Source organism: Schistocerca piceifrons, chromosome 11 (genome assembly GCF_021461385.2).
Source record: "Schistocerca piceifrons isolate TAMUIC-IGC-003096 chromosome 11, iqSchPice1.1, whole genome shotgun sequence".
Classification (NCBI taxonomy): Eukaryota; Metazoa; Arthropoda; class Insecta; order Orthoptera; family Acrididae; genus Schistocerca; species Schistocerca piceifrons.
In genome coordinates this window covers 88962736-89034824 of record NC_060148.1, presented here as the reverse complement: position 1 = coordinate 89034824, position 72089 = coordinate 88962736, and the positions used below count along the sequence as shown (strand labels likewise).

Here is a 72089-nt window from a genome sequence, read left to right as displayed (position 1 = left end):
CAGCCATGTCAATACAACTTTAATACTTTCTGGCAACGCCCCATGCTTCTTCGTTGCTCCAACTCAACTGGTCCTCACGGCATATGGCCGTGGCACGTGACGTGGCGTCGCCAACTCCCAATAACGACAACATCGGAAGCACATCACTTCACAGACTGACTTGGCTCATGTATTTTTTTTGCCTTTATTGTCATTTTATATCTTATACAAGGCAGGCCAGCAGCGGCAAAACTACGCCGCTCTTCAGCCACAGACGTGACAATTAGTACAAATGAAGGTAGAGAAAAGCAAAAACAAAATGAATGATAACAAATAGTAGACACAGAGAGTAAAACACATGGAGCTATTCACAGGCGTAGCAAAATAAAAAATGTTCAGCACTGATACACGAACATAGATGACAAAAACGACACACATGAATAAGGAGCATGGACAGTGAAACACTAAGGCAATAACATGATGGCACACAAAAAACTGATGGCGATGATCTCCAGTGCGCAGATGTTCACTGGTCTGGAGACCTGCCAAAGGGGAAAAAGTGGAGCAGGAGGTAGGGGGGAGGGAGGAGATGCCAGTGGCAGAGGAGATGGGAGGGGGAGGAAAGAAGGTCCCGGTAGGGTAACCCCGGGGGAGAGGAGGGAGGGAGGAAAAGAGGATGGAGAGATGGTGCCCTTGGGAAAAGACACAGGGGGTGGAAGGGGAGGGTCAAAGTTGGTAGGAGGGGTAAATGGAGGGGATGAGGGCATCATCAGTGAGGGGCAGTTGGCAGAAGCCACTTTGGGTGAGGGTATGGAGAGGGGAGAGATGGAGAGCAGGTGGAACGTGGGAATACAGGTGCGGCAACAGAGGGGGGTAGGAGAGGATAGGAGACACAAGCAGGAGAGGGGGGGTCAAGTTTGCGGGAGGTGTAGAGGATCCGTATCTGTTCGAGGAAAAGGAGGATGTGTGGAACGGAATGAGGCCATACAGAATCTGCGTGGGGGAGGGAAGGCAGATACGATAGGCGAGGTGGAGCGCATGGCGTTCCAGGATTTTAAGGGATTTGTAAAAGGTAGGAGGGGCAGAGATTCAGGCAGGCTGGATGTAGAAGACGATAGGGCGGACGAGGGATTTATGGGTGTGGAGGATGGTGGAGGGGTGCAACACCATGTGCAGCCAGAAAGGAGCTTGAGGAGACGGAGTAGGGAGTGTGTCTTAGCTTTGGTTGTCCGGACATGGGCGGTCCAGGAGAGGTGACAGTCAAGGGTGATGCCAAGGTACTTGAGGGTGGGGTGAGGGTGATAGAACGGTCATAATTGGTGCTATAGAAGACGAGGAGATGGAAGGAAGGGGTGGTTTTGCCTACAATGATCACCTGCGTCTTGGAAAGATTGACCTTGGGCAACCACTGGTTACACCAAGTGGTGAACCAGTCAAGATGGGATTGGAGAAGGTGTTGGGAGCGTTGCAGGGTGGGGTCGAGGGCAAAGAAGGCGGTGTCATCGACGTACTGGAGAAGGTGGCCAGTGGGTGAAGGCATGTCTGCCATATACAGAAGGTAGAGAAGAGGGGAGAAGGCGGAACATTGGGGCACACTGACGGAGGGGTAGCAGGTGTTGTGGATGGTGACATAGGAAGGACGTTGGGGAAGAAAGGACCCGATCAGACAGACGGTCGTAGGCATGTTCAAGGTCAAGGGAGAGGAAGATGGTGGAGCGACAGGAGTTGAGCTGTTCAGAGAGGAGATGAGTGAGGTGAAGGAGAAAGTCATCAGCAGAGAAGGATTGTCAAAAGCCACACTGGATACCAGGAAGGAGGTGGTGCTGGCAGAGATGCTGGTGGATGCGTCAGGTAAGGATGGATTCCAGGACCTTGCTGAAGACCGAGGTACAGCTGATGGGATGGTAGGAGGAGACGGTGGATGGTGGTTTATTGGGCTTGAGAAACATCAGGATCTGTGAGGTTTTCGAGTGGTCGGGGTAGTATCCATTGGACAAGACCACATTATATAGCCTGGCCAGGGTGGAGAGTAAGGAGGTGGGAGCTTCATAGAGGTGGTGATAGGTAACACAATCGTGACCGGGAGTGGTGTTGCGTTTTGTGTAGAATGTATTGATAATATCCTGAGTAGTGATGGGGGCATTGAGTTCATTGTGTATAATGTTGTCCAAGTACTGCAAGAGAGGAGCGAGTGGAGGGACAGAGGTGTCAGTTCATTCGCAGACATCTGGGAAGAGGGAGTAATCGAACGGGGGTGAGTGTCAGTGGGCAATGCAGGGGTTGGGGTTGGCGGGAGGGGGATGGGGAAGGAGCAGGGGTAAGGGAAGCATTGGGGCCAATGCCAGTAATGGGGATTCTGGAGAGGATGTTGGAGTGAAGGTTGGGGCTAGGGGAGGTGATGAGAATGGAGTCCCGACAGGGAGTGAGGAGGGAGATGGGAGCTATGGGAGCTGGCAGAAGAGTAGGGTGAGGTTCCGGGCCTCGAGGAGTGAGGGATCAGGACGGGACAAGTTATTTGTAGGAGGAGGGGCAGGAGGAAGAGGAGGTGATAGAAGGGACAGGTGGGAAGACATCCACAGCATCCACAGGGGTGGGAGGAGGAAGAGGCTGGAATTTTTTGGGAGCAGAGGAGGCGGTGGTGCCACTGGGGCACTTAACTGCAACAGAAGGGTGAGAAGAGACGTGGGGGTCGGGAGCAACCAGGAGATGGCAAGAGGTGGCAGGTCCCGGTGTGGGCACTGGTGCTGGTGTTGGCGATGGTGACAGTGACGGTGAAGGCAATGGTGAAGCCGATGGTGATGGCAATGGTGACAGTTGTGTGTGGGCCATGGCCCTCCAGCCCACCACGCGGGCGGGGGCTGCAGGGATGGAGACAACAGGGTGAGGGAGGTGAGGGTAGGGATCAGAGGAGGAGGCTAAGGGGGAAGGAGCCAGGGATGGGACGATGAAGAGTGCAGGAGAGGGGAGGGTGAGAAGTGATGGGATGGAATGGGAGGGGGGCGACTGGGTGCACCAAGTAATCGTGGTGGCGGCAGCGGATGGAGAGGTATAGACGATGGCAGTGTGGTGGTAGTGGTGGTGGGTGTAGTCATGATTAGAAGGGGAAAGGAAGGAAAAGAACAGGACAGGAGAAGAAGACAGGGAACTCACAAAGACGGATGAAGATAGATGAAGACACCAACTGGGGCCGAAGCCCCACTCCGCTGTTGCCGGCGGGAGAGCGACCACAGGGCCTGCTGGGACGGCTGCCGCTGCCGCTGCTGCTGACTGGCTTGCTGGCTGGATCGCTGGCTGCCTGGATGGCTGGATGGCTGGCTGGCTGGCTGGTTGGCTGGCTGGCTCACTGGCACGCTGGTTCGCTGGCTCCCTGTTTCGCTGGCTGACTGGCTCGCTGGCTGGCTGATCGTCTTCTGCCATGTCTGCAACACCTAATACTTCGATAAATGACTATGCAGTTATCGAAGGGCGGTACTCTTCCGATTTACTGCCGAAGATCCTCGACTTGTGCATGTGGGCAAAAATAAAAAACCGACCTGAAAGACGCAAAGAGAACAAGCCACAGGGACAATGATATAAGATGGAAGTAAGAATCGACATCGCCTGGAGCCAGAAACCCACCAGCTCACCAGGTGTGTTCAGTAGGGTTCATGTCTGGAGAACATGTTGGCCACTCTAGTCGAGTGATGTCGTTATCCTGAAGGAACTCATTCACAAGACGTGCGCGATGAGAGTGCCAATTGTCGTCCATGAAGGCGAATGCCTCACCAATATGCTGCCGATATGGTTGCACTATCAGTAGGAGGATGGCATTCACATATCATATAGCCATTACAGTGGCGTTTGTCAGCCCCACATAATGCCACTGCAAAACAGCAGGGAACCTCCACGTTGCTGCACTCGCTGGATAGTGTGTCTAAGGCATCCAGCCTGACTGGGTTGCCTCCAAACACGTCTCCAACGATTGTCTGATTAAAGGCATATGCAACAGTAATCGGTGAAGAGAACGTGATGCCAATCCTGAGCGGTCCATTCCACATGCTATTGGGCACATCTGTACTGTGTGCTGCATGGTGTCATGGTTGCAATGGTGTACCTTGCCATGGACGTTGGGGTTGAAGTTGCGAATCATGCAATCTATTGCACACAGTTTGAGTCATAATACGAAAAGTATTAGTCAACATGTTAGCGTTGCTGTCAGGGTTCCTCCGAGTCATAATCTGTAGGTAGCGGTCATCCACTGCAGTAGTAGCCCTTGTGTGGCCAGAGTGAGGCATGCCATCAACAGTACCTGTCTCTCTGTATCTCCTTCATATCTGAACACCATCGCTTTGGTCCACTCTGAGATGCCCAGACAATTCCCTTCTTCAGAGCACTTCCTGGTGCAAAGTCACAATGCGGCCACAATCCAACCACGGTATTGACGGTTGCCTCGTTGCTGGCCACCGTGGTTGAACTACAGATGAGCCGTGTACCTCCTTCCTGGTGGAATCACTGGAACTGATCAGCTGTTGGACCCCCTCTGTCTAATAGGCGCTGCTCATGTGTGGTTGTTTACATCCATAGGTGGGTTTACTGACATCACTGAACATCAAAGGGACTGTGTCTGTGATACTATATCAACAGTCAAGGTCTGTCTTCAGGATTTCTGGGTACAGGGGTAATGCAAAACTTTTTTGATTTGTGTGTAAGTAGTGGGACAAGCTATGTACGAGCCCATTTTCTTAGTGCGGGTTGCCTAGATTAGGGGCAGGTATGCACTCAATGGCAAACTTATTGTTCTCCTTTGATTGGCAGGTACTTACCCTATTGTTCTCCTTTGACTCACAGGTCATAACCTATTGTTCTGTTAAGTGGTTTTCCATGTCACAGCACTTAACCTGTTGTTCCCCCACCCCCTCCCACTCACCTCACCCCTCAGGCTACTCCCCACCCCTCGCTGCTACAGGTACACTTTCAGGCCTGAGTTTTGGAATAGACCCCCCCCCCCCCCTCACACTTATCAATTTGATTGACTACTTAAGTAAATTGATCAATTAATTAACCCCTTCTGTTGGGAAAGTGCCACAACCCCCCACAATGCCCCCTTGTGGGAAGTTCAAATTTGATCAGGACAATGCAACCTCTACTAAACTAAGAAAATGGCGGGGAAAAAGGCACTTTGGCTACCTCCACTATCCCAAGTCATTCGACCACCACCTCTTCCTAGGAATTGGCGGGAAAAAGACTTAGTTGATCGAGCATTTGGAGCGAATTTGATTGTAGTGTGTGGAATATTGGTTTAACAATTTAGACATTCTGTGGTATATTGTTTATTTAAACAATTTTGGGGATTCAAGGTAGTGAATGGAATATACGGAAATTGGTGGAGAGGAGGATCTCATAACAGGAAAATCAAGGGTATATTGTTTATTTATAAAAAATTCAGTTTCTCTGGGGTTGGATTTCTCTTGCTCATTACTCTCTGGTGTTTCGAAACATGTACATCTTGCAAGAAGCAATTATATGGGTTAAACATGCTGCATAACCTAACGCTCTTCATTGTACTCTGGGTGTCTTAACCTAATGTTTGGTACTTTGTCGGCACTTAACCTATTGTTCTGTTAACTGGTTTCCATGTCACCTCTGTTTCCTTAAAGAACTGTACCGCCTCTGATACCAAATTAAGTAATCAGTTAAGTCATCCCACGATTTTCTGGTACACTTTTCGAATTTCACATGCTTTTCAATACCATTTTTGGCGCATTCTTCGTCACATACGCCCTTAAATTATCGTACTGCGTTTTACATAAAAATTATGCAAATTAACGTAGTGATCTGCACATAATCTGCTGTTCTGCTCCATGGCACCCACTCATGCTCTCACTCCCATTAACCACTGTGCCGCTCACACCACACTGATACAAAAAATTTATGCAAATTAATTAAATCCGTATTTTTCACATGTATGGGGAAGTTTTTTTTTTAATTCGCAGCATTCTATTGGTCAGTGAAGTCGATGGAATACAGTTTAAACAAAAGATCGCTAATAAAAAACACATCCTGCCGCCCGACGCTGACGCCGGAGTTGTGGTGCACCGAATGTTCCCGTGAAGCTACGTTGCGACTGTTCCACAAGAATGAGACAATGGAATCTCTTTCATACTTGACATATGAGAAATTCCTACCGAGATACGTGTTCACCTAAGTATCATTGCTGGTGCCATGATGCATAGAGGCAGTCTGGCTCCAGTGCCGAGAGGTGTGTCAGTACTTCCCAAAATAGCAGAGGGTGCCTTCCTTATGGGATAGACCGTCTGTCAGTGAATTCACCTATCAAACTGATGCTGCTGCCGTGCGGGAGAACCATCCCCCATTGTTTTTTGCAGATGAGACTTTCAATGGCTGAATTATTTTTCACAGATCACTACATTGCTCTGACAGCTAAACCCTGCAAAAAAGTTGTTCACAGGTCATAAAATACATACAAGGCTCACAAGAATATTGGAAGCTCACTCACAAAGCCGATATGTCTCGATTCTCATCAGTCCTAGGAAATTATCTGACAAAGTCGTCGAATCAGCTCTTCTGGAAGGTGCTGCATCCTACCAACATTCTCTCAAACAAGTGTTATGAAAGACAGGCGTCCGGAACTGTGTTCTGATAGTGAATACCGCGCCTGCGGACGTAATAATTGGAAAGACATCACCGACGCGGGTTGGTGTACTGTAATCAACATCGCTATTGACAGAACAGCAAGGAAAATGCGAGGATGTGCTTAGGTGTGCCTATGAGGGAATGTAGTGTTACAGCCATATTGCCCGCCCTGTTTGTACACTATAGCAGGTACAGTTGAACACTTGCACTGCTATATTGTGCAGCTGTTTACGAAATGAATCTATCACCACTTACGTTCGGATGTATTCCTCAGTGCGTAAAACCGATCTTGAACTCAGCAATATACCACCGCGTACCATGTCGATGTAGCAAACATACAATTCGTATAATGCGCCATACAAAATCAGCCCTTTTACATCATTTATACACACACACACACACACACACACATATATATATATATATATATATATATATATATATATATATTACCTGTTATGAGATCCTCCTCTCCACCAATTTCCATATATTCCATACACTGCCTTAAATCCGCTAAATTGTTTAAACAAACAATATTCCACACAATGTTTAAACTATTTAAACAATATTCCATACACTACAATCGAATTCCCTCCAAATTCTCGATCAACTTAGTCTTTTTCCTGCCAGTTCCTAGGAAGAGGTGGCAGTCGAATGACTTAGGATAGTGGAGGTAGCCAAAGTGTCCTTTTTTCCCATCATTTTCTTAGGTTAGTAGAGGTTGCATTGTCCTGATGGAATGTGAACTTTACACCAGGGGGGGGGAGGGGTGGCACTTTCCCACCAGAGAGATTAATTAATTGATCAATTTAATTATGTTGTCATATGACCTATCTTTCCGCATTTTCTTACATTAGTGGAGGTTGCTTTGTCCTGATGGAATTTGAACTTGCCACCAGGGGAACATGGCAGGGGGGTGTGTCACTTTCCCACCAGAGAGGTTAATTTCTTGATCACGTTGATTAAGTAGTCAATGTAACCTATATTCTGGCTATTTTCTTAGGTTAGTAGAGGTTGCATTGTCCTGGTGGAATTTGAACTTCCCACATGTGGGGGGGGGGGGGGGTGGCAGGGAGGGCGTGGCACTTTCCCAAAAGAGAGGTTTATTAATTGATCAATTAAATGAAGTAGTAAATTAAATTGGTAGGTGTGAGAGGGGGGGACCTATTCCAATAACTCAGACCTGAAAGTGTACCTGTAGCAGCAAGGGGTGGGGGGTTTCCTGATGGGTGAGTGGGAGAGGGTGGGGGAACATTAGGTTAAGTGGGGTGACATGGAAAACCACTTAACAGAACAATAGGTTAAGTACCTGTCAATCAAAGAAGAACAACTGGTTTATCCCCGAGTGCATACTTGCCCCTGATGTACACAACCCTTGGGCTCGTACATAGCTTGTCCCACTACTTGTATAATCTCCAATGTTGACGATTGGCAGTCCCAATGGGATTCCTGCTGCAGCTCGCAACATGAAGGCTGCACTCGTCCACTGTGTGATGAGCTGCTGGAAACCTTTGCAGTCTTTTGCCACCTCAGAGGCTACGGGAGCCGTCAATCGCTGTCACCAAGCGGTTGTAGTGTCTGAACGGCGGGCGTCCGCGTCTTCTTTGTCTGAGTGGCCATCTTGGGCGGTGGTCGTGGGCTCCATCTGCTCGGTAGATGGCCGCTCCGACATCTCCTCGTCTGCAAGCACGCCGTAGCTGTTTGCACTCGATGCAGGCGGCGGGGAAGGTGTCGTTCTGGGTCTAGAGGCACACCGAGACATGACGGTAGTCCAGGTTAAGCCTGCCACGCTGTCACTTGCAATGGCGCTGGTCGTCGAGACCATAGACTTACTAAATAAAAACTAGACCGCGCATTGGCGCTAGTGTCGCGTCCCCACATTGAACGTGATAGAAGCCGCCATGTGCAGGGAAACAGTGCGTAAACATGGTTCGTTCATGTGCTGCTTTTAATTGTAACAGTAAGAATGGAAGCAAAAACGAAGGCGGAAACAATGTTACATTTCACAGGTCAGTCATTTCTGGTTGTTTGTTACTTTCTATTACTTATATATAGTATTTACATGGAGAAATAATACATCATGAGCGTTTGTTTTTATTTAGGTTTGCCCTTACAAATGATTTTCTAAATCGGAAATGGATGGTTACTACTCGGAGAGAGAACTTCCAACTGGCATCAAATCATTTGCTGTGCTCTCTTCATTTTGAAGAGAATTGTTACATGGAAAATTATGTAAATAGACGTCAACTGAAGGACGATGCTATACCGAGAGTATCTGGATTTCAAACTCATTTGAAAAAGGTGTAGTGTCCTGGAAATCGTGCAATATAGACCTAGGTTAAATAGTATGGAAATACTGTCAGTGTGTATAATTTTGAATGTTCCTTTTCCAAGTTACCAAGGCAAGGAAACCTCCAAAGCCAAAGCCAAGAAATGTTGAGACAGTAGAAAGTGTGTGGATGTGCACGTTTCTGGTTACACTGGAGACCACAATTATTCATTTCTATCAAGTCCAAGTAAGCTGAAGGAAAAGTTCGAAAAAATTGAAGAAAGGAAGGAAGTAAAAATTGTGCAATACAAGACTTAAGTTAAATACAATGAACAAAAAGTGCAAAATACAGACGCAGAAGATTTGCAAATTAGCAAATATTTTAGAAGAACTAAAACCTAAAAACTTAGTAAACGATAAAGTAATCTCGCTTATTAACACTGCTCACAGTGACATGTTATTGGAGGTCGTAGATAGAAGTAAAAACAGATCACAGCAATATTCGGATAGGTTAAAAGCTTTTGCTATAACTTTAGCCAATACTGTGCTAAACAAAAGTAAGTGTGCAAAATGTACACAGTAGTCGGCAAAAAGCAAACAGGACCTGACAGGAAAATTATGTGAATTAAATAATAATCGTACTGGCTGCTACTTTAAAAGTTTCATGTAATTATCTAACGCAAATAACTCGATGTAAACTCTCTCCACCTTGTCAGGAAAGAGCCTTACATTCTTAAATTTCGCGTCTCTATGCAGACGTATTTCGGAAATTAGGAAACTTCATTCATTTAAGTATACTTTTAAAACAGACTCGAATACTCTGGTTGTCCATTCCATATAACCACGGACGGAGGACAGCAGTTCGAATCTGATCTATTTGCCCAACTAACCAGGAAAATAAGACCTGAGTTTCTCCTGGCGTATACAACTTTCAAATAACTTCCGGGAATTCAGCCAGGTAACACTTTCAGCGACCGCCGATATTTCGGCGGGAGAACACCCCGCCATTTTCAAGGCAAACTGCAAAGGACCGGCGGCGTACATGCAAATTTAAAACCTCGGTTCTCGGACTGAAGCAGGAAAGATAACACACACACACACACTGAACACTAGTGCCACCAAAGATGACCAAAGTCAGAGCTATCGATAGTGAGACTATGAATTCGCAGGTGAGGTAGCATTGACTCTGTTCCTCTGTTTTTTGACAAGGGAGAGAGCCGGATTCCAAACAGAGTTTAAACAGAAACCTCCATCCCTGTTAACGAGGTTGCTCGCTAATTTAATCTCAACTGCCTCCCTAATGACACTGTCCCAATAGCTGGACATGCATGCCAATATCTCGGTGTTATTATATAACATGGGGTGATCAGAATCCAAGCAATGTTCGGCAATAGCAGATCTATTTGGCTGCTGTAATCGTGTGTGCCGTTTATGCTCAGTACATCTGTCCTCCACGGTCCTGATAGTTTGACCAATATATGCCATGCCGCAGCTACAAGGAATACGATATACACCCGCCTTACGCAGTCCAAGATCATCCTTAACGGAACTCAAAAGTGCTCTAATTTTAGATGGAGGTCGGAAAACACATTTCACGTCGTATTTCCGTAAAATACGACCGATCTTCCTGGACGTGTTTCCTACGTAAGGCAAAAAGCAGTAGACTTAGGTATTGACTCAGAATTATCATCAATCACCCGGTGTACAGTTGGTCGATAGCGCAACGCACGTTCAATCTGTCTAGCACTATAACCATTTTGACGAAATGTAACTTCAAGATGGGACAGCTCAGCTGGCAAAGTATCAGCGTCAGAAACGACATGTGCCCCGTGTACCAAGGTACGAAGTACCCCTTCACGCTGAGCCGAATGGTGACAACTATTAGTTTGTAAGTACAAGTCATTGTGAGTACGTTTCCTGTAGACTGCATGTCCCAATGATCCATCATCCTTCCTCCTAACCAACACGTCGAGAAAGGGAAGGCAACCATCCTCTTCCACCTCCATCGTAAAACGAATGTTCGGGTGGATCGAGTTCAGATGTTCTAGAAAGACATTCAGATTCTCCCTACCGTGAGGCCAAACAATGAAGGTATCATCAACGTATCTAAAGAAACAGGCGGGTTTTAAAGGCGCCGACTCCAATGCACGTTCCTCGAAGTCTTCCATAAACAAATTTGCGATCACAGGAGACAACGGACTACCCATCGCAACTCCATCTGTCTGCTCGTAATACTGGTCATTAAATAAAAAGTAAGTGGATGTCAACACATGCCTAAAGAAATTAGTTAAATCAGCACCAAACCTGGCTTCAATTAACCGCAACGAATCAGACAGAGGAACATGAGTGAAGAAAGAGACCACATCGAAACTCACTAAAATATCAGAGTCATTGAGCCTCAGTCCCTCCAAACGACGTAAAAAATGCTGCCTCACCTGCGAATTCATAGTCTCACTATCGATAGCTCTGACTTTGGTCATCTTTGGTGGCACTAGTGTTCAGTGTGTGTGTGTGAGTGTTATCTTTCCTGCTTCTGTCCGAGAACCGAGGTATTAAATTTGAATGTACGCCGCCTGTCCGTTGCAGTTTGCCTTGAAAATGGCGGGGTGTTCTCCCGCCGAAATATCGGCGGTCGCTGAAAGTGTTACCTGGCTGAATTCCCGGAAGTTATTTGAAAGTTGTATACGCCAGGAGAAACTCAGGTCTCACATTGTTTACCTCTACGGGCAGGAAATGTATCGGTGTTTACGTAAGTTGGATAAACTTCGTAGCTGTCGAGTTAGACTGCAATGTGCTTTGTCGTTTTTATTGAGGTGTCGTGATGAAAATCATGTCCCAAAATTTGCTAAGGTTGTGCACCATATTAATTCTCCTGCCGCCAATCGTATCAAGCAAAGTGCTGGCTTGGCTCTTGTTCGCGAAAGGATTCGTTTTACTCGTCGACGTTTGGATTCTGTTTCCAAAGAATTGTGTCGTTTTCATTTAATGGTTGCATCTGAAGTGTCTGATTTCACTTGGGATTGGTTGGACGGTGCCTCATGGACCCAAGCTGACTGGGAGTACAACTCTGTTACTGCCCAGCATTTGGCAAAGTTTGAACGTTTTCATCGCGCGGAGTCGGATGTTATATCTCGACGCTCTGTGATAAATCTCACAGAGAAATCTTTTGACGACGCAACCTTATCCGTGCTAGGGAAGGGTTTAAATTTTGCACCCACTCAGAAGAATTTGCCGGTAGTTGATTCTATTAATTCAATTGAACAGGCAGTTTGCAAACTACCTCCTGACGCTGCAGAGGAAGCTAGGAGGGAGGCATGCCGTGTTTTGACTAGGGCTCGTCCACCCAAGAGTAATGTAACAGCAGCAGAGAGGGCTGCTTTACGCTCTCTCAAAGTTGATCCCAGTGTTGTTATTTTACCTGCTGACAAGGGCAATGCCACCGTTGTCAAAAAACAGAGGAACAGAGTCAATGCTGCCTCACCTGCGAATTCATAGTCTCACTATCGATAGCTCTGACTTTGATCATCTTTGGTGGCACTAGTGTTCAGTGTGTGTGTGTGTGTGTGTGTGTGTGTGTGTGTGTGTGTGTGTGTGTGTGTGTGTGTGTGTGTTATCTTTCCTGCTTCAGTCCGAGAACCGAGGTTTTAAATTTGCATGTACGCCGCCTGTCCTTTGCAGTTTGCCTTGAAAATGGCGGGGTGTTCTCCCGCCGAAATATCGGCGGTCGCTGAAAGTGTTACCTGGCTGAATTCCCGGAAGTTATTTGAAACCAGGAAAGTACTTGGGCTCAAACAAACAGATCTGTATGAACGTTTGGTTGCAGGTCCATTATGTACCTGTGAATGCGCTGGTGGGTGTCGTTTTTCTGCAAAACTCTGCAGTCATGCTCTAGATATCACTGTAGATGTAATTGTAGACGCCATGCGCAATGCAGCAATCTTAACTATAAATGTAAATGCGGAATGTCAATAAAATGCTCCGGGCAATACGAATGACTGCAAAACGCACAGTGAAGAAATGCAAGTCGATCGAATGGCGTATTTGCACATTCTATAATATCAGTGTTGAACGCCATGTCAATGACACTTTTGAAGTTATTCACTGGTTCACCAATATCGCAGCCAGCGTTCTGCCATGTGTAACGAAGCATTGGTCTGTATACTCCCGCAGATAACTGATTGTAAATGACAGAATGCATATTCATGATAAAGAATCTGTCGTGCAATTTCGGCTGCATATTACTGGAACGTAGTTTAATGAAGTCCGTTATTCTCTTGGCATATATTTTATATTCCCTGAAGAAATACACATCCAGAGGTTGTGCATATTTTGTAGTTTTAGGCGGAATGATTTTTAAATCTACATGTTTTCTGCCAGATGCTTCCATTAGTACTCGTTGATCCTTATGTCCAGACCAGGAGTCACAAAGTACTAATGACTTTCTCGACAAATGTTGATTCAAAACTGACAGAAAACACGTCTTCAGATGTTGTTTCGTCATCTTCCCACTCACACTTGCATCGACGACGACATTTGGAGAGCACCGCGTTCCTATTTCCCTTGGCACGCGGGGTTCAAACTTTCCACTGGATTCTTGGAAGCAAATATAGAGTTTGTCTGCCAATCGTCCGTCCATTGATATAGCAACATTGATCGTGTAACTATGTGTTGCACAGTTAACTGATTGCAACATCGCGACAGTGTTTCTCTCACCTTTCATGGATAGTGTTTGTCACAAGAAAGTTCATAGTTGAACTGACTTTGATCACAGTTACATACGGAACTAATATCGATGTGTTCTCTCGTGATATGCTCATTGACGTCAGCAACAAACGTTTGAGCCCTTTCAATCAGCTCTTCTTCGTCATCCTTATCTTTTTGTGCTCGGAGCATAGTGATACGGCGTGATGTTATCCTAAACTCCTTTTTCAAATTAGTAATAAATCCTAGTGAACCTGTAAAGTTTGTACACACAACATTTCTGGCTACGTTCAATGCCCAATGTTGTAAATGCCAATAATGAACGGCGGAACCGCATTCTCGCTCTTCATCGAATTTCGCCATTACACGCTCCTCGATGGTCTTGAACAGCAGTGTACGATTTCCTTTGAAAACTGTATTTCCTTCTCTTTTCTTTGCCACGTAATTCAGTATGTTTTTAATATTGCTTTTAGACTTCAGTTTAGAGTATCTTTTCAGAAGCTTGTCGTATGTGTCGAAACCTCTTACGTAACAACCATCGTACATGTTCTCCGGTGTGTTGTCATCAAACGCCGTGATGATACTTACAACTTTAACCTTCTTCTTGGGAGACGGTCGGTATTCACTGTCCCTGCTTCCATCGCCTCTTCCCACACTTGCCGTAGCACTACCGTTTACAATGAGTTGTTCGTCATTATCATCCCTATCATCATCATTATGTATTAGTGTTACAACAGTATCTGTTTCTAACTTACGCTCATATTTCTGCACTATAATAGATACCAGAAAACATGCGAATGATTAGTCTTCTACATCAATACCATCTTCACGAAGAAGGATTCTTCGTAACTTCATCTCAACCAATCGCAATACATTAGTAGGATTGATTACCAATCACCGAGCCATCTGACGCTTCAATACACAAATAATGTCACAAAACGCAACTTCAGAGGCGCACTGCACCGTCCCTATTGGCGTACTGGCAGGTCAGTGTGCAATGCGGCACTGCATACGCAGAGGCCTCTAACGGACGACTGCAGAGTTTTGGAGATGCGGGAGTATCACTAGTGCAATAAGAGACCTTATATTATTTCTCACACGATTTTGGTGTATTTATGTTTGTTCGGGCCCAAGTACTTTCCTGGTAAGTAAATATTGCTGCGCAGTGCATCACACAACAACAAGTTCCCATCCTGCCAGTAACGGCATGATTGAACGCTGGCATCGACCGCTTAAAGGCGCCTTAATTGTGCCTTGAATGACAATGGACCTCCGCATTACCACTGGTTTTGCTCGGCCTCCGTAACATGTATAAACCGGATCTAGACGCCTCACCAGCAGAACTGGTATATGCAGAAGTCCTACGGCTTCCAGGTGAGTTCGTGGACCCACACGCGATTTCGTTGGACGATATTAATGCACCAGTGCTTGTCACCCACCTCAGAGAATGCCTGACGCGACAAGCATCGCGCCATGTACATCTCAAACATTCGTACCCCAAGAGTTACGATCCTGTATACACGTAATGTTGCGAGTAGAGGGCGTCAAACCGCCATTCACACCGCCATATACTGGTCCACATCGTGTCGTCATTATAAGTGACAAAACAATTGATATCATCGACAGTGGCAAGATGAATACTGTATCCACTGATAGAGTGAAACCAGCGTTCGTCCTTCTAGACTCTTCACATTCACATCTGCAAAGCAATTAGGCGAAACCTCTGCCCGCCACCCAGCAACCTCCACCGGCGCCATCGCCGGTTCAAATTGAACGGCAAATGCGTTCCGGACGACGGTTACACTTCCCAGCACGCTTCAGGGATGTCACTTCCAGCATAATCCAATACGGCGCTCCGCTTTCCCGAAGGGGTCTGGTGTAACGACGTCGGGCGTCATCCGACACAGATGTCAGTTTATCAGCTGATCGGCTGGGGTTTGTCAACAGGGTTCGAGCGCTTACCACCAGGAGCGCTGTGAGACACTTTATCCTTGCTGCAGCGCGCCTACATGAATTTAATAATTCGGTTTGACTTTTTAGGTTCTATTAATTTAATAATTTGCTTTGACTTTTTAGTATTCTTGTTACTGTTACTGTTTTCTCGCTTAGTTACCAAAAAGCTGGCAATATTCGTGGCACTGGAAATGTTTCGTAATGTTTTTCCTGCTGTTATGTGAACTAAAAATAAGTTCTTGTCTAAATAAAGCTAAAACTAACTTCTTGTCTAAATAAACTGTTGGACAGAATTATATGTCGCGCGTATCTTATTCTCACTGCGAACAAGAACACGATTACGAGATCGCAAGTACAACACACGCAGGACAGTCTCTAAAAGGAAACAGTTTGACGATCACTGATTTAGCCGATACATTGAGACTGAGGAGCTGTACACGAAGAAATTAGTTTACGACACTCCATTATACTATCAAATATTTACGGACCTATACAGCCCAGTCGTGGCTACAAAATTTCAATTTTTGCTCGTCATTACAATTTTTAGTGGCACAGCGGAAAAAAAACAAGATGCGTTGCCAATCTCTGAAAAGCCTAAAGATTAAGCATCAAGCGTTGTGTCGTGAGTCATAGTAAACCATTAAACAATATATTTCAGATGGAAGTTATTATACGAATTAACGATGGAAACGGACATTCATGTCACATAGTCAAAACGAATTAAACGGAGCTGGAGTCTCTATTCATATTACTAACCATGTTTCTTCGCTTCAGACGTTGGCTATGCTTGTTTTGGTTCAGAATGCGTAGGCGTAACCAAGGAGAGAACAGTTGAAGGTAGCATAGCCGTGAAGAATTCTGTAAATTAATAGGAAGTTAGGAACGTTGGAGTATTGTTTATGTCCAGTGCGGATGGGTCGTTGTCGCTAGTTGTTTGTGTGTGGGCTAGGTGCGGGTTAAAGTATATACCGCAATAACATGTTTAATGTTGCAAAACTTCAACAATTGCTTCACAGCAGACGCAGACGTGAAGAAAATACTAAGCATATCGTTGACATGACAATATTTTGCGGTTTAGATTCATGTATGGCTGTGCTCGGTAAAATTCAAAATTAAATTGTGATTTTTACAGGTCTTCTGGCAATTCGTAGTTACAGCAGTTACGTGAACTGATGGAATCCGATAGTGATTAATCGTATCAGTCTAATTAATGTGTGTGTTTGTATTGCTATATGTGCGTTTTTTTCAAGTCTCTGTTGATTATCAACAGTACCTGGGAACAAGAAACCGACTCCAAGAACTTGTTGTCCGAGAATTCTGATTGTCGGCCCGTGTAGTATTGCCATGAAGGAAGAACCTCTGAACTATTTCTCGCCAGTCGACGAGGTGAGAATGGACTCCAATTCTTCTCTTTCTTTCATTCATCCATCCCTCTAGCACAATAGTGCTAAATGCTATTCACGCATATGCCATCTCAGTTTAGCTGAGTAAATTAAAAAGTAGACCTTCCTTTGAGATAGAAGCTGCACATTCCTGAAATATATTAAATAGTTCCTGCATATCTTCTATTGGTAGCTTAATATTTACTTCACTACAATGGTATGTTTCAATGTGTATAGTTGTTTTAAATACAGAATATCTATATACTGTACATTATCTGCACTACTTCATCCATTGTCATAGATGAAGTATGTTAAGTCAGTAACTGGACTTACGTAGTCTATCAAGATGTGGGATGCCACCTACCTCACAACTTCAAGAATTTTTATTAGTCAAGACATCAGTTTGACTTGGATAATTAACTATCATTTGTTTCTCACTTCTGTGACATTTAAATACACCTTCCACTCTGCAGTCATTTCTTCTATATAATTTTTATAGTGAAAATGTGATAGTTCACATGTAATACTGTTAGCTTTTTAGACTTATGGAAATAGGCCTACTGAAATACCGTGCTGTATCGTGTTTGCCAGAATGCAGTCTTGAAATGTCTCAGTATTTCAGCATTGTTTGTCACCTGAAAGCCTGGAGCTCTTTGTGTCTGTATAATATGCCATGGAAGTCTGCATCCATACTCTACAAACCATGAGTGCATGGCAGAGTGTACTTCCCATTGGCCTGTTACTAGAGTTTATCCCAATCCATTCACATGTGGAATGTGGTAAGAATGCCTGTTTAAATGCCACTGTGCATGATATAATTAGCTTGATATTTTCTTTGAAGTCCCAATGGCACTGGTACATAGGGAGCTGTCATAAATTCCTAACTTGAAATGATCCACCGTCTTTTTGTTGTACGAAGGCAATGACTAGGAACTTAACACATTACAGTCAGTAGCTGCACATAATGAATTTAATCCAACATTATTGAAAATGTTCTTGAAAACGAACCTGAAGAAGCAAGCCAAATGATTACTGCACCCATCAAACATAGATAGACCTAAAGGGAAATTGCAAATTTAGCGGTAGTTGTTTTATTCATCGACTTTACAGATGCGTCTGATTCCACTTGTCTGCTTTCATCCATGACATCATCAGTATGCCAGAAACTGCTAGTTCCATTGTATAAAATATGGCGACAATGACATAACTACATATACACACAAACTAACACGAACAAAAATAAAAATGAGACAATAATTTTTCACTCCAAACATAAAATTAAACTAACAGGACAACCATGGAAAATTGGGGGTTTATCGTGGGGACAAGCAAAATACACAGCAATAATAAAACACTGCACCATCCTAAAACAAATAATATAAAGAAAATTAAATTACTGCATTCTGCTACGCCAACAAAACCACAGGAATTTGACATTTCTGTTGACCTATATAGCTCATCGACAACTATAGATACCAAAAAAACAATACCTACAATGGTGGAAAGTGGAATCTGAAATTTCCCTTGACCTATATAGCTTGGCCGCAGCTACTGATACCAAAAAACTAACACCTACAATACCGAAAAGTGGAACCAAAAGCTCACCAACTCAAAAACTCAAATTCTCCATACCCACTACATGAACTGAAACAGAACCGACCTACCATAGAAATAATACAGACAAAACAACAAAATGATTAAGTTATAGAGTAAAACTGTAACAAAAATTACGTACCAACAAAAGCCTCCAGCAATACCACTTAGATTGCCCACAGCACGTGCATGCATGGGCACATGCGTGTTCCCCCCCCCCCCCCCCCCCCCCTCCCCACACACACACACAGAGCTAAAAAGTCTCCTAAAACACCTACTCACGGACATCATTCCCATATTCATTTCTAACTAAAAAGCAATAAAAATTAGACTTCTTTCCACACAACAAACACCAAACCAAACAGACCTAACAGAAATACCAAACACACACATAAAAAAAAAAACCTTAGTTCAACTCACTGGAAACACTTACGCGACTCATGTTACTGCACCAACTACCTAAACTCAAAGCCACGTTAGCATAACGACAATCAAAATTCAAATGAACCCAATACCATGTGTTAAACTGAGCACTTCCACATCCACCAGCAGAGGGCACCATCAAATACAACAATATGACATCTACAAACACAACCAACTCGGAAACACCGCATAGTAGTGATGTCGCACACCACCCCACCATTAAGTCACAGATCAAAGCAGCTAGTTAGATTCGGGTTCTTCCATTGTGTACCACTGTGGCAAGGATATTGGACATGGCATAGTAATACAATTTAGGAACATCAAAAATAATGTAATCCATATAAACAGCCATGTACATACTTACAGGTGTAGTTTGACAAGGGTTTGAGAGGTAGTTGGCCACCGTCTTGCCATTTACGTGGAAGTAATTTCAGGAAATGACAGAATACCTAAACCTGGATGGGCGGATGGAGATCGTGCTGCTTTGCATATAAGTTAGTTAATAAGACTGGTGCCATACTGCTCATACATTACTCAGTAACAGTCATGAACACAATACTCACACATTGTTTTGTAGTGTAACACTACACATGCTATGCATTGCCATCAGGACCACAGCGAGAATGTTTTGTTTCGATTTTGTTTGCCGTGACTTCTCATTTCGTGGCCTGAAAAGATTGAGCCAGCATGCATCTATAATGAGTGAGATTATAAGTTCAGAAAGGGGATAAGGTGTTGGTATTATATATTGCATAGCTTTGGAAGTAAGTTGTTTCAGAAAAGAAAAATGAAATCAAAAACATAGTGTAAAAGCATTATCTGGAATGATAGATTTTTATTTATTGTTAACTGAAAGTTACAATTCCACCCATCTGCTTCAACTGTGTTATGTCATGTGACTTCATGATGGCACAGGCCTTTTGAGTGAGGTTATGTCAGTAGATGGCTGTTGTTTGTGGTGAGCCACATTCTTGTGTTGGATGTTTATGTTTCAAAGTTGTTTGTTAGGTATCCCAGCCAGTGATTTGACATTATTAGTTGAGTGTGTGAGGTTATCATTGAAAGAGTTTGTGCTGGCTTGCCAGTGAGTTAACTCTTTGCCTTTGAATATGTCTGCTTGTGTCTGTATATATATGTGTGTGTGTGCGCGAGTGTATACCTGTCCTTTTTTCCCCCTAAGGTAAGTCTTTCCGCTCCCAGGATTGGAATGACTCCTTACCCTCTCCCTTAAAACCCATCACCTTTCGTCTTTCCCCCCTCCTTCCCTCTTTCCTGACAAAGCAACCGTTGGTTGCGAAAGCTAGAATTTTGTGTGTATGTTTGTGTTTGTTTGTGTGTCTATCGACATGCCAGCACGTTCATTTGGTAAGTCACATTATCTTTGTTTTTAGATATGACTTAATTTAGGGAAATACGGAAGCGTCCGATCCCGCCCGTCTGCTTTGACCCATGACGTCACAAATATGGCGGAAACAAAAACAAACACACACACTTTCCACAAGAAGCCTAATGACACTAACGGGACAAGCGCGGGAAATGGGGTGTTTTGGGTGGGGGGGCAAACTAAATATAAACAAATTTAGACGCCTTGCGTAGCTACAACGTGTAAGTGAAGACAGCCATGCATGAATACCCACCCACCTCCCCAGGGATCGTAACCCCTGCAACCCATAGAAGATAAAGGTGCTTCAGTAGCTGATTAGTGTTTTTTGTCTTAAAAAAAAAAAAAAAAAAAATCTCACGGGATAGAACGAACAGATCAGAAAGATAAATATAATAAACTAAAACAGAAATTGGAGGAAACAAATAATTAAAATAAGTAATAAGTGTTTTTAAATTAAAAAAAAAAAAACTCACGAGATAAAACGAACGGATCAGAAAAGTAAATAAAATAAGATAAAACAGAACTGGAGACAGCCACACTCAAACCAAACTCCGTGCCATCATGACGTCACACACGACAACACCCTTACGTCACGGGGCAAAGCCGACGCGTGGGATCGGATGCTTCTGTCGACCCTAATTTAGAGATATAATAGGCTGAAATATGAACTCTACTCTTGGATTCATTAATCTATTGGTTTTATCTGACATCATTACAAGTTTACATTTACCCCCTGTATTCCCATTTACTCCATTAGGCCAGGGGTAAATGGAAACTGCTACCTCATAAAGTGTGGGCTGGGTATACATTTACCAGCTGGCTCAACTTTAGAGCAACAGTGCTCTATTACTTATGAACATTTTCCTGAATGATTAAAACAGTGTCACAATTACCTCAACCAACAAACACTAAAAATTATAAAATGAACCATTTTTCAAAGAAATTTATTAAACATTTCAAAATAAGCAATGTTTGAAAGGAATTTACCAAATAGCATTAAAACTGAGGTGGTAAGTAATGTACTCATTGTTAGCATATATAAACAGAACACACAAACACAAAAATGTGTGGCTATGCCTTTTCTCCCCATTTGGTTGTATCAGGACCAAACACAAATTTTTCAAGAGTTTGTAGTCTGTCAGCTAAATGACTCGGCAAACACACTAAATGAATGTTATCTCTTACTGCCATTTCCCCTAGTCTTAGACCGACATGGCTAGTGTGCCCATCAGATATCAAAACAGCATTTTGGTTGGGTGATTAGTGATTTGCGTGAAATTGTTGTATATGAAGGATAAAAACTGTAGTGAACCACTGATAAAACTTAGGCTCCCCCTTCCATCCATTTTTTTGAAGCAACTATGTGTCCCCGGACAGGTTTTACCCAAAGTCCATCGAGTCTGAACTGCACCACCGGGACTAGTGTAGCAGGGGATACAACCCGTCGGCTTTGGACACTGACGTCACAAGTCGCCAATCGAGAAGCGATTCTTCTTAGTGTTGTAGCTCCCTTCAGTGGCTGATAAGTGTTTTTTGGCTTTTTTTAAAAAAAAATCTCACGAGATAGAATAAACAGATCCACTTTATTAAGCAATCAGTAAAAAAACGAAACTGAAACATAACAGCAAAAGCGAAAATGGTAAACTGCTATCTGGCGACTTGTGACGTCATTGTCCAAAGCCGACGGGTTGTATCCCCTGCTGCACTAGACCCGCACCACCTGTATAAATGATCAGTTGTGTCATCTGCAACAACACAGGCCAATATAGTTGTTGATTCGTGATCCAGTAGAACAACATATATTCCGTCTTCCCCGAGAGCTTTTATCCTCGTTGGGTCAATGCCAAACCAAAACTCGTCGCAACTGTAAGTAAAGTGTTAGTTTACATTTTTTGGCCTACATATTTAATACCAGTTATTCACTCAGTGTAGAAGGTATAAACTACAAATAGATGTCTAGCATTCTTTTTGGGACTTCTGAAATTGCTCAGGTTTCTTTAGAGGAATACAGGGATATCGTTTTGCAAAGGCGCTATACCCACCCTCACCAGGATAATCATATTTAAATGGAGTTCTGTTTAACATATTGTTGTACCAATGACCTAAGTTCCTCTTTATCACATTACCATTTCTACATGAGCAAATAAACAGTTGACCAGTGTAGGTTTAGCATATGTAGAAAGATTTTGACAATGCCCAAGGTCTAATTTATCCAGTGATACTGTCTGATCTAAAGAAGTAGATGGAATGAAATCATGTAAATCCTATATGAAGGGTCAGATTTAACGTCTTTTTATTCTTTCATTCTGGACTCCCAGAAAAATATCATTTTCACCCTTTTATTCAGTGGCACATGATTAATTTTGTGACACCAAAGGCTGCTTCTGCTTTCTTAAATGTGTTAACGTCATTTATAACATCGTGTGTAGCCCTTGACAGATCATTTGCAGTGTAACTACAATCTGAACACATTTTAATTTAGGTTCTTGGCTTTTATCATAACTTAATATGGAAGAATACCATCCTGTTTCTTTGCAATCTTCATTTAGTCTGTGTACCCAATTACCGCACTTTGTAAATTTTTAAGGGGTAAATAAAAACAGGCAGTGGTTCTTATTTGGCTTGAAATTAAGTAGTTTCATTATTATAATCTCATTTGAGAATGATAATATAACTTAATAAACCGTAAATATGCTCAACTTACCAATAAATAGAGGAATAAATATCATTTTCTTTTTTCCAAAATCTGAAACTAATAAACAGCAAGACACATCAACATAAAAAGCTCAACAACTAATAAAATTTAACAATAAAAAAAGAGAGCAACATGATGTCAGAATAAGAAATGTTGACTGAAAACAATGCTATCTACAGCTACACCAAATAACTCTCCAGCAAAATTTTATACCTGCTCTTTCCAGTTAATATAGTTTACAAATACCCCACTGATCCAGTCTGGTTTTGGAGGTGTGTTTGGGTTTCTTGGCTCCGGTATTGAGGGCTTTTCGCGTGAGGTACATAGGATAAGTGAAATTTGCGATACTCTTTTTTCATATTGGGTTCCTGGCTCTGAAGGCTGTTGTTGAGCTATGTAGGTCAAGTGAAATTTGCAGTACCGGATTTTTGAGTTGTGCTTGGCTTCCTGGTATAGAGGGCTTTTTTTTTAACTGTATAGCTCTATTTTGCATTTTTTGTTTGTGTAGAATGTTGACAATTTTGTGTGCTTGATTTCTGAGTAAATATTTCTATTGTTGTTGACTTAGTTTGTCATTGTCCAAAACTCCATTTTTCCTGCAGTTGTCCTATTAGTTTCATTTTGTTGCTGGAGCAAAAATTTCATGTGTTATTTATGTTTGTTCTTGAGTGTAATGAGTGGCTTTGTGGTCGCCATATATTGTATATACTAGAAGTAGATGTGTCCGCCATCTGGATGTTGTCAAATGGCTGATGTAAATGGTTGGAATCGCAACTTTCGGTAATCCGCAATGAACATACTATTGACTGACATCAGGACTACAGGGCGTGAGTGTGATGTTGAGCTTGGAAAGAGGGTAAGATGTTAAATTAGAAGCACCAATTTTTGAGACTTGTCATTTGTGCTAAGTAGTAAGGAAAGTAAAGCCATTCTAATTTATCCATTATGTTTTTAACCTATTTTATTTTGTAAATGCTGCAAATCTGTTGGGGGACTTTTTAGTAATTTCAACCTCATGATCTGAATTTGACAACCTGACAGTGATAGCATTGTCTCTGGAAACACATTGTTGAGTTGTGTGTAGTTCATAATGCTGTGAATTACTATTTAAACCATTCTATTTTGTGTGAATATGGGAAGTTTGTGTCTAACCATATGGCAACATTGTGCACTATCTGATAGCGAATGCTCGGTTGTTTTCACAAGGAAAATAAACTGTGACGTGGTTGTTGATGTTCTGTGAGCAATTTTCAAGAATTTCACAAAGAAAAATGTTAAACTAGGGCTCTACTTTAATTCACGACGTGTAACATTACAAGTTAAATTTTGTAATAGTATTATACTGGATTGATTCGTGAATGTAGAGCAGTTTGTTAAAAAATACGATCAGTTACAGCTATTAAAATTAAGTAGTGATGTGTAAGACTATTACATAATTTTATGTCGTATTCCAGTCTTTGAACCTCCTGTCAATAACTGATACCATGGTTGTACTTCTACATTGAGTTGGAAATATGTGACAAAACTGAATTAACATTGTGAATTAGTCACTTGGAAATTTGTGTGTGAAAGTCATGGTTCTAGTCTGTGACATGGTGTCAGTCACTGCTACAACTGTTTGTCAATAACTGTAACCTTGCGTTTCAGGTATGGAGCCCAAAAAAACAATTACAAGCCAGACAAATGGCAAAAGCTGTAGAAGCCTCCCAGGCAGGCACATTACCCCAAGCAGTACCAACACTTTTTCAATAATGTTTATTAGCAAAGGGGCATGAGACAAAGGAGGGGGGCATGGCATGAGGGTACTGTTCATACACTCAGTTATTTTTGTTTGCTCTGATTTCCTGTGTTCAAATTCCATCAGGTTGGAGAGTTATAGCTTTGGCCTTGTTAGTTAAATTTAATCCCTTTTACTAACAAATGATTTTCTTGTATATAGTATCTAAACTACAACAGTCAAGCAAACCTGCAATTGTATGTGATGCCCTTTTCCATACATGTTGAACATATACTGCTAGTCCTGTTTGGAGGAAGAGGAGGATATTAGTGTTTAACGGCATATTGTCAAAGAGGTATTCAGAGTCCAATTTGGCATGGGTTCTACACTCTTGAGCAATATTCTGTGATGGGTGGTATTAGTGTCTTCTAAGCAGTCTCCGTTTTAAACTTATTGCATTTCCCTAGTATCATACCAATGAACCAAAATATGTTACTTGCTTTAGCTGTGACTGAGCTTATGTGATACACTATGTGACCAATAGTATCTGGACACCTGGCTGAAAATGACTTAAAAGTTTGTGGTGCCCTCCATCGGTAATGCTGGAATTTAATATGGTGTTGGCTCAACCTTAGCCTTCATGACAGCTTCCACTCTCGCAGGCGTATATTGAATCAGGTTCCAAAAGGTTTCTCAGGGAATGACAGCTCATTCTTCACGGAGTGCAGCACTGAATAAAGGTATTTATGTTGTTTGGTGAGGCCTTGCACGAAGTCGGTGTTCCAAAACATTCAAAGGTGTTCTATAGGATTCAGGTCAGGAATCTGTGCAGGCTAGTCCATTACAGGGATATTATTGTCGAGAAACCGCTCCGCCACAAGCCGTGCATTATGAACAGGTACTCGATCATGTTGAAAGTCGCAATCGCCATCCACGAATTGCTCTACAACAGTGGCAAGCAAGAACGTGCTTCAAACTTCAATGTAGGCCTGTGCTGTGATAGTGCCATGCAAAACAACAAGGGTTGCAAGCCCCCTCCATGAAAAACACGACCACACCACAACACCACCAACTCCGCATTTTACTGTTGGCACTAGATGCGCTGGCAGATGACGTTCACCGGGCATTCGCCATACCCACACCCTGCCATCGGGTCGCCACATTGTGTACCGTGATTCGTCACTCCACACAACAGTTCTTCCACTGTTCAATAGTCCAACGTTTACGCTCCTTACACCAAGCGAGGCGTCGTTTGGCATTTACCGTCATGATGTGTGGCTTATGTGCAGCCGCTCGACCATGAAATTCAAGTTTTCTCACCTCCCGCCTAACTGTCATAGTACTTGCAGTGGATACTGATGCAGTTTGGAATTTCTGTGTGATGGTCTGGATAGATGTCTGCCTATTACACATTACGACCCTCTTCAACTGTCAGAGGTGTGCCTGTCAACAGACGAGGTCAGCCTGTATGCTTTTGTTCTGTAAGTCTCCCTTCACATTTCCACTTCACCATCACATTGGAAACAGTGGACCTAGGGATGTTTAGGAGTGTGGAAATCTTGTGTACAGACGTATGACACGTTCGAAGTCCGTGAGTTCTGCGGAGCGCCCCACTCTGCTCTCTCACGATGTCTAATGACTACTGAGGTCGCTGATATGGAGTACCGGGCAGTAGGTGGCAGCACAATGCACCTAATATGAAAAACGTATGTGGGTGTCCGGATACTTTTGATCCCGTAGTGTATTTTGTTTTCACATCCTCAGATATTGGTACACCTATGTGTTTACATAAGTTGTCAGATTCCAACTGTGACTCATTGATATTGTTGTCATAGGATACTAGGCTTTTGCATTTTGTGAAGTGCACAGTTTTACATTTCTGAACATTGAAACTAGTTGACAGTATTTGCATCCCTTGGTTATCTTATTTGGACTGACTGAATATTTGTGCAGCTTTATTCAGACACTAGGTCCTGCTTCATTATAGATTAGTGCAGCGTCTGAGAAATGTCTGTGATTACTATTAGTATTGTCTGCAAGGTCATTAACATACAACATGAACAGCAAGAATTCCAACACACTTCCCTCGGGCACACCTAAAGTTACTTTTATGTCTATCTCCCATCTGCGTCCTCTTTACAGAGTAAGTCTCAGTACGCTTACAAGCTTTTCACGATATTCATGTGTACGTGTAAGACGTTAAGTGTATTTGTTAGTAGCATTGCTGCACTTTACCACTGTGTGACTCATTTGGAGATGAAGTTAGTTTGACATTGGAGTTTTCAGAGTGAGATATCATCCTTTTTTTGTGTTTCATTACAGCAAGTTATGTCTTTTGCAGGGGCCCGAATGCTTCACAGCTGCACAAGAACGCAACAAGTGTGCTGCTAAATTTCCAGTCTCGGAAGTGACAGAAACTCAGGTGAGTGCCACATTCCTGTTACTGTTTCCAGGCAAAGAAAGAGAAAGGAGCCAATATGGTTTTCTCGCACTCTATTTACATCAGCAATTTTTTAGTCACTTGTATCCTGAGTACCACTCCTCACATATCAGGTACTCACCACCACTCCACAACTGCAATATCAAATCGGACACATGCAGCATCTCGACTGTACCAACTCTTTCCACACCTCCTTCTCCTCTCCCGTCATACGACTGTGGAACAAATCCCCAGTAACCTGCGTCTTGCACAAAACCACTATACATTCGAGTGTAGAGTAAATCTTTATCTGTTTGTCTTCTCACTTTTTGTTCCTTTGTTCTTTCAAACAAATGTTTCTGGAAAGGGTTCTACATTGAGCAAACACTATTTTTTCTACAATTTCACACGAACATGTTTCACTGAAGATCACCATCATCACTTGGTTCACTTTATTTTCAATCAAAACAAAGAGCGAAATTTCCACGTGGTACACGTAAAACAGGGTGGTGCAGCAGTGGAATATTTTATAAACCATTGAAAGCTTAGTGACACTGTTCTGCTTGTAGAAAGTCTCACAGTTTATTTTCTTTAATATTGTGGATGCGGTAGATTGCTATTCACTATATAGAGGAGATACTGAGTTGCAGATAGCCACAACAAAAAGAGTAGCGTTCTTTATTTTGTGCCTCTCCGTGACACTGTACCTCCTCTGTATAGTGAGTAGCAGTCTACGTTGTGCCTCTCTGTGACTTGTATCTCATCTATACAGGGTATCCCATTTATCTTGACCAGCCTAAATAACTGTTTGTCCAGATGCAAATTACAAAATGTTTCAAGCAAATGTTCTTTAGCTGTCGGGCAGGGGGGGGGGGGGGGGCATCAATCAGCATGATTGCCTTCATTGTAGCTTTGTTTTTTACAGAGATATGAACAGTGGTACGCTCTTTTTAAATGGCACCCTGCATTTTTTATTCGGTAATTCATTTCCTCTCCTAAAGACCTATCCAAAAATGTATCACAGTGTACCATTCACTGAAACACAACATTAGTAATTACATAATACAACACTGACTTTGAGCCCGGGATCACAAATTGTCCACTTGCTGGGGTTGTCAAAAAACAAATGAAAACCAAGTAAAAACGTAACACAAAATTGACTTTGATTCTCCTATACTATTGCCCAGGAGTAGAACATTCAAAGGTGCTCAAAGTGGTGACCCTGAACACCGATACACTGGTGCACTCATAGAATGAAAGAATTATTTACTGCTCCCAGTGTTGCCTGCTGAAGAGAATTACACACAAGCACAATACATTCCTGCATGTTCTCTGGGTTGGAATATTGCTGTAGACAATGTGATTTAATTCATCCCCAGATAAAAAAGTCCAGAGGATTTAAATCAGGAGACCTAACAGACCAAGTAACTGCTTGTCCTTGACCATTCCATCTGGCAGGATACCTTCGGTTCAGAACACAACATGCACGCAAGGCATTATGTGCTGGACATCCATCATTTTGATACCACATAAGCATTCTAGTTCTTAGCAGCACTTCATCCAGAAGAGGAGGAAGAGTTCATCTGAGGAAGTTGGCATACACTGTGCCGTTTAGACTACCATTGATGAAATAAGGGCCAATAATTGTAGTACCAAGCATCTGCCACCAGACGTTAACTCTCCGTTGACGCTGATGTCTCACCTGTCTGAGCCATTGTGGGTTGTTGCTGGACCAATAATGCACGTTCCTTGTATTTACCTGTCCTTTGTTTGAGAAGTAACATTCATCGGTAAATAGAACATTGGGGAAGTAGTTCAGGTTGGCGAGGATTTGCTGCTGTGCCCCCTTACAGAACTGTACACGATTCTGGAAATAATTCCCATGCAATTCTTGATGTAGGCGTACATGGTGAGGATGAAACCGGTGACGTGTAAGAATACGATGTATACTGGTTTTAGGAATGTCTATTTCGTTTTCAAGCTGTCGTGCGCTCACATGTTGATTCATAGAAATGGAAGCGAGAACAGTAACTTCGGCAGCTTCGCCTGTTCGAGTGCTGCAACGGTTGCGTTGTCGTGGGTTGGAACTTCCCATTTCCTGAAGCGTCGTAACAAGATGAGAAAATATCCATTGGGACGGTGGCTTCTTGTCAGGATATTGCTATCTGTACACTTCTGCTGCCTGCATAGCATTTTGCCTACCTTCAACAACAATAAAAGAAACGTTACGTTGATGCAGTTTGTAAGGAGGACAGCCTTTACTGTATGCCTACTCTACACAACAGCATTAAAAAGGACTGAACTACTGTACTAAATGTACCCATACATAAGAATATAGTATTGCAATTACTGTTCTGCTAACTTGCATTCCCCATAGATGAGTAGCATTTCTACCTTCTCTTCGTTGTCGTACATTCTACTCGCACAACTCTTCAACTGATGATAGTTTATGGAATGATGGTTGTGCATTCTACTTATGTTTACACTTGTGCTCTGTGAACGTCAGCACATGGATGTCTTCCATTACCCCGAGTGCCTGCACTAAGTGCTGGGAGTGTCAATGTCAATGTTGTGTTATGTAATTAATAACGTTGTGTTTCAGTGAATGGTACACTGTGATACATTTTTAAGTAGGTCTTCAGGAGAGGAAATGAATTACCGAATAAAAAATACAGGGTGCCGTTTAAAAAAGTCATACCGCTGTTCATATCTTTGTAAAAAAAACAAAGCTACAACGAAGGCGATTTTGCTGATTGGTGTACCCCTGATGGCTAAAGAAAATTTGCTTGAAACATTTTGTAATTTGTATGTGGACAAACAGTTATTTAGCGTGGTCAAGATAAATGGGACACCCTGTATAACAAGCAGCAGTCTGTCCTCTTCAAACTGTGGAAATCCAGGATGGAATATTGACAATCTCGTGAATAGGGTAGTTGCTACTCACCGTATAGCAGAGATGCTGAGTCACAGATAGACACAACAAAAAAACTAAAGTTTCTTGTTGTGCCTATCTGCGATTCAGCATATCCACTATATGGTGAGTAGGAACTATCCTTTTCATAATATTGACATTAATCCATCCTTTTGATAATATTGTCATTATTCCATCCTGGATTTTCCATTGTTTCATTTATTTTCTTTGGTCATCCTCCTATTAGTGAAACTGATGAACATTTGAGGAAGAGAATACACAACACAGAATGAAATGATATTTGGTCTCATCATACTTATTGATGCACAACTTCCCGTTTTGAAGGTTAGCTCTGGTATATGCAAGACTCTCAGTATGAAACACATCAGTAAGTTACACAGCAGATTTCGCTTCTGTATGGACGTGAGAATGTTGCAGTGTCTTGCTTCCAAACCTATCATCTGTCAACCATTCTGTCATTGTTTGTGTAAAACCAGTGGATGATATGTCTCTAATCATGTCTGGTGGTGAACATTGACAACATTGCTGCCGGAAACATGTAAGAACGTCACTGGGATCAATCCAGACTAAGCAATCTCCTGCAGAAGTTGAGTATTTGTCCAGTTTTAATATCAGGTCGATTCAGAGCACAAAAGAATTCAGGAAAACAGCAATGTAGAGATGGCAGATTTTCATAAAAAGCCAAATCACGCTGTATAAATTCCCACAGTTGGCAGTAAGACAAAATTTGCTGCCTGCTCAACACTTCCCTTCCTGCACTCATTGTAGTTCACAGCCAAATGGGGTCACTGTTCATCCTGCAACTTTCCGTAGGGCTGTGCTTGAGCAACAATGAAACATGGATGGCAGTATCTTCTAGGGTGCAGGTCATATGTAACTACAGCAAGTAATACATATATAAGACATTGCAGTTACGATTCAGGCCAGTTGTCGAACTTTTGCTTGTCCCACGATCTGGTCATGTCTGTTGGGATTATCCTCATATGGGTGCTTCTGCTGTAATGTATTCTTGCCCTAACAATTGCAGCCAGTTTAATTGGATTTACTCCATTTGTAGACATTTAATTTTCTTTCTCATTTCATCCGTATGTCACCACTTCGTTCTAAAGCTGAGTAACAGCTGTACCAGTTTTTTTGGCATTCTTGAATAGCGGCAGAATTCTCATTAGTAATGCACCTGGTAAATCATTAGTTTCTCATTACCAAATGAAATATTGTCATTGATTCAGAGTCATGTAAAGGTTTTTGAAAGACTAAATTTTTGGCCTTGAATGTTACCTTTACTTAAAAAGTAAATGAAGGTACATGCTATTAAAACATACACTATGTGATCAAAAGTATCCAGACACTTGGCTGAAAATGATGTACAAGTTCGTGGTGTTCTCCATCGGTAATGCTGGATTTCAATATGATGTTGGCCCATCCTTAGCCTTGATGACAGCTTCCACTCTTGCTGGCATATGTTCAGTCGGGTGCTGGAAGGTTTCTTGGGGAATGGCAGCCCATTCTTCACAGAGTGCTGCACTGAGGAGAGGTATCGATGTCAGTCGGTAAGGCTTGGCACAAAGTCTGCGTTCCAACACATCCCAAAGGTGTTCAGTAGGATTTAGGTCAGGAATCTGTGCAGGCCAATCCATTATAGGGATGTTATTATCATGTAATCACTCTGCCACAGGCCGAGCATTGTGAACAGATGTCCAATTGTGTTGAGACGCAATCGCCATCCCTGAGTTGTTCTTCAACAGTTGGAAGCAACAAGGTGCTTAAAACATAAAAGTAGGCTTGTGCTGTGATATTGTCACGCAAAACGGCAAGGGATGCAAGCCCCTTCCATGAAAAACACGATCACACCATAACGCCACCACCTCTGAATTTTACTGTTGGCACTACACACACTGGCAGATGACGTTCACCAGGCTGTTGCCATACCCACTCCCTGCCATTGGGTCGCCACATTGTGAACCTTGATTCGTCACGCCACACGTTTTTCCACTGTTCAATCGTCCAATGTTTACGCTCCTTACACCAAGTGAGGCATTGTTTGGCATTTACCGCCATGATGTGTGGCTTATGAGCAGCCACTTGACCGTGAAATCCAAGTTTTCTCACCTCCTACATATCTGTCATAGTACTTGCAGTGGATCCTGATGCAGATTGGAATTCCTGTGTGATGGTCTGGATAGATGTCTGCCTGTGACACATTATGACCCTCTTCAGCTGTCGGCGGTCTCTGTCAGTCAACAGATGAAGTCGGACTGTACGCTTTTGTGCTGTACGTGTCCTCTCACGTTTGTACTTTTCTAGCACATTGGAAACAGTGGACCTAGGGATATTTAGGAATGTGGAAATCTCGTGTACAGACGTATGACACAACTAACACCCAATCACCTGACCACGTTCGAAGTCCATGAGTTCCGCGGAGCGCCCCATTCTGCTCTCTCACGATGTCTAATGACTACTGAGGTCGCTGATATGAAGTACCTGGCAGTAGGTGGCAGCACAATGCACCTAATATGAAAAATGCATGTTTTTTTGGGTGTCTGGATACTTTTGATCACATAGTGTATATCCAGACTTATATTTCAAACCTGCTCATATACAACAAAAGCTTGTAAGTTGATAGAATTTTGTGTTTCACAAAACTGTCAATTTTTAAGCAGAGCATTAGATTGTTGTAGCGGCTGGGTGACAGTTTCTTGCACCTCGCTTGCACTAGCAATGTGAATCAAATGCCACGTGATTGATCGAGCGAGATCGATACCGTATCGAGCACTTCGGCTTATCGTATAATCTCGAGTCTGTTCGAATGTAAGTATTGTTTGCCAAGCCTTTTATTTGGAATTCTTCAAAATAAATTTTTACGAAACTTCCTCTATAAATGTAAGACAACCTCTCTATTGGTCTATTACACAAATTAAAAACATTGACCTGAACAGCAGTAGTTTAATTTGTGAATATAAGACGAGCCCATATTTTTCGAATGACAAATTTGGGAAGAACCTCACTGTATAATTGGGTAAATACAGTATAGATGCACTCTTCAGTATTCTTTTGTAGCCCCACTTCTCAAAAGGTTCTATTCCTTTCTTGTCTGATCTTTTTATTATCGACATTTCACTCCTGTACAAGGCTACAATCCAGACTGATATCTTCTGAAAAGGTTTTCCTACATTTATGTTTATAATCAATGTCTACAGATTTGTCTTTTACAGTAGTGCTTTTTTTTATGTTGATATCATGTCTACTTCTATCATCGGTTACTTTGCTACAAAAATAACAGAATTCATGAAGTATTTTTAGTATCTTATTTCCTAATCTAATTTTCGCAGCGTTATAGTGTTATCTGATGTAATTTAACTACTTTCCATCACCCTTGTTTTAGTTTTTTAATTATTCATCTCATAATGTAACCACCTTTTCAAGATCCTCATTCTCTGACAGAAGCTCAAAGTCACTGGGAAGCTTGAAGGTTTGCAGTTCTTCTCCCTGAAATTTAATTTTCTTCCCAACTTTCTCCTTGGTTGCCTATACTGCTGTTCAGGGTACAGATTGAATAAAAATGGGGATAGGCTGTCTCACTTTCTTCTCAACCACTGCCTCCTTTTCTTCGTGTCGGCTAATTATTCCTGTTGTGACCACTATACACTGATTAACCACCAGCTTAATTGCTTGTTTGTCCATTTTCGGAATGAAATACCTCACTAATTCTGTGTATCAGGGACCCGGCAGTTTGTCAATTGGTTTGTAGAGGTATGTAGATCATGTAATTCATATAAATAATGAACCGCCGTTTGTGTGTGCGGTGATTGCGCCCGATGGTGACCTAGATGGGTTCAATAGGATTTATATCAGGCGAATTTGGTCACTGAGACTTTAGTGTCAGTTCACTATAATGCTCCTCAAACTACTGTAGAACAGTTCTGGCTCCGAGACACGGACAATTATACAGCTGAAAGATGACATTGTGACTGGGAAAGACGTCAATCATGAAGGGATACAGGTGGTTTGCAGCTGTTAGCATGTTACAATGAAATGAATACCCTTAGCTACATACAGGCGTTGATATAAGTCAACGGGGACAGTTGAAAATGTGTGCCCCAACCGGGACTCGAACCTGGGATCTCCTGCTTACATGGCAGATGTTCTATCCATCTGAACCACCGAGAACCCAGAGGATGGTGCGACTGCAGGGACTTACCTCTGGCACGCCTCCCGTGAGACCCACATTTGCAACTTATTGTCCCGCACCATATTCATAGTACCCCTGCCCATCATACTCATTACTCGCAGCATTACTGCTGATTCCCGTGAGAGTTCGGTCACTATTTATGCATCCGCACAGAAGCAGATGGTCAAATGGCCAGTGAGCCTTTAACTATATACAGGGTGGTCCAAAAGTCCAGAAACGCCCTCATAAAATTCAAATGGAGTAGCAGACAAGGAAACAGAGTCCCTACACACGAGGAACGGGAAGGGGGAAACGTTATAGGCTATGCCACCAACATGGCGGCCATCTTGAAAGCCGCCATCTTGGATTCAACTCCAAAATTTCAAATGGGAATGTGGTCGTGTGACATGTCAAACAGATAGAGAATCTCACCAGAAAAACAATTCCGTTGTTATTTTGAACATAGCTTTATTCATTCTTGGGTTATAGCCAGTTACATGTGGCAGCGGTGGGACGGTCGGCAGCATGTGTGTTATGTGCCGAAGAGACATTACACCAATGTTACAGAGTCCCGAGAGACGACCAACAGTCATAGGAATGGCTCGATATGTTGTCCATTATGTTGGATTGTTAATGCTATCCTCCGAACCCAGTAATGATGACCTTTGACCAACACATCTGGGTGAATTTGACCAAAGTGCTGCTTTAGGTGATGCAAATCTCGTATTTTCACAGAATAAACCATTGCTTTGACATGACCCCAAAGATAAAAATCCAAAGGAGTCAAATCTGGTGAATGTGGTGGCCACTCCACAGCACCCCTACGACCAATGCACTTTTGAGGGAACTGCACATCCAGGTATGCTCACACATTGTGCCCATAATGTGGTGGGGTTCCATCATGCTAGAAGAATTCCGGAAATGTCCTGTCCTCCGTTAACAATGAGGGAAGCCAATAACCTCAGATAACTGTTGGCCATTAACGTGCCATCAATAAAAAAAGGTCAAACGACTTTGATACCCCACACACCGCACCAGATCATCACTTTTTGTGAGTCGACCATTTTGGAAGCATCAAATAAGTTGGGAAAGTAGGTCTCACAGGTGGCATGCCAGACGTAAGTCCCTGCAGTCGCACTGTCCTCTGTGTCCTCGGTGGCTCAGATGGATAGAGCGTCTGCCATGTAAGCAGGAGATCCCGGGTTCGAGTCCCGGTCAGGGCACACATTTTCAACTGTCCCCGTTGACTTATATCAATGCCTGTATGCAGCTAGGGGTATTCATTTCATTGTAATTTCATCCTAACAAGATGCACGGTCACCGATGGTATCTGTTCTTTCGGACATGTCCAAAAGCACATATTCCACCTTCTTGTTAGCTGTTAGCATGTCTTCGATTACTACCACAGGTTCCATGGAAGCACAGGAGAATGTGTCCCATAGCATAATACTCCTCCTACCAGCATGCATCCATGGCACACTGCATGTGTCGAGCCGCCGTTCACCTCGGTGACGGCATCTGTGGAGACGACTATCAAACCAGTGTAGCAAAAATGTGATTCATGCTAAGAGCTGTCATGTTTCCATTGATCAACAGTTGAATCCTGATGGTCCTGTGCCCAATGCAATTTTAATTGAAGATGCTGTTGGGTCAACATGTGAACAAGTAGAGATGGTCTGCCACAGATCACCACCCATCCTACTTTACAGAGCAGACAAGCTTCTGAACCCTTCGAAGAGTCGTGGACGGTCAACCATTTAGCGCCAAGTAGTAGTTTCACTGTCCTGCCTCTTTCTGTTGATGTCCACGACAGTAGCACGTGAACATTCGACCACCTTTGTCATTTTCAAGAAATTCGTTCACAGGCTCTGTGCAATAATAAGCTGCCCTTTATCAAAACCGCTTATCTTGGTGGATTTCCCCATTTGCCGCCCATATCTTAACTAGGGTGATCCCCCACCCATGTCTAGTTTGCTTACATATTTTTGTTACTTCATCAAGTGCCCACACCACCACCACCTCATGGAATCCAGTGTCGTGGTGGGTAGTGGCTTATCAGTGTATACTGCACTTGTACTATTCATATTGTAATGTTGACTTGCTAAGTGTGTCTAGTTAGATGTAAGAGAGGGTGATAAGGTACCTACCTTGCCACATGAAATAAATGTATTAATAAATAAGTAACAATTTATTTGTGTTGCAGATGTTTGAGTTTGTGGCTGTCAAACAGGAATGGGTCGAAGATGATGTCAAGGATGACGACTGGAATGAAGCTCAGGTTGGTCTCCTCATTGTTGAAAGGTATGTGGGCGCATTGCTTCTCCTTGGTCAATCCATTAAGGTGTGGGTTCTGTTACAGGGGCCTGAGAATGCAGCTGTAGAGAAAGATGGGATTCACGCCAAAACACGGCCATCTGAGTGGCGCATATTGGAGGTAGGGTAGCTGGGACTATAGTGTTTCTGAGAATTTTCTTGAACAATCATTATTATTATTATTATTATTATTATTATTATTATTATTATTATTTCTTTCCTTTCTCAGACGTTATGTCTGGTTAAAAATCGAAAGTGACGCAGACCTTGATCAAGCGTGACTTCCTTTTAACTGTACGGTATATGTTACATTGCATTTAGGAACTTTCGGGTAATTGAACATGTATCAATAATTACTGATTTCTGTAGTTGTATATATATGTTTGGATGTAGCTATATTGCATTGATGTACTGGTGGATATTGTATGGTACGACTCCTGTAGTTGATAGTATAATTGGTATAATGTCAACTTTATCCTGACGCCACATGTCCTTGACTTCCTCAGCCAGTTTTCTTCTGTATATTTGTTGTATTGGGTATGGATATTTCGATTAGTTATGTTAATTTCTTCTTTTTATTGGTAAGTATGATGTCAGGTTTGTTATGTGGTGTTGTTTTATCTGTTATAATGGTTCTGTTCCAGTATAATTTGTATTCATCTTTCTCCAGTACATTTTGTGGTGCATACTTGTATGTGAGAACGTGTTGTTTTATTAGTTTATGTTGTATGGCAAGTTGTTGATGTATTATTTTTGCTACATTGTCATGTCTTCTTGGGTATTCTGTATTTGCTAGTATTGTACATCCGCTTGTGATGTGATCTGCTGTTTCTATTTGTTGTTTGCAAAGTCTGCATTTATCTGTTGTGGTATTGGGATTTTTAATAATATGCTTGCTGTGATATCTGGTGTTTATTGTTTGATCCTGTATTGCAATCATGAATCCTTCCGTCTCACTGTATATATTGCCTTATATTAGCCATGTGTTGGATGCGTCTTGATCAATGTGTGGCTGTGTTTGATGATACGAGTGCTTGCCATGTGGTGTTTTCTTTTTCCAATTTACTTTCTTCGTACCTGTTGATGTTATGTGATCTAAAGGGATGTAGAAGTGGTTATGAAATTGCAATGGTGTAGCCGATGTATTTATATGAGTGATTGCTTTGTGCATTTTGCTAGTTTCTGATCGTTATAGAAAGAATTTTCTTAAATTCTCTACCTGTCCATAATGTAGGTTTTTTATGTTGATAAATCCCCTTCCTCCTTCCTTTCTGCTTAATGTGAATCTTTCTGTTGCTGAATGTATGTGATGTATTCTATATTTGTGGCATTGTGATCGTGTAAATGTGTTGAGTGCTTCTAGGTCTGTGTTACTCCATTTCACTACTCCAAATGAGTAGGTCAATATTGGTATAGCATAAGTATTTATAGCTTTTGTCTTGTTTCTTGCTGTCAATTCTGTTTTCAGTTTTTTTTTTTTTGGTCTTTGCCTATATTTTTCTTTTAGTTCGTCTTTAATATTTGTATTATCTATTCCTATTTTATGTCTGTATCCTAGATATTTATAAGCATCTGTTTTTTCCATCGCTTCTATGCAGTCACTGTGGTTATCCAATATGTAATCTTCTTGTTTAGTGTGTTTTCCCTTGACTATGCTATTTTTCTTACATTTGTCTGTTCCAGAAGCCATATTTATATCATTGCTGAATACTTCTGTTATCTTTAGTAATTGGTTGAGTTATTGATTTGTTGCTGCCAGTAGTTTTAGATCATCCATGTATGGCAAATGTGTGATTTTGTGTGGGTAATATTGTATCCGTAATTTGTATTATTTAGCATGTTGGGTAGTGGGTTCAGAGCAAGGCAGAACCAGAAAGGACTTAATGAGTCTCCTTGGTATATTCCACACTTAATCTGTGTTGGCTGCAATATGATATTATTTGAATTTGTTTGGATATTAAATGTGGTTTTTCAATTTTAAATTACTATGTTTAGGAACTGTATCAACTTAGGATCTACTTTGTATATTCCCAATATTTGTAGTAATTACTAGTATTATAATAGTATTATTATTATTATTATTATTATTATTATTATTATTATTATCATCAATATTATTATTATTATTATTATTATTATTGTTGATTGTATACCTCCGAATCCAAGATGAGGCCATTTCCCAGAATTTAGTGCTCAGAAGTAGGGTGTCATCTTGCATTTGCGGCATATGATGGGGAGTTTTTTTTCTACCGAATAGAATGTCAAGCTTCCATTAAGCTGTAACTACTCTTTGCCACATTTGCCTCTTTTACCGTGAACTTATGCGTGCACTTTGAGCATTGTTTGTACGGTAGCAGGAAGTGTTTCTTGTGGCAAATTTTTTTTATTGGTTGTGTTTGACTTTGCAGATTCCACTTCTAAACTGTGTAGTAAAGTGTGTAAAGGATCGTAGCATAGAACAACTCACAGCATTGTATATTAATGATCGTGCAGACAATAGTGACACCAGATTTTTTTCAGATGATGCAGTTATCTATAATGAAGAACTATCCGAAAGAAGGTGCATAAATATTGCCAGATCTTGATAAGATTGGTGCAAAGATTGGGAACTTGATTTAAATGTTCAGAAATGTAAAATTGTGCACTTCACAAAATGAAAAAACATAGTATCCTATGACTATAATATCACTGAGTCACCATTGGAATTGGCCATATCTTCCAAATACCTGTGAGTAACACTCTGTAGGGATATGAAATGGAATGATGACATTGGGGTAAAGCAGATGGTAGACTTTAGTTTCTTGGGAGAATACTGAAGAAGTGCAATCAGTTTAGAAAGGTGGTTGCTTACACGTCACTCGTGCGACCCATCCTAGAATATTACTCAGTTCTGTGGGACTTGTACCGAATAGGACTAACAGGAGTTATTGATCGTATACAGAGGAGAGGACCACGAGTGGTCACAGGTTCGTTTAATCCACGAGGGAGTGTTACAGAGATACTGCAGGAACTGAACTGGCAGTTTCTTGAAGACAGACATGTTAACAAAATTTCAAGAACCGGTTTTACATCTTGATTCTAGGAATATACTAAACTCCCACTCGCTCACATCGGGATCGTGAGACTAAGATTAGAATATTTACTGCATGCATGGAGACATTCAATCAATCATTCTTCATGCACTCCATATGTGAATGGAACAGGAAGAAACCCTAATAACTGATACAATGGGGCATAACCTGTAAAGTTTCGAAGGTAGGAGATGAGATACTGGCAGAAGTAAAGCTGTGAGGACGGGGCGTGAGTCATGCTTGGGTAGCTCAGTTGGTTTGCCCGTGAAAGGCAAAGGTCCCGAGTTCGAGTCTTGGTCCGGCACACAGTTCTAATCTGCCAGGAAGTTTCATATCAGCGCACACTCCGCTGCAGAGTGAAAATCTCATTCTGGAAACATCCCCCAGGCTGTGGCTAAGCCATGTCTCCACAATATCCTTTCTTTCAGGAGTGCTAGTTCTGTAAGGTTCGCAAGAGAGCTTCTGTAAAGTTTGGAAGGTAGGAGACAAGATATTGGCAGAAGTAAAGCTGTGAGGATGGGGCGTGAGTCGTGCTTGGGTAGCTCAGCCGGTAGAGCACTTGCCCGCGAAAGGCAAAGATCCCGAGTTCGAGTCTCGGTCTGGCAGACAGTTGTAATCTGCCAGGAAGTTTCATATCAGCGCACACTCCGCTGCAGAGTGAAAATCTCATTTTACTGCTAAACCTCATCCTATAATGTGGCATCTCCGTCCACCGTCCACTGCTGTTGCATACGAAGCTGCACGATGACTGACACCATCTTTCCAGATAATGTTGAAGTTATTATGAGTAGTAAAGTGGGAGCACAAGTGATCCAGCAAGGCCCGTCCGCATTTTGCAGGTGTATTGTGAACTTTACAGTTATAAACAATGATGCAACTTCTCATGGTAACAGTTGAATCATTGCTGTAATCGTGCGGTATCCTGGTGATACAGTCAAAGCTGTTGCAGGTCTGAAGAGTTTTAATAGTAGTGTTGTGATTGCTTATTGCACATTTCAAGTGAACGAGGTGTACAACCAGGACATTGGCCAGTCATATTTTATGTGTATGGCACCCTTTGTTGTTATGACCGGGAATCATTGTACAGTAAATGTATAAGATTCGGTTGTTGTATGGTTTAAAGGAGATGGACATTTTTCAATGTCTGCTTGTGTCTGTGTATGTGCGGATGGATATGTGTGTGTATGCGAGTGTATACCTGTCCTTTTTTCCACTCCCGGGATTGGAATTACTCCTTACCCTCTCCCTTAAAACCCACATCCTTTCATCTTTCCCTCTCCTTCCCTCTTTCCTGATGAAGCAACCGTTGGTTGCGAAAGCTTGAATTTTGTGTGTATGTTTGTGTTTGTTTGTGTGTCTATCAACTTGCCAGCGCTTCCGTTTAGTAAGTCACATCATCTTTGTTTTTAGATATATTTTTCCCACGTGGAATGTTTCCCTTTATTATATATATAAACGAAAGTGTTGATATGTTGATAAGAGACAATAAAAAGACTTTTTCTTTGGATTTTTCCTCTAAAATGAAGGGAGAGTCCATTTCCAGAGAGCCACTTAAAATTTTTCTGACTAACATTGTAATAGTTTTTTTCTGTTTGTTTACCTGCTATAGAGTAAGTTACAATGTACGTGTCATTGGTTACATTTCATAAAAACAGAAATATGTAATGCGTATCTACAGAACAAAATATGTAATGCGTATCTACAGAACAACAACTTCCACAGTTCATTAGGAAGGTGGTTATCAAGGATGAGGAAAAATTGGAAAAAAATAATTATGTATTATTTTTCATTTACGCACGAAAAATCTTACCACAAGTGTTTAAACATTTCCACATTAACGTGCATAAGATAATTCCCTGGCTTTTGTAGGTAAGCACTATCAGAACTAAAACACTTTGCAAGGCTTAGGTAAACAACATAGTTTATAAGTAAACGAGATAATTTGTAAGTACATCAGTTGCTTTTGTTAAGAAGTACAAGTTGGCAACCAATAAATCCTTTAGGCTATTCTTGCACTATTTTTTATTGCTAGCGATCCTTTTTACAATTGATGGCAAAGCTGTTAAAAATGTATGTGGCTGAATAATGGGCAACTTTCTGGATGAAAGTGATTTTACATGTAAATATAAATTTGTTCTTACTGTTTTTACTGGTGCTATGCACTGAGCTATTGGTTTGAAAGAGAAACATATCACTTTTGACAAGTTTCATTAAGCCAAAAGTAAAAGGTGTGTCTCAAAAGCTGTGTGAACAGTCTCAGAAAATAAAGGAAACAAGAATAACAAACAAAATACTTTTACTGGTGTTCAAAATAATCACAATGCGCTACAACACACTTCTTACGTCAGTTGTATAGCTGTTGGAAACTGTCAGTAAGCACTTGTTATGGAATTGCTCGAAGCATTGTGGTCACGTGTTGGATATCTGCAATGTCTGTAAATGTTCGTGAACAATAGTGCTTACACTGTCTTTGTTTAATTCCAACTCATTTTCAAAGACAGCCACTGATTATCTGCAAGCATCCAAGCATTTGTGTCTTTGCAAAATGGAGCAGTGCTTTAACACGCGGTTTTGCTTCAGATTAGGGAAAACGGTGACAGGGACTTGTGGAATGGAGTGTCAGTGTACAGTGTTCAAGGAGTGACTAAAAGTGTTTGTTTGAGTGGTTTAAATGCTTTAAAGATGGAGACGATAGTGTTGAGACCGACCCACATTCAGATCGGCACGCACAATCCCAGGCAACACCGAACAAGTGCAACTAATTCTTGCATACAGTTGGCACCTATCTTTGAGAATGAGGTCAAAACAGTCGAAGATAAGCAAAGACAATGTAAGCGCTATTTTCACTAACATTTGCAGATGTTGCAGATATCCAACAAGGTATGCCAACTGTGCATAAAATAATTCCGCTAGAAGCATTTACCCACAGTTCCCAACAGCTTTGCAACCGATGACAGAAGCTTGTTTTAGCTAACGGTGATTACTTCGTAAAGGTACTCTCTTTTTCTTTTATTTCCTGATGCTATTCACTGAACTTCCCAGAAGCACCTTGTAGACTAAGAAGCAGTAGTTGGTATTCCCAGATCTTAGCACAGGCTGCTGCAAAATGTTCTTGGGTTACCCAAGAAATAATTTGCATTGCAGTAGTAGAAGTAGTCTTTCCTGTGTTGCGTAGTGCAGCATTGTGAGTGCTCGACTGTGTAAGCCTGTTAGCAGTACTACTGGTTACTGGCATTTGTGTGTTGTGTGTTTTACACACTGGAACAGCAAATATCTCAGAAGACTTCCCCCCCCCCCTCCCCCCCACACACTCTCTCTCTCTCTCTCTCTCTCTCTCTCTCTCTCTCTCTCTCTCACACACACACACACACACACACACACAGAGAGTGCCCTTTTTCGATATTCTCCAAACGTACAGGTGTGAAGGTCATTCCTGGGCATCAGTTTCCTATAGCAGTATGATGCAATTCTCAAAGAAACTCAGGCAAAAAGAGAGTGAGAGAGAGGGGGGGGGGGGGGGGGGAGATGTATCTGTACCAGTAGAGAAACGGAGATTGTGGCAATAACCACAAGTATGAGTATCATAATGTTTTGTAATTGGTTACCATACTCTGGTTGTGCAGTGCTGTGTCAATGTAGTTTGCTTGCTTTGCAGATCAATGTTAGCTAATTCTGCATTAAAACTGTTCCAGGAACCTAAATCGGCAGATACAGCAGTGGGCAATGCAAGGTAAGATGAACTCTGTTTGAAAGACATAGGAAATTCTCTTCACAGGAGGTAACTTTTAGTCGACACAGCCATGAAATTATTAGAAAGTACGTTTTCCATCATTGTACAGTGTTGCCTTTTGTCACAAAAATAGCCTCGTCGGACAATATATAGCTCAATTAAAAAAGAAAGAACAGATTTCAGTTGTTTATTACAGACAAACTGTGAAAGATAGAAACACATCGCACATGGTACTGAACAGAGAAAGGTTCAAAGGTATGTGTTCGCACACACATTATACCGTACACTCAATGCGAGCACTGTATGTTACTCGAGAAATATTGAAACTGTAGTCCATTTCATGTTGCACACAAATCAACAGGTCCCTGTTTATTGAACTGACAGCTTCAACAATTCGATTCCTCAGATCTTGAAGAGTAGCTGCCCTAAGCAGGACAAAGACTCAGTCTTTTATGTATACCCACAGAAAAAGATCACAAGGTTGAGGTCTGGTGACCTAGGAGGCCAAAAGTGATGAACGAAATTTTGTTGTCTACTTCTTTCAGTCGCTGTGGGGCACTGGTATAAGGTGAAAGTGAGCTGGTGCACCATCGTGCTTAAAAATAAAACTGTTGGACTTTTCGTAAAGTTGAGGAGACAACCAATTTTGTAGCGTTTCCAGGTATGCCATTCCTGTCACAGTATCCCCTGCAAAAAAAGAGAGGTCCATGAACTTTGTGAACAGAATCAGCATAAAACACATTCAGCTTCTGTGAGTCTCTTTCACACTCGATGGCAGCACCAGGATTTTGTGACCCCCAGATTCCTACATGGCAGTTTACTTTACCTAAGGTTTATTTGTCCAAACAGATGAGTTGTTTGGAAAAACTGTCCTATACTATATCCTGAAGAACTGGAATGCAAAATTCCTACCTCCTGTTACGGTTGCCGAGACACAGTTGCTGCAGTATCTACAACTTGTAAGCCTTTATATGCAGACTTAGTTTTAGAACACGGCAACACCATTGTTTGCGGTAATTGAACTTCATCTACATCTACATCTACATGATTACTCTGCAATTCACATTTAAGTGCTTGGCAGAGGGTTCATCGAACCACAATCATACTATCTCTCTACCATTCCACTCCCGAACAGCGCGCCGGAGAAATGCACACCTAAACCTTTCTGTTCGAGCTCTGATTTCTCTTATTTTATTTTGATGATCATTCCTACCTATCTAGGTTGGGCTCAACAAAATATTTTCGCATTTGGAAGAGAAAATTGGTGACTGAAATTTCGTAAATAGATCTCGCCGTGACGAAAAACGTCTTTGCTTTAATGACTTCCATCCCAACTCGCGTATCATATCTGCCACACTCTCTCCCCTATTACGTGATAATACAAAACGAGCTGCCCTTTTTTTGCACCCTTTCGATGTCCTCCGTCAATCCCACCTGGTAAGGATCTCACACCGCGCAGCAATATTCTAACAGAGGACGAACAAGTGTAGTGTAAGCTGTCTCTTTAATGGACTTGTTGCATCTTCTAAGTGTCCTGCCAATGAAATGCAACCTTTGGCTCACCTTCCCCACAATATTATCTATGTGGTCTTTCCAACTGAAGTTGTTCGTAATTTTAACACCCAGGTACTTAGTTGAATTGACAGCCTTGAGAATTGTACTATTTATCGAGTAATCAAATTTCAACGAATTTCTTTTGGAACTCGTGTGGATCACCTCACACTTTTCATTAGTTAGTGTCAACTTCCACCTGCCACACCATACAGCAATCTTTTCTAAATCACTTTGCAACTGATACTGGTCTTCGGATGACCTTACTAGACGGTAAATTACAGCATCATCCGCGAACAACCTAAGAGAACTGCTCAGATTGTCACCCAGGTCATTTATATAGATCAGGAACAGCAGAGGTCCCAGGACGCATCCCTGGGGAACACCTGATATCACTTCAGTTTTACTCGACGATTTGCCGTCTATTACTACGAACTGTGACCTTCCTGACAGGAAATCACGAATCCAGTCACACAACTGTGACGATACCCCATAGGGCCGCAGCTTGATTAGAAGTCGCTTGTGAGGAACGGTGTCAAAAGCTCTCCGGAAATCTAGAAATACGGAATCAACTTGAGATCCCCTGTCGATAGCGGTCATTACTTTGTGCGAATAAAGAGCTAGCTGCGTTGCACAAGAACGATGTTTTCTGAAACCATGCTGATTACGCATCAATAGATCGTTCCCTCCGAGGTGATTCATAATGTTTGAATACAGTATACGCTCCAAAACCCTACTGCAAACCGACGTCAATGATATAGGTCTGTAGTTCGATGGATTTCTCCTACTACCCTTCTTAAACCCTAGTGCGACCTGCGCAATTTTCCAATCTGTAGGTACAGATCTATCGGTGAGCGAGCGGTTGTATATGATTGCTAAGTAGGGAGCTATTGTATCAGCGTAATATGAAAGGAACCTAATCGGTATACAATCTGGACCTGAAGACTTACCTGTATCAAGCGATTTGAGTTGCTTTGCAACCCCTAAGGTATCTACTTCTAAGAAACTCATGCTAGCAGCTGTTCGTGTTTCAAATTCTGGTATATTCCATTTGTCTTCCCCGGTGAAGGAATTTCGGAAAACTGCGTTCAATAACTCCGCTTTAGCGGCACAGTCGTCGGTAACAGTACCATCGGCACTGCGCGGCGAAAGTATTGACTGCATCTTGCCGCTTGTGTACTTTACATACGACCAGAATTTCTTTGGATTTTCTACCAAATTTCGAGACGAATCTCTACGATCTGTTGCAAAAAGTCGAAAAGGCGTAATTTCGACAGGTATGACCCCCTTGTGCTCCTGGTACAAAGAGTCCAAGGTATGAAGTATGTAAGTTTCACTATCATTACTTGGATCTGGATGTAATAAGAGACATTATACTGCGTACATGTCTTTAATAAAGATTTGAAATTGTTCTTTATTTTGAATCGCCCTGTGTTATTCACCTCATTAAAATAGCACACTGCTCTCTTTGGAGTGCATCAGATGGTGCAGAATTGATACTAGATGGTCGTGTGACCCTCCAGCTGTGCCAGTCGATTGTACAGAATCAGGGCAGCAAGATGAGCCACAGTGGAGACGTGACACAGTGGCAGAGGGGGACTACTGTCACTGGGTAGGATCGTGACCCCACCGTGAATGAAGTTGCCCGATTTGTTCTACATCTGTATCTACGTACATATTCTGCAGCCCACCGTACGGTCCATGGCAGAAGGTACCCTGTGCCACTGTTAGTCATTTTCTTTCTTGTTCCAGCTGGAAATAAACTGAGACAAAGACTGTCTATATGCCTCCATACAAGCCTCAGTTTCTCTTGTCTTATCTTTGTGATCCTTGTGCAGAACGTACATTAGTGACTGTACAATCGTTCTGCAGTCAGCTACGAATACTGGTTCTCTAAATTTTCTCACTAGCGTTTCCTGAAAAGAACATCGCCTTTCCTCTAGGGATTCCCATTTGAGACCCTAAAGCATCTCTGCAATGATTGTGTGTTGTTTAAACCTACCGTTAACAAAGTTAGCAGTCCACCCCTCAATTGCATTGCTGTCTTCCTTCGATCAACTCGGCGCAGATCGCAAATAATCGAGCATTGCTTGTATGTGGTGTACTTCATAGGAACTCAGACTCCCTAAAAGTGTTCAAATAAACTGAAGTCGACCATTTACTTTCCCTACTGCAAATCCTTAGATGCTCAATCCATTTCGTATCGGTGCAACCAGATATTAAATGACATTACAGAGTGGGTTCTGTATCTGGACATAATGGGTTTGTTTTTCCTACTTATCTGCATTAACTTAAATTTTTCTACATTTAACCCTTAACTACTATCGACCGTCTCTCAGACCACTACTAATTTTTGCGTTGAGATATTTCTCACACCCCTGCAAAGCCAAATGGACTCTTCCATGTACCTTCCTATTGGCTGTCAAGCTACACGTACCAGCATTCTTGCATTGTTGCTGCTCATTGTTTTGTAATTATTAGCCTTGAGAGGTCTCACGGACGTACCACAGTGTTTGTGTGCCGCGTTTTTATTGCATGCTACTGTCTCTCCATGGCGGGGAAAGCTGGACCTTCTGTGCAACGTGTGTTATGTGAGACAGACGTCTTCACTTGCAAGACGAGCCTCAGACACCGAAAGAAGAATTCGAAAATCGAAAAACGTGCACCTTTTGCCCTCCTCATCTGAAGAGGGAAACGAGGTATCCATGTCAACAGTGTGGTGTTCCGATTTGTTTGGAGTGTTCCAGGAAGGTCTGCGTGAAGTGTTTGCAGGTGGAAATTGACTGAAGTATGATTCAGTGGCACATGAGAACAAGTATTTAGTTTTTACTTGTAATTTTAGAAGTAAAATGGTGGCAAAGTTTCTTCATTCGTAGGCTTACGGACTGAAATATTCGCTCTGCATTTCAAAGTGAGTCGTAAACTGAAAGCTGACCTCGCACACAATTTATCGTATGTCATGTCGGATTTTTCCACCTAGTTATATTGCCAATTTGTAATATAATTCCTCTGATGAAAATCTGTGTGTGAGTAGACAGCTAACTATTTGCTGTTATTTTCGTAACTCATAAAATAAAAATATACTCCAGATGTCGCTTTGTTTTAATAGTCGAAGTGTTTAAAATACCGCAGTGTTTAAAAAAAAATCAAATTTCTACAAAAGCCACCTCTAAGAAGTGTAATGAATGACTGGAAGTCAAGAAACTATATATATATATTCAGCAAAATTCTGGTTTGATATATAAAACAGAAAAATGCAGTCTGTGAGACCCCTCAATAGTAATTGTGTTCCTGTGAATGACCATAGTAGTAAAGGGTTAAAGCTAGCGGTCATTCATCACACCAACTAGAAATTTTATCTAAGTCATCTTGCATCCTCCTACAGTCACTCGATGACGGCACCCTCCCTTATGTCACGGCATCACCGGCAAACAACTTCACACTCTGTGCACCAAATCAGTTGTGTAACAGAGAACAACAGTGGTCCTATCACACTTCACTGGAGCACACCTGACAATAGCCTCATCTCTGACGAACAGTTGCCATTGAGGACATTGTTTCGAATTCTGTTACTTAAGAAATGCTTGAGCCACTCCCATATCTGGTAATCTATTCCATATTCTCAGACCTTCATTAGCAGTCTGCAGTGTGGCACAGTGTCAAATGCTTTACGGGAATCTAGAAATGTGGAATCTGCCTGTTGCCCTTCATCCACCATTTGCATGTGAGAGAAGGGCAAGCTGCATATCACACGAGCGACACTTTCTAAAACCAAGCTGATTTGTGGATGAAAGTATTTTCGTATTGAGGATTATATTCAGACTGAGAGTACGTTCAAGAATTCTGCAGCAAACTAACATTAAGGATATCTGTCTGTAATTTTGCAGGTCTGTTCTTTTACCCTTCTTATAAACAGGAGTTGCCAACACTTTTTTCCAGTTGCTCAGGATTTTGTACTGCGTCAAAGATTCGTGATAAATGCAAGCTAAGTAAGGGGCCAATACTGCAGAGTACTCTATGTAAAACTGAACTGGAATGTCTCTCCAGACCTGGTGACTTATTTGTTTTCAAGTGTTTCAATTCCTATTGTACACCAGGGACATGTATTACTATGTCCTGGGTACAAGTCAGTGTATTGACATAGGCTCTCCAATGTGTCAAAAAGGAATGGTGAACCAATCAGAGCCATCTAATGTCTTAACAAGGGAACCTCCCCATCGCACCCCCCTCAGATTTAGTTATAATTTGGCACAGTGGATAGGCCTTGAAAAAGGTCCCTGGTTCAAGTTTACCCTTGAGCGAAAAGTTTACTTACTTTGTTTTTGCAAGTTATGATCTGTCCGTTCGTTCATTGACGTCTCTATTCACTGTAATAAATTTAGGGCCTGTGTTTTGCGACGGCACAGCAAAACCGTGCGATTAGTAGATGAAAGGACGTACCTCTCCAATGGGAACCGAAAACATTTGATCCAGGAAAACACGTCTGATATATTCTATACAACACTGGTGACGGCATGTGCGTCACATGACAGGAATATGTTGTCGACCCACCTAACTGGCACACTTGGCGAATGGGTAAAAAGATTCTTCTACCTTGCCCAATTTAGGTTTTCTTGTGGATGTGATAATCACTCCGAAAAAAGTGATGAAAACATAAGAGTGTGTCACATAAACTGCAACAAATGAATGCAACAGTTTCACAGTCGCACAGTTTTCTCTGTGCTCTGTCAAAACATATGTTTTTAACGTTTTCAAATTTTTCCCTGTGTAGACCGTCAAATCCTGCATATGTCCAAGCAAATCTGAACACGTCCTGGAATTTTGGAGAGCGAAATTGATTATGTGTGAGTGCCTGAACTCTGATAATTGTCTGAAAATAAAAATTAAAACTTTTTACTGGAGGGAAGACTTGAACCAAGGACCTCTAGTTCCGTAGCTGCTCACGCTAACCACGGGACCACGGTGCTGCTGAGCTTACACTGTCCTCGATGCCTTGATGTCGCCTATCTTGCCCACGGACTACTCAGTTTGTATATTTTGCTTATTTTATCATAGTTCCACACAACTTCTTCCTGTTTTCTCGATTGATCTGTGTTCAGTTTTTCAAGGCCTATCCACTGTGCCAACTTATAACTAAATCTGAGGGGGGTGCGATGGGGAGGTTCCCTTGTAAGAACAGTGGTTGCAAAAATATCGTAACAGACAACGACCAGAGATGAGTGTTGTGTATTGTCAGTGATAATCGGTTCCATACATGACAGAAATTGTTGCCGTCAGTGAGTGCACATCTATCTCTACCAGTTTCTGAGCAAATATTGTTAAGAGAACTGTACACAGTTGTGGCAGTTTGCCTTCGTTTTTTTCTTCGTTCGTTGTCCTCGAATCGACGTACTGGTTGCTACACTGGCTGAAAAATATACTCCTGGAAATTGAAATAAGAACACCGTGAATTCATTGTCCCAGGAAGGGGAAACTTTATTGACACATTCCTGGGGTCAGATACATCACATGATCACACTGACAGAACCACAGGCACATAGACACAGGCAACAGAGTATGCACAATGTCGGCACTAGTACAGTGTATATCCACCTTTCGCAGCAATGCAGGCTGCTATTCTCCCATGGAGACGATCGTAGAGATGCTGGATGTAGTCCTGTGGAACGGCTTGCCATGCCATTTCCACCTGGCGCCTCAGTTGGACCAGCGTTTGTGCTGGACGTGCAGACCGCGTGAGATGACGCTTCATCCAGTCCCAAACATGCTCAATGGGGGACAGATCCGGAGATCTTGCTGGCCAGGGTAGTTGACTTACACCTTCTAGAGCACGTTGGGTGGCACGGGATACATGCGGACGTGCATTGTCCTGTTGGAACAGCAAGTTCCCTTGCCGGTCTAGGAATGGTAGAACGATGGGTTCGATGACGGTTTGGATGTACCGTGCACTATTCAGTGTCCCCTCGACGATCACCAGTGGTGTACGGCCAGTGTAGGAGATCGCTCCCCACACCATGATGCCGGGTGTTGGCCCTGTGTGCCTCGGTCGTATGCAGTCCTGATTGTGGCACTCACCTGCACGGCGCCAAACACGCATACGACCATCATTGGCACCAAGGCAGAAGCGACTCTCATCGCTGAAGACGACACGTCTCCATTCGTCCCTCCATTCACCTGTCGCGACACCACTGGAGGCGGGCTGCACGATGTTGGGGCGTGAGCGGAAGACGGCCTAACGGTGTGCGGGACCGTAGCCCAGCTTCATGGAGACGGTTGCGAATAGTCCTCGCCGATACCCCAGGAGCAACAGTGTCCCTAATTTGCTGGGAAGTGGCGGTGCGGTCCCCTACGGCACTGCGTAGGATCCTACGGTCTTGGCGTGCATCCGTGCGTCGCTGTGGTCCGGTCCCAGGTCGACGGGCACGTGCACCTTCCGCCGACCACTGGCGACAACATCAATGTACTGTGGAGACCTCACACCCCACGTGTTGAGCAATTCGGCGGTACGTCCACCCGGCCTCCCGCATGCCCACTATACGCCCTCGCTCAAAGTCCGTCAACTGCACATACGGTTCACGTCCACGCTGTCGCGGCATGCTACCAGTGTTAAAGACTGCGATGGAGCTCCGTATGCCACGGCAAACTGGCTGACACTGACGGCGGCGGTGCACAAATGCTGCGCAGCTAGCGCCATTCGACGGCCAACACCGCGGTTCCTGGTGTGTCCGCTGTGCCGTGCGTGTGATCATTGCTTGTACAGCCCTCTCGCAGTGTCCGGAGCAAGTATGGTGGGTCTGACACACCGGTGTCAATGTGTTCTTTTTTCCATTTCCAGGAGTGTAGGTTGTGGAAGTACATCTACTGTCTACTGTAAATGATGTAGCTGACAGATGCACAGTTGTGTTTCACAGTCGCTTACTTTCACTGTTCACAACCCAAAGTTACATGGCCAGTGCAATATAGTTTAACTTTTGATAAGTGTCATTGATAGTTTGCAGGCGAACATCCACATACTGGTACAATAGTTTACTGTTGAACATCTGTGACCAATAAAACCCTCACACCACAGTTCAGTCCTTCAAATAAATTGAACAGACACTGTCATTGCTTTAACACACAGCCTATTGGTGTAACACTTCACTGTTAAGTTGATGTATTGTTGTCGTTCTAACCAACACAGGTTCCTCGTCTGAAACTCGGCTGTGGACTGACTGTCTCGTGACCAAAAATCAGGCCCTTGTATATCGTCACAATAATAGGTATTGAAACTACACATTGTTCGAATTTACAGAAATTACAATTAAAACTTAACTAATTAAATTAACTGAATACATCAAAAACTTTCTTCTTTTTAACAGTTTCTCCTACTACGAGGACTAAGCCGAATTATTTGTTTAAATGATGAAATTAACATATATAGTTATGCAAACGATACTTTTAATGAAACTGGAAATTAGATTTGGAATTAATTAAGGACTGGCTTTGCTAACATGTTTTCGACTAGAGCCAAATAGATACTTTAAGAGTACTAGCATTTCATCTTCCAAATGTTTACAATTCTTAGAGAATTTATATTTTTTAATATGTCAACAATAGAATTTAAGTTATGAAACAATTAGTGATTTCGCCCTATAATAAAAGATACTAACTAGTAATAGTCAAAATAAATCAGAAAATCAATTACATACCTAAAACTAAGCACAAAATTAGATCTGGTGTTGTATTCTCTAAAACTGAGGGCCAATCTTTCTCTTTTATGAAAATGCAGATTATACTCACTTAAGTTAATGATAGTTAATTAAAAAATGAATTTTAAGGAGGCAGATTGCAAAGCAAGAGGGAAAGTAAAAATTATCTCAGCTTGCTTCGTCACACAGTTGACACGAGTTGACCACGTCATAAAAGGCCATTGCTCAAAGCAGTACACAGAGTTGGATGCCTTCAGTGGGCCAAACAACACAAACTAGGCAGTAGCTGACCAGAGGCACATATTGTGAGTTGACAGGTTGCAATTTTCCCTCCTCTTGGATGAGGTTAGGTGTGGAGTGCATTGTTGGCTGGGGGAGATGTTTATTCGCATCATGTGTGACGGGTTGTAGTTCCAGCCAGAGCTGGTTCTGTAGTATAGTGGGAGTGTTTTATCTACTGTGACTTGAGTGCACTCATGAATTGAGGTGATTATCTTGACAAGGTATCAGTAAAATATGAAATTTCACCTCCATAATAATTAAAACAAGTGCAACATGGTGGTTGTCATTTAGGATTATCTCACCAATGTACAGCTAGAGCTCCAGCATCACACACGCACCCCTTGAGCTAAGGAAAGCTCCTGGCTAACAGGGCACTAGGAGTATGTGCCAGCAGGGTGCGCTATAATGAATGAAACTTTGTCTTGCTAAACTTGCTTTAAATATTAAAATTATAACATTAAAACCAGATCATAATTAGTTGTGTGCATATTTGAAGTTAGTAAAATGGCAACAAATAATAGCTTACCATCTATAAAAGGTCATCGTGTTAAAAACAAATTACCTATAATAGTGAGTACCGAGTTTGTTAATATACCTTTTGCCCAGGATAAGTCCTGTTAAGTAAGGAATAATGCTGAAAAGTTGTTTTTGCTGTAAACAATAGCCTGAGACAAAAAGTAACCTACTCTATCAGAACACAAGAAGGTTGTTTCACAAACTCTGGTGTTTATAAAGTTACATGTAATGCCTGCCATAGCTATTGCGTAGGACAGACAGGGAGACCGTTTATAGTGAAATATAGAGAGGATCTGGCAAGTAAAGCTGGGGAAAATGTGTACAGTTCTATGAGGGTAAGTCAATTATTAACTGCAATTTAGTTATATTTTTGTTTAATATGATAGTACTGTTATTTTACATTGACAATGCATGCTTTGTTTATTCTTTATTATATCTTTGCAATTTTCAAGCTGCTATGTTAGTTTCATTGTGGCTGCCATGCTGTTAATCGTGGCTGCTCCGCTGCACCAAAGAACATCAACATTCAATGATTCGTTTTTTGTGGCCGGAAGGCATATCAGAGGCCAAAATTCATCGAAGACTTTTGGTACGGTATGGGAACAGTGTTTTGCTGCAACGGAGTGTCTGCAAATGGATTTAAAAATTCTGAAATGGTCGCACAAATGTTACGAACAATGAAGGACCCAGACGACAGTTTACTGCCACAAATGAAGAAGCCATTGAGCGTTCACGTGAAATGATTCTCTTAGACAGACAGTTAACTATTGACGAAGTGGCACATTGTCTGAAAATTAGTCACGGTTCTGCTCGCGAAATCATCCACAAAAGACTTGGGTTTCACAACTCACACAGCTACATAAACAAACACGCTCGGACATCTGCAAAAAACATTTGGACCGCTATGCTAACAAAGGGGACTACTACTTAGACAGGATAATTATTCGTGACGAAACATGGATCCATCGTTACGAGCCAGAGAGTAAAACGGCAGAGTATGCAACGGAAACATCCAAATTCGCCGTGCAAGAAAACGTTCAAGACCCAACCGTCCGCAGGAAAACCACTGCTTATGATTTTTTGGAATGCACAAGGTCCAGTACTGGAATATTATGAGAAAAGGGGCACAACAACAAACAGTGACACGTTGGAGAGCCTATGTCAATACACTGACTTGTACCCAGGACATAGTAATAGATGTCCCTGGTGTACAATAGGAATTGAAACAGTTGAAAACAAATAAGTCACTGGGTCTGGAGTGGCATTCCAGTTCCATTTTAAAGAGAGTAGTCTGTAGCATTGGCCCCTTACTTAGCTTGCATTTATCACAAATCTCTGACGCAGCACAAAGTCCTGAGCAGCTGGAAGAAAAGTGCAGGCAACTCCTGTACATAAGAAGGGTAAAAGAACAGACCTGCAAAATTACAGACAGATATCCTTAATGTCAGTTTGCTGCAGAATTCTTGAATGTACTCTCAGTCTGAATATAACAAATTTCCTCAATACGAAAAAACTTTCATCCACAAATCAGCACGGTTTTAGAAAGTGTCGCTCTTGTGATATGCAACTTGCCCTTGTCTCACATGATGACATGCAAATCGTGCATGAAGGGCAACAGGCAGATTCCACATTTCTAGATTCCCAAAAAGCATTTGATACCGTGCCACACTGCAGACTGCTAACAAAGGTGCAAGCATACGGAATAGATTACCAGATATGGGAGTGGCTCAAGCATTTCTTAAGTAACAGAACTCGAAACAATGTCCTCGATGGTGACTGTTTGTCAGAGACAAGGCTATTGTCATGAGTGCTCCAGTGAAGTGTGATAGGACCACTGCTGTTCTCTGTTACTCAACTGATTTGGCACACAGAGTGTGATGCCGTGACACGAGGGAGGGTGCCATCATTGAGTGACTGTAGGAGGATGCAAGATGACTTAGATAAAATTTCTAGTTGGTGTGATGAATGAAAGCTAGCTTTAAATGTAGGAAAATTTAAGTTAATGCAGATGAGTAGGAAAAACAAACCCATAATGTCCAGATACAGAACCAACTCTGTAATGTCATTTAATATCTGATTGCCAGACTGAGACTGAGATTCATTGGAAGAATCCTAAGGAAATGCAGTCCGAAAACAAAGGAAGTAGGTTACAGTATGCTTGTTCGCCCACTGGTTGACTACTGCTCACCAGTGTGGTATCCGTACCAGATATGGTTGATAGAAGAGAGAGAGAAGTTCCAACGGAGAGCAGCGCGCTTCGTTACAGGATCATTTAGTAATGGCGAAAGCGTTACGGAGACGATAGATAAACTCCAGTGGAAGACTCTGCAAGAGAGACGCTTAGTATCTCGGTATGGGCTTTTGTTGAAGTTTCTAGAACATACCTTCACTGAGGAGTCGAGCAGTATATTGTTCCCTCCTACGAATATCTCCCAAAGAGACTGTGAGGATAAAATCGGTGAGATTAGAGCCCACACAGAGGCATTCCGACAATCTTTCTTTCCACGAATAATACGAGAGTGGAATAGAAGGGAGAATCGATAGAGGTATCGAGGTACCCTCCGCCACACACCGTGAGGTGGCTTGCGGAGTATGGATGTAGATGTAGATCGAGCTTTCCCATTTCTCACAAGCAATCATGTTAACCACTTCGTCTACCTATACGTACTCCCTGCACCGACCCAAACTTCCTCTGTCGCACTGTCAACCTCCTTGTCTTGAATTCCACTAAATTCGTTACTTAATGCTTGTAACATTCCTCAGATTAACGCAACAAGGAGAATGAGACAGCGAGGAATTGACACCGTTGCTGTTATCATCTTATGCCCGCAAGGATTGCATTACATAGTTTCGTGACCGACAGAAGAGACAGCGTTGAGCTGTATGACATACTTCAAAATTTAATCAGCAAATAAATTTTGAAGTATAGTGTACAGCTGTGGATCATCAATACTTGTTGGAAGGACCAAGTGTGGACACTGAAATAACAGCATTTTGGTCAAAGAGAACAGCATACAATTCAGTATATGAAATACGTACGAGGATGGTTTTGTAAGTCTGGTAAATTTCCTCCAAAGAGTGGAACATATTCGTTGTGCCTTCATGATTGTTAAGCTCGATTATTCGAAGCATCATAAAAAAAAAAATCAACAGTGGACAATGTCCAGTTCATTGTTGACAGCCATGTGAATTGGTCAATGTGTTGACTGTGATTGAAAATGGTGAAAGCCGAATTTCGAGCTGTTGTTAGGCATTTTAATTGGAAGGGCTGGATTGCTGCACAAATCAAAACAGGATTCGATGAAGTTCGTGCGGACTCTGCACCATTTTTTTTAGACCATTTACCTTTGGATTAATGAATTTAAACGCGATCAGACAAGCACCGAAGACGAAGCGTGCTCTGGCAGTCCAGTTAGGTCACCACAAAGGAAACCATTGACAGAATCGATGACATGGTAATGTAAGACTGTTAAATAAAAATATTTGAGATTGCTGAGACTGTAGGGATCTCGACTGACAAGGGGAACTCCCCATCGCACCCCAGTCAGACTTAGTGGTAAGACAGCCCAGTGGATAGCCCGTGAGAAATGAACACAGATTGAGCATTAAAACAGGAAGAAGATGTACTGAACCGTGAAAAAAGATGCAAAATCAAAACAGTGAATGGTCCAAGCTCAAGATGTGCAACATAAAGAGAACTGCAGGGATCACTGCATCGTGGTTGTGTGGTCGCGATGTCGGAATGCGAAGGGGGAGATCCGTGTTCGAATCTCCCTCGTGCCCCCTATTTTTTTCTTCCCTCCACAATTATGAACTGCCCGTCCAGTCATTGATGTGTCTGTTCATTGTATTCAAATTTGTGTCTGTTTTGTGATGTAATGTCTGTTTGCAACAGCTAGGGATAAGGAAGACAACTCCGGACATATGTACCTCCTATGTGTTCTACACAAATATCACATGTTATGACTTTTGTGTTCCGTTTTGGAAGTTTTGACTGTTGAAGTTCTTTATTGTAGTGCACACTCGTTTACTTGCTGTTTTCATTTCTGTGTGAGGTCGCTCTTCATCACACTTACTCGCAGCGATAATGTATTCTTACCACATGATTTATATACTATAACCAGTGTATAATATGACAATAAACAAGACTACAGAAGGAAAACAGACATGTCAATGACCACATGGAAAGTTCATAATTTCATGAAAAAAAAATGAAGCACAAGGAGATCTGAACATGGATCTCCTGCTTTGCAGTCCAACACCGTGAACACAAGACGACGGTGCAATGATTCCTGCAGTTCTCTTGGTGTTGCACAGCTTGAGGTTGGACTGTTCACTGTTTCTGTTTTGCTTCTATTTTCACAGTTCAGTGCACCTTCTTCCTTTTTTCATGCTTGATCTGTACTCAGTTTTTGATGTGCTATCCATTGGGCCATTTTAGGGGTGACGTCTTAGAGAGAGGGGGGGGGGGGGGGGGGGAGTTCCCCTTGCGAGTGAGTGCTTAATATTCTGCACATACAATTTTCTGTGAAAAAGCTGTGTGTGAGGTGGGTGCAGCGATTGCTCACAGTCAACCAAAAGTGCATCTGGCACAGAATTTCAACACAATATTTGGCAATGTCTGATTACAATCTGCAAGACTTGGGGCACTGATTTGTGACTGTTGATGAAACCTGGATCCATCATTATACAACAGGGTCAAAATGGCAGTCAAAAAAATGGACGAAGTCTGGTGAAAGTGCACTGAAGAAGGCAAAGACTATTTTGTCAACTAGTAAGGTGATGGTCACTTTTTTTTTGGGGGGGGGGGGGTCTGAAAGAGTAATGCTCATAGTTTACTTGGAAAAAAGGCAGAACCATGCCTGGACCCTGTTATGCTTCATTGTAGATTTGTTTGAAACTTAAGGTGCTAAAAAAACATTTAAGGTTGGCACACAGAAAATGCTCTTTCGCCAGCATAATGCACCATGTCAAACATCAGTGATATCAATGGCAACAGTGCATGAATAGGGCTTTAAATTGGTTTACACCGTATTCAACAGACTTAGCACTCAGTGACTTCTTCGTGTTCCCTAATTTGAAACTTTGGCCTGCTTGGACAAAATTTTTCCTCAAATGAGTGAGTGATACTTGTAGTCAATGAGTATTTGACAGAACCTGTTTTTCCAAATGGGACGAAAAAGCTGGAGGATCACTGGGCCAAGTATATGTCCCTCAAAGGAGACCTTGTTGAGAAGTAAGGCGAGTTGTTTATGGAATGAACATCTTTCCCCCTTGCTTTTTTTTACCAGACTTATCAAACCAACCTCGTAAGGAAAGGGGAGGCTAGTTGGCCAATGGCTTAGTGGGGTCATGTGCACTAGGAGAGGAAGCCTGTTCACAGATCAGTGGCTGGTGTGTGTGTGTGTGTGTGTGTGTGTGTGTGTGTGTGTGTGTGTGTGTGTGTGTGAACAGCAGGTGAGTTTTTGAGACTTGCTTCACCAGTAGTGTCCAACTGTGGGAACCACACTTAGCCAAGCAATACCAGGGCAAACTACAAAGCAGCCTTCCTTCTGTAACTTGCAACATGGAGCGAAATAGCTCATAATAAATTCCCTAACTTTCATACGAAGCAGTCGCAACATGTACACCCTTCACCCCTTTCACAGATATGGTTACTTGCATTGTTTACAAAAGATTGTCATCCACTTCCCAAAAAGGTGGCTTTCCTTGTGAGCGACTTATGACTATTGGAGGGTGCAGTATTACATACTACATTGTTCATCAGTAAACCAGGCTGTTTTCTTCACATTGCAAAAAGTCAAAACCTTCAAAAAAGGAGGAGAGATATTCAGTAATAAGTGGGCTTGTTTCGTGACCTTTAAGCAGAGTGAGGTGAGTGCTAGGCTACATTTTTTATAATGGCGGACCCGTCGACACGTGCAGTGCCCTGTTGCTGTTAGCAAACAAATTTATGAAGCCAGTACAGCTAGTGTCACATTCCAGTAATTTGATCCTGACCTAGAAGTGTGTCACTATTACAAAACATAACAGAAAAAAGGAGTGTCAGTGACTCTTAGACTGCAGGCCAGCAACACAGCACGGCAATGCAAAACACAACATTTGACTATATGTACTTGTCGACTCCTGTAATTGGCCACAAGGTAACGCATAGTGCAATGCAGCAGGGTACTTTGCATATGGAGTAATGCACTTTAAGTTCCTGGGTGACCTCTCAGCTGAACGAATGAAAAAGAAAAATAAACCTGAACGACTATGCTGGGGTGGTTATTGCCATGAATCCAGATGTACTGTTAATTCAGGGTTTCTCGTGACATGACACTCAGAGGGTTACAGTTGGCAGAAAAGGCTACAACAGGAGGGAGTGACATGACTGTGTATGCATCTCTTTTGTTAACACGAACATGGAGCCCATCTAACTTAGTTCTGGTGAGCAGATTGACCAAGAATGAAGTTTTGTTAAGATCTCAGATTCTCAAATTGAGCAGTGACTTTTGCAGCTGTCCTCTTATATTTTGTCATAATCCTCTTCAGCAGTCATCTGTCACAAACATTCGGCATGCACTCTCGTCCATTTTGCGACTTAGCGTATGAACAGTTCCACTTTCCCCGCACGCGGTATAAATCTTTGATGCGGTGCCTCTTAAAGCACCAAACCCTTCGCTCCCTCGGTTACAGAAGCACCCGTCATAAAAACAACAATTTGCGTGTGTTTTAATTCACTTAGCTCTCACTTAATGCACTCGTAACTGTACAGAAGAATGTTGTGACCACGACTGACAATTGTAACAATATTGAGGACATTGCGCAGGAGCCATTCGTGGTCTAATATAACAGCGCAACTTGCAGGCTCGGCTAGCATCGGCATTCGTGTCCGATCGTACATTTGTCGCAGTGTTTCCGTATTTTTGTCCGACCCCTGTACATCCATTAAGTACAGAACTTTGCCATACTCTGTTTCATAAAATGTTTAATTTTAGCGACTAATTTAAGATATGTAATTTTCGTGGAAATTAATTTCGCACACCAAACGACATTGCAGGAGCTGTACTGAATGATTTCTGGATATCAAGGAACACGGCAGGAATGCGGGTGCTGCTGTCTGTGACGCTGTGGATCTTGTGATTGAACTGAGCTAGTTGTGTTATGCAACACCTCAGTTTGTGGAATTGCTAATGATTTGTATAGAGTTTCTCATTTCCCTAAGGTGTTATATGTGTGAGCATGAAAAATGTTGCGTAATTCTACGACAAGTCGAATCGACAGTTTTTGCCTACCAAATTGATAATTCCTCGATGCCTCAGGACGAGTCCTATCTATAATCTCACTGAACCTTTTGCAGATGACAGCTTATAAAGTATCCCACTTCATTAAAACATTTAAAAAGTTGTAAACTTACATGGAAAATTAATTCTGTGGGTGATTTACTTGACCAAATGACCCAGAACACTTTGCACCGTGCCAGCAACGAACCAGAAATTGTTGGATTAATAATGAAATGAGTCTTGTATTCATAGTTTATACTTGGATCAAGCATTAACAGGCTGTGGGTTCTTCTTCTGTGATGTTGTTGTTGTTGTGGTCTTCAGTCCTGAGACTGGTTTGATGCAGCTCTCCATGCTACTCTATCCTGTGCAATCTTCTTCATCTCCCAGTACCTACTGCAACCTCCATCCTTCTGAATCTGCTTAGTGTATTCATCTCTTGGTCTCCCTCTACGATTTTTACCCTCCACGCTGCCCTCCAATGCTATATTTGTGATCCCTTGATGCCTCAGAACATGTCCTACCAACCGATCCCTTCTTCTTGTCAAGTTGTGCCACAAACTTCTCTTCTCCCCAATTCTATTCAATACTTCCTCATTAGTTACGTGATCTACCCATCTAATCTTCAGCATTCTTCTGTAGGACCACATTTCAAAAGCTTCTATTCTCTTCTTGTCCAAACTATTTATCGTCCACGTTTCACTTCCATACAAGGCTACACTCCATACAAATACTTTCAGTAACGACTTCCTGACTCTTAAATCAATACTCGATGTTAACAAATTTATCATCTTCAGAAACGCTTTCCTTGCCATTACCAGTCTACATTTTATATCCTCTCTACTTCGGTCATCATCAGTTATTTTGCTTCCCAAATAGCAAAACTCATCTATTACTATAAGTGTCTCATTTTCTAATCTAATTCCCTCAGCATCGCCCGATTTAATTCGACTACATTCCATTATCCTCGTTTTGCTTTTGTTGACGTTCATCTTATATCCTCCTTTCCCAAGACACTGTCCATTCCGTTCAACTGCTCTTCCAGGTCCTTTGCTGCCTCTGACACAATTACAATGTCATCTGCAAACATCAGAGTTTTTATTTCTTCTCCATGGATTTTAATTCCTACTCCGAACTTTTCTTTTGTTTCCTTTACTGCTTGCTGAATATACAGATTGAATAGCATCGGGGAGAGGCTACAACCCTGTCTCACTTCCTTCCCAACCACTGCTTCCCTTTTGTGTCCCTCGACTCTAATAACTGCCATCTGGTTTCTGTACAAATTGTAAATAGCCTTTTGCTCCCTGTATTTTACCCCTCCCACCTTAAGAATTTGAAAGAGAGTATTCCAGTCAACATTGTCAAAAGATTTCTCTAAATCTACAAATTCTAGAAACGTAGGTTTGACTTTCCTTAGTCTTTCTTCTAAGATAAGTTATAGGGTCAGTATTGCCTCACGTGTTCCAACATTTCTGCGGAATCCAAACTGATCTTCCCCGAGGTCGGCATCTACCGGTTTTTCCATTCGTCTGTAAAGAATTCACATTAGTATTTTGCAACTGTGACTTATTAAACTGATAGTTCGGTAATTTTCGCATCTGTCAACACCTGCTTTCTTTGGCATTGGAATTATTACATTCTTCTTGAAGTCCGAGGGTATTCCGCCTGTCTCATACATTTTGCTCACCAGATGGTAGAGTTTTGTCAGGACTGGCTCTCCCAAGGCTGTCAGTAGTTCTAATGGAATGTTGTCTACTCCCGGGGCCTTGTTTCGACGTAGGTCTTTTCAGTGCTCTGTCAAACTCTTCACACAGTATCATATCTCCCATTTTGTGTTCATTTACATCCTCTTCCATTTCCATAATATTGTCTTCAAGAACATCGCCCCTGTATAGACCCTCTCTATACTCCTTCTACCTTTCCGCTTTCCCTTCTTTGCTTAGAACTGGGTTTCCATCTGAGCTCTTGATATTCTTACAAGTGGCTGTCTTTTCTCCAAAGGTCTATTTAATTTTCCTGTAGGCAGTATCTATCTTACCCCTAGTGAGATAAGCCTCTACATCCTTACATTTGTCCTCTAGCTATCCCTGCCATTTTGCACTTCCTATCGATCTCATTTTTGAGATGTTTGTATTCCTTTTTGCCTGCTTCACTTACTGCATTTTTGTATTTTCTCCTTTCATCAATTCTGTGATATGCTGAGGCATTTTTATTGGAATTTTAATTTACATTTTGGAGCTTCAAGACTAAGTTATACATATGCCGTAGCTGCAAGTGGAGTGCCCAGTGGCCTCCACCACATACCTATTTTTAAAAAAATTAACAGTTAGCTTACTGTTGCGTATTACTGTTTGGACTACATAGAATTGTTTTTATAACAATGAAAATAATCAATTATTGATCATATAATGTAAATGTATCTAAAAACAAAGATGATGTGACTTACCAAATGAAAGTGCTGGCAGGTCGACAGACACACAAACAAACACAAACATACACACAAAATTCAAGCTTTCATAACAAACTGTTGCCTCATCAGGAAAGAGGGAAGGAGAGGGAAAGACGAAAGGATGTGGGTTTTAAGGGAGAGGGTAAGGAGTCATTCCAATCCCGGGAGCGGAAAGACTTACCTTAGGGGGAAAAAAGGACGGGTATACACTCGCATACACACACATATCCATCCACACATATTCAGACACAAGCAGGGTGTCTGTATATGTGTGGATGGATATGTGCGTGTGTGCGAGTGTATACCCGTCCTTTTTTCCCCCTAAGGTAAGTCTTTCCGCTCCCGGGATTGGAATGACTCCTTACCCTCTCCCTTAAAACCCACATCCTTTTGTCTTTCCCTCTCCTTCCCTCTTTCCTCATGAGGCAACAGTTTGTTGCGAAAGCTTGAATTTTGTGTGTATGTTTGTGTGTCTGTCGACCTGCCAGCACTTTCATTTGGTAAGTCACATCATCTTTGTTTTTAGATATATTTTTCCTACGTGGAATGTTTCCCTCTATTATAACCATATCATTAATTTGAACCCAACAATTACGTTTGTTATTGTCGTTGTTGTATTTCGAAATCTTTCCTGTCGTCTTATTTTCTCTTTCTGTTTGTACCAGTAGTCTCACTTTGTATTCACCTTCCCCTTTTTACCGTAATACAATTTTATCCCGCCTATATATACTCAATAATACGTAACCCACTTCCAAACCATAACCAAAAAAATTTTTATTTTCCGCTTTCAACACTACCGCTGCTATAAAATCCACTGTTTCTAGTTCAATAACAGCTGCTTTCACGTATTAAACAACCATTTCGGCTAGTTCTAATAACATTCACTTTATTTCCACTTCCGTTTTTCGCACATCACTGATCATTTTTTAGCCGCTCCCCACAGGAAAAGGTCTTTAAATATGTCTCCTTTTGTCTGTATATGTGTGGATGGATATGTGTGTGTGTGCGCGAGTGTATACCCGTCCTTTTTTCCCCCTAAGGTAAGTCTTTCCGCTCCCGGGATTGGAATGACTCCTTACCCTCTCCCTTAAAACCCACATCCTTTCGTCTTTCCCTCTCCTCCCCTCTTTCCTGATGAGGCAACAGTTTGTTGCGAAAGCTTGAATTTTGTGTGTATATTTGTGTTTGTTTGTGTGTCTGTCGACCTGCCAGCACTTTCATTTGGTAAGTCACATCATCTTTGTTTTTAGATATATTTTTCCTACATGGAATGTTTCCCTCTATTATAACCATATAATGTAAATGGATAGATAAAAAATCTACTCATCAAGCGGTGGCAGGGGAACACAACACACAAAAGGATTTAACTTGTAAAAGCTTTTGGAGCCAGTGGCTCCTTCTTCTGGCAGAAGAGTTGAAGGGGAAGAAGAGGTAGACTTACTGGGTGCTTGTCCTGTCCGGTAAGTCTACCCTGACCCTGGGTTCTGGGTGACTTTTCTGAACTGCACTCCTTTCCCTAAACCTCTCCAGTCCTTTTCCTTCACCCCTCTTTCTTCCCCTTCAACTGTTCTGCCAGAAGAAGGGTCTCTGGCTCTGAAAGCTTGTAGAAGTTAAATCCTTTTGTGTGTGTGTTCCCCTGCCACCGCTTGGTGAGTAGATTTTTATATCTATCTATTTACATTGTAGAACTGCTTTTGTTATTCTACACCAATTTTCTATCATTTGCTAGATCGTAAAGTACTCCATTTTTTTTTTCTCTTAACAATCAGTGTTTTTTGTGACAAAATAGTATTACTATAGTTTAGTTTTAAATTTGTTATATCAGATTTCATTTTCTCAAATATTAAAAATTACTTCATTAATATCAGGATTTAATAGTTGCCCACATCAGTTTATTTAGTATTGATTGGATTATGAAGTTAATTTTGTTTTCATATTACTTTTAGAAATTATTAAAAATTTGAAATTTAACTTAGGTAAGCAATAGATTTCCCCACACATCCATATTTTATTTTTGCCATTGCTACATTCAAGACTGCAGTGAAGATAAAATTTTGTGAAGAAAAAAAAGTTGAGAAATATCTATGTAAAATCAAATGGCAATGCAGAGGTTGAGGAAATAAATTACATACAAGGTGGTCGATTGATCGTGACAGGGCCAAATATCTCACGAAATAAGTGTCAAACGAAAAAACTACAAAGAACAAAACTTCTCTAGCTTGAAGGGGGAAACCAGAAGGCGCTATGGTTGGCCCACTAGATGGTGCTGCCATAAGTCAAACAGATATCAACTGCATTTTTTAAAATAGCAACCCCCATTTTTTATTCCATATTCGTGTAGTACATAAAGAAATATGAATGTTTTAGTTGGACCACTTTTTTCGCTTTTGTGATAGATGGCACTGTAATAGTCAAAAACATATGGCTCACAATTTTAGATGAACAGCTGGTAACATGTAGGTTTTTTAAATTAAAATACAGAATATAGGTACATTTTTAACATTTTATTTCAGTTGTTCCGATGTGATACATGTACCTTTGTGAACTTGTCATTTCTGAGAACGCATGCTGTTACAGCGTGATTACCTGTAAATACCACATTAATGCAATAAATGCTGAAAATGAAGTTCGTCAACCTCAATGCGTTTGGCAATAAGTGTAACGACATTCCTCTCAACAGCGAGTAGTTCGCCTTCCGTAATGTTAAATAAATAAATAAATAAATGTTCGCACATGCATTGACAGTGCGCTGATGCATGTTGTCAGGCGTTGTCGGTGGATCACGATAGCAAATATCCTTCAACTTTCAGCATACAAATAAGCATACATTGCACCATTTAGATTGCCATTGATAAAATGGGGGCAATTATCCTTCTTCCCATAATGCCGCACTGTACATTAACCTCCCAAGGTCGCTGATGTTCCACTTGTCGCAGCCATCGTGGATTTTCCGTTGCCCAGTTGTGCATATTATGCCAGTTTACGTTACCACTGTTGGTGAATGACGCTTCGTCGCTAAATAGAACGCGTGCAAAAAATTTGTCATCGTCCCGTAATTTCTCTTGTGTCCAGTGGCAGAACTGTACACAACATTCAAAGTCATCGCCATACAATTCCTGGTGCATAGAAATATGGTATGGGTGCAATCGATGTTGATGTAGCATTCTCAACACCAACGTTTTTGAGATTCCCGATTCTCACGCAGTTTGTCTGCTACTGATGTGCGGATTAACCGCGACAGCAGCTAAAACGCCTACTTGGGCATCAGCATTTGTTGCAGGTCGTGGTTGACATTTCACATGTGGCTGAACACTTCCCGTTTCCTTAAATAATGTAACCATCCGGACACTTAGATGATGTCGTCCAGGATACCGAGCAGCATACATAGCACACGCCCGTTGGGCATTTTGATCACAATAGCCATACATCAACACGATATCGACCTTTTCCGCAATTGGTAAACGGTCCATTTTAACATGGGTAATTTGTCACGAAGCAAATTCCGTCTGCACTGGCGGAATGTTACGTGATACCACGTACTTATACATTTGTGACTATTACAGCGCCATCTATCATAAAGTGAAAAAAGTGGTACAACTAAAACATTCATATTTCCTTACATACTACACAAATATGTAATAAAAAATGGGGGTTCCTATTTTAAAAAATGCAATTGATATCCGTTTGACGTATGGCAGCGCCATCTAGCAGACAACCATAGTGCCATCTGGTTTCCCCCTTCAAGTTAGACGAGTTTCGTTCTTTGTAGTTTTTTCATTGGATGCTTATTTTGTGAGATATTTGGCCCAGTCACTATCAATGGACCACCCTGTATATGAAATATATGTATCAGTTTTTATATTGGTATTGTTTATTATGTTGTGCAATACTACTGAACATTGGCAGTTACATTAATATGAATATGAAATGTGTTATCATTACCAGATGTTTTAATGCTGTCTCTTCAATTCTTCAGGTTTATCCCACAAGGCCAGGACGGTTGCACTACTGGAAAATGTGCCACCATATGCACCAGAACTGGCGAGATACCGTTTAGTGACAGTAATCGCAGTGGCAGCTGGAAAGAATGTGACAGAAATGAAAGGAATACACACCTACTCTCAGGACAGCTAGTGGACTCGGAGAGGCAGAATACCCATAAAGACAGCTATTCTACTACAAGTACTGTGTTAAGTGACGGATTCTGCAAGGACGCCTCTGACGCAAATTCGAACTGCTACCAGGTAAATGACAGTTGCGAGAGGCTCTCCCCCTCGACGAGCGACAGTGTCGCCGGGCAGCCGTCACTTTCGCCCGACGAACGGGACGTCTTCACGTGCGACGTCTGCCGGGAAGTGTTTGTCGACAAGAGGATCTTGAGGACCCACGTGCAACAGCACCTGCTGAAATGCGACATCTGCCACAAGACCTGCCGCGACGCCAACGGCCTCGAGGTGCACTACCGGACGCACACGGGCGAGCGACCCTACTGCTGTGACACCTGCGGACAGACGTTCTCGCGCAGCGATCAGCTGAGGCTGCACTCGCTGCAGCACACGGGTGAGCGTCCCTACTGCTGCGATACCTGCGGTAAAACATTCTTGCGCAGCGATAACCTCAGGCAGCACTCGCTGCAGCACACGGGTGAGCAGCCCTACCGCTGCGATATCTGCGGCAAGGCATTCTCGCGCAGCAATAATCTGAGGCAGCACTCGCTGCAGCACACGGGTGAGCGGCCCCACGAGTGCGGCGTCTGCCACAAGCGGTTCACCAACGGCAGCAACCTGGCGCAGCACTCGCGCGTCCACACGGGTGAGCGGCCCTACCGCTGCGACTACTGTAGCAAGTCGTTCACACAGAGCAGGAACCTGAAGGTACACCTCCGTATGCACACGGGTGAGCGGCCGTACTGCTGCGACACCTGCGGAAAGTCATTTACGCGAAGTAGAAGTGTGAAAGTACACCACCGCCCGCACACGGGTGAGTGGCTGTACGCCTGCAATGCGTGTGGCAAGGCGTTCGTCAGTGGCGATACCTCGCAAAAACCTGGGCGCGTCCCAATGCGAGAGGAGTCCTGAAACTGCACCGTCTTCGAGAAGCGCTTTGCACGGAGGACGAGTCTGAATCGTCATTTGTGCCTCCGTACTATCAGAAATACCACCAGAGATTCCAGAATGAGATTTTCACTCTGCAGCGGATATGAAACTTCCTGGCAGATTAAAACTGTGTGCCAGGCCGAGACTCGAACTCAGGACCTTTGCCTTTTGCGGGCAAGTGCTCTACCAACTGAGCTACCCAAGCACGACTCACGGCCCATCCTCACAGATTTACTTCTACCAGTACCTCGTCTCCTACCTTCCTACACCACAGGGCGTGAGTCATGCTTGGGTAGCTCAGTGGTAGAGCACTTGCCCGCGAAAGGCAAAGGTCCCGAGTTTGAGTCTCGGTCTGGCACACAGTTTTAATCTGCCAGGAAGTTTCACCACCAGAGATATCATACCGACAGAGTGAAGACGAGTTTTATAAACTTGCCGTGCATCTTACAATTTCACACTGAAACGTCCCCATTCTAATTATTACTGCTGTAAGAGGAATTCCATTATAAAGTCAAATCACACCAAATTAATTATTTACAGCAGCTTCGGGTAGAATGTGAAGCTTATTTGCAGGTTTAAATTTTTTTAGAACATAATGTGTCACATTGTTATCAAAAGTACGTAACTTGTGTGGTTCAAATGGCTCTGAGCTCTATGGGACTTAACAGCTGAGGTCGTCAGCCCCCTAGAACTTAGAACTACTTAAACCTAACTAACCTAAGGACATCACACACATCCATCCCGAGGCAGGATTCGAACCTGCGACCGTAGTGGTCGCACGGTTCCAAACTGTAGCGCCTAGAACTGCTCGGCCATTCCGGCCGGCTAACTTGTATGTTCAGTCCTCTTGTAATATTAGTGGTCTCATCTGCTTACTACTGAAAACAAAAGTAAAGAGTACTGTCTATTTTGAGTATTACAGCATCTAATTTTGTGTTGTATAACTGGATAATTGTTAAATAAAACTCAAATAGCACTTTAAAATTCACTTCCACATTTATTGCTTTAAACTTCCACAAAACCCTATCCACATAGCGTTCTGTCGTAAATACCTGAACTGAACTTCCAGTACTTTTACTGGCCTGCAGTGTACATTGGTGGCAGGTATGTACAGTTTACTCGTTCGGCAGAGGCAATCAACTAAGTGTAAATATAGTTTTAATGATATAAACCAGTACATTCATTACTGACTGTAAAATTCTTACTGATTTACAGTTAAATCATCCTGTAAACATGACGTGGTGCCCATGATAAAATATAATTTCAAATTCTGTACTTAAATTTAATACATGTTCCTTCTTTTAAATAAAAATTTACATCATAAGTGTTCTTAACAATTAATTTTACTAAATGTTCAATCTAAACATAATTAAATTATAATTTCTCTTTTGACCAATTATGGTGGTTTCTTATTACAATTCATATTATTTTATATCAAGTCTGTATTTACTATTTTTACTGAAATTGGTAAATATGGCATCTGTCTAGTTTACAAACAGTTATACATACAATTTTGCTAAATTTGGTTATAGATTGCATTAAAGTAATTTCGATATTTGCATTTGTTTACGTATGGAACTGATCAGGGTTGGGTGACATACAAAACCAGTGTATTGTGTACAACAGTACCTCCATCACAGTCTGTTACATTACAACACTGTGAGCCCCTGGCAGGGCTCTGGTCATCGTGCACATTGATTGATTGGTTGGTTCTGCTAACATGGTTCAATAGACTCCCATAGGCTTAACCCAAAAACTCTGAAAATAAAATGTTCCAGAAAACCACAGTGGGTAGAGTGATGTAGTTTTCTGTGGAAACTGTGGTTAGGCGTTGTGGATAACAAATGCGACTTGGTTCAGTTGCCTCCGTACAGAGACAGAGTGAGGACTAAGTTTCACATGCAGTGTTTCTCGGTGACAATCGAAGATTTGAGATGCAGCACTTAAATTGGGGAGTGATCCACATTCTACTTTTGCATTAAAAAAAAGAAAACTGAGATAGCATTCACAATTTTGGAAGCCTTAGGGAGGAAGCTATGATATCCTGCCGTGAGTTTATGGCTGGCACTAGATGATACAGGAGGACTAAGGAAATGTCAATGACAATGGGCCCTTTAAATATCCATCAACATCCGAAATTCACAAAAATTTGGAGAAACTGCAAAAAGTTTTAAACATGGATCAATGCCTGAGTGTAAGAATGATAGCGGAGAACTATAGTATGCTGAAATAAAACATTTATAACATTTTGAGAGATGAAATAGTGATGTGAAAGGTGTGCAGATAGAGGGTCTCAAATAACTGACCAATGAACGGAAGTAAGTCCATATGTGGAAGTGCTGATTAAATCATTGGAATTCTGTGGAAGTAACCATAATTTTTTGGGTGGAGTTAGGACAGGTGACAAGACACGGGTTTTTGAATGACAAAGCAGTGAGTGGCGCTCGATATATCACCTCACCCGAAGAAGGCACACACGAGCAAATCTGGTGTGAAGCTGATGCTCATTGTCTTTTTTGACACCAAAGGTATGATTCACAGGGAATTTGTGCCTCGAGGACAAAAGTTAATGGCCAGTTTTATACTCAGATCCTCGCCCGGTTGTGGGATAGGGTAAAACGCTCAGGTGAGAGACATCACAAACAACAGGATTTAGCATCGTTGCAATGCACTGAGCAACACTGCCCTTGTTGTACAAGAGTTTCTGATCAGGAACAGACTGCCTCAGGCACTGTACCACTGTGGTGTGCGTACTGTAAGACCTTTGGTACACACATCATCAGATTATTTGACTTGTCGCTCTAACGAAGTAGGCGAGTGTCAGCAATATGTCTCGTGGTCTTATCGAGGCGTGTTTATCTTCTGCCGTTAGGTCAGATGATAGAAATGCCACTTGCACGCTTAGAGTAGCAGATTGACGGTGACCAACTTTAAACAGAACTTGATTAATTTTCACACACATTTATTAAAATAATAATAAGGCATCGATATTACGTAACTTGATTCTGGATGCAGTTTACAATTGACAATCTGAAGTTCCTTTGGTCTTGGTACGTTAATCTTATCCTCACATATCTCTGATACTGGACAAAGTGTCTATTCATTTACCTTCATGGCTATGTACAGGAATATGGTAATCTTATTAAGACTGAAACTTGACTATAGACTGGTACAGACAAATGCAGACTGACTAATCGGAGGTCTGTACACTCGTTATAATACCTCGCGCGTTCATGTATCACTGTGCAAGTGTGAACCGCGAGGAGAAAAGGTTCTATGTTAGCAGCAATCTATTTGGCTGCGTTACATATTGATATGCGGATAGGCGGAAGCAGAATTTGGTCCGTCTCTAAGACAGCGCCATCTCGTAGTGCGAAGACGGACGAGCGCTGCGCCTGCGCTGTTGTGCTTAGCGGGGCGCGCTCTATTGGGAAAGTTGTGAACGCGCTGACTACGCGGAACTACGTACACAACAACCAGCCTGACTTCTCTTTGTTTCAGAGGATGAAAGACAAGGTTGAAGGTGCACCCTCACAAGATATCTGTAGGGGTGGGGGGGGGAGGAAAGAGGCTTCGATGTCCTGTCTGGAGGACATTCTCAGTGATACCTCCCAGGGAGCCTGTGTGGACTGGATGAAGCGGTTAGTGATGCGTATATGAGGAAGGAGTGTACTTTAAAGTTTTTTAAGGTTATGTATGTTAAAAAGCAACAAACTTTAAAGAAGTTATTCTTGAACCTTTTGGGACAGAACCTGTAAACCTGCCGTGCATCTTATGACAGCTTCGCATCGAGCGAGCACTTTGACAAGGTTACAGCCGCTGTGCATGTTGTTGTGGAATGCTTGGCGGCCAGTTGATTCCCATGATGGAATTCAGTAGACTT

The 72089-nt window shown here is 42.1% G+C and overlaps 1 protein-coding gene and 1 non-coding gene across 2 annotated transcripts; both read left to right on the top strand.

Moving 5' to 3' along the window:
- Positions 1 to 16370: 16370 nt before the first annotated feature.
- Positions 16371 to 68389, top strand: LOC124720103 (zinc finger protein 660-like). Its single transcript, XM_047245398.1, has 6 exons — positions 16371 to 16921; positions 27071 to 27151; positions 36452 to 36526; positions 36608 to 36682; positions 43325 to 43362; positions 67087 to 68389. The coding sequence occupies exons 1-6, from the start codon at positions 16880 to 16882 to the stop codon at positions 68186 to 68188; spliced, it is 1413 nt and encodes a 470-aa protein (XP_047101354.1). The 5' UTR covers positions 16371 to 16879; the 3' UTR covers positions 68189 to 68389.
- Trnat-ugu lies at positions 35397 to 35471 on the top strand. Its single transcript has one exon. It is a non-coding gene; the product is annotated as a tRNA-Thr (tRNA).
- Positions 68390 to 72089: the final 3700 nt, after the last annotated feature.

Coding starts and splice junctions, on each gene's coding strand:
- LOC124720103 (XM_047245398.1), top strand. CDS start 16,880: ATGAAGGAAGAACCTCTGAACTATTTCTCGCCAGTCGACGAG. Junction 27,152..36,451: donor CGGAAGTGACAGAAACTCAG/GTGAGTGCCACA, acceptor TTTGTGTTGCAG/ATGTTTGAGTTTGTGGCTGT. Junction 43,363..67,086: donor ACAGCAGTGGGCAATGCAAG/GTAAGATGAACT, acceptor TCAATTCTTCAG/GTTTATCCCACAAGGCCAGG.